Raw genomic sequence first — 72,089 nt, forward strand, 5'->3', positions numbered from 1 at the left:
AACTATGGATTTTTAACTTGAGCCGAACTGAGGTTTTCGGACATCGTTGTAATGCAAGTGTTAAATGATAATTAGTAGAAATAACAACTGCCCAAAAGACATGAAGAGACAATAGGCAATTATTTCTGTAATGAGTGTTCATGAAGGTTTTGTTATTTATTTTGGATAGTCTTTAACTTAAATGTGCCCATGGTTTATACAAAAAGTCTTAATGTAACATTTACTGAATTGATCTGATCCCCAACTGGATGACACTTCTATGGTGTAATGAATGTCTGAGGTACATGAACACAGAACCGTGGTATAGTAGTGGTGAATAAGGCCTAGAAATATATTGTTATGACTTTCCAAGTACATAGGTTACTATCTAGTGTGTGCAAAGGGAAGTTAATAAAACAATCTGTAGTCTATTTAACTTTGCAACAATCCCAAGTTTGTATTGATTAAATATTACATTACATTACCCCATACAAAGGGGTTTTCTCTATATTTGGTTGCAGTATTTGTCAAATAGTAATCAAATAGAGCAATGAACATAAATGTATTGTGCAACTAAGATTTGGAGTATTTTGCAAGTACCAATAAAAAAACTTTGTAAGACCACAACCTATTTTGTATATGCTGTGTTCCAGAAATGGTTAGGAATGTTTTAGAGTTATTTTTAAACATTTTATTGTGACTTTTTGTTTGTATTTCTCTTCCCTAGTTACCATGGGTGAGTTCCTGATTTCTGACTGAGGAACATGTGACGCAGCATTCCTCACGGAGGAGAAAAGGCACAAAGGTGGTGGTAAGGTACCTTTACTTCTCCCTGATTTCAGACTGCTTTGCTCCTGGACAACCTCCTTAACACTGGCTTTAGGCTACGATGCAGCCTCTTAGCCTACGAGTCTGTTTGCACAGCTGATGCCAGCACATAAATCTTGCACTGGTCAAAACAAAGGAAACGGAATGAAAACTGGAGCAGAGCTGTGTGAGGACACTCACATCTGTGGATCGTAACCATCAATCCCTTGCTCACGAGTGCCTGCAGAGCAGCTTCTGGCCACACTGAAGACAGAGTTAAATGTGAAGTTGGCAGAAAGAACACAATATGAAATCACCCAAAATATACTTCTGCTCAGTATTTTGCCTAATTTTGTCCTGACTGCCTCTGGGAAGCTTCTCAGGTCCCAAATGGGTAACACCTAATGTTGTTGAGGATCTTCATGTACAAAAAAGCAATCCTGAAAAAGAACTGTACCAACCCGAAATAACTTTTCTATAGGAAATCAATTACCTCAGCTCTATAGCAGCTCTATAGTAGCTGTACACTAGTTACATCGCTCTTTGAAGTAGGCTAGTTAGTGCTGCATCCTCCTGTAGGAAAACTATCACTCTTCTCTCTCCTGTGGTAGGAGGGAAGAATTTACTTAGAATTAATGGTAGTGGATTTTATACACTGATGAAATCACCTTAGAATCCTTTCTGAGGTAATTAATTGGTGAATAAATGATGTGGAAGCAGACACTGTAAATGTATCACAATTATGATTCCAGAAATATTCTATATAGGTACATTTAAGATAATAGTACCCATCATGCTAACCATTGAATGAATCCATATTTCTGAAACTGGAACAAATTTCATTCATTTTACATTTTATGGCTTCCTTATCTCTGTTCTGAGCATTCATATTTCTCACTATTTCTAGACCTATTAGACTAATATATTGTACTTTAAGAAATTTGATTTGTAGAAAAGCTACCCTGAAATATTTTTAGGAGGGCTTAAAAACCATCTTTTTGATTTGCATCAATCTGCAAAATTGGGTTCATGGTAAGAGAGAACTTTAATTTGGGGGAAATACTGTCTTTTTCCCAGAATCTGTTAAAATATTTACAGAATTTCTTCATGATAAAAAATATCAGTTTTAACTGCAATTAAATAAGAATTGCTGTGTCTTTCCCATTTCTCTCTCTGTTATGAATCTTCAGCTCACTTCTTTCCCCCAGCAAACATAGTTCTAAGTGCAAAGAAATCTTATTTTTAGTATTTACCTTTCCTCTTTTGAATAAACAAGATATAAAACATTGCCCTTGTTTAAGTAGCATACCTAAAAACATTAAAGATTTTCTTTTTCATTTTCCTGTGGAGGAAAATGGTTCGAGAGAATGATTTTTTAAAATCTGAAATATTTTTTTCTCATTTATACCTCTCCTAAGTTCCAAAGCATGAGAGCTTCCAAAACAATAAAACTATAGTAATATTTTAAATATTTTTATTCACAGGTATTATCCACTAGTTTCCTCCAATACAAGGTATTTTGATACTGTCTTATATGGCAGATATGAGTAATATGCTAGGTTAATAAGGAAATATTGACTTTGTAGGCCACATAGGTGAAAGACTTGTGTATTAACTCATTTCCATGCCTACAAACAAAAACTCTCAAAGGGAGAGTAGCTTTACCACATGCTTTGAGAAGAACATCTTAGCCTAGAGCTATAAGTAATCTTTATTATGATTTCTATAAATAAAATCTTTTAAATAATTTATTTTATGAAACTGAGGTTGAGAAAATGCATACATACTGATTAACCATGCTAGAGCAACACAGCAGAGGCGATAACTGAACACCATAACAGTATCAACTCAGCACATTTTCATGACGTGGTTCAAAGCATTCTGATTGCTGAATGAAACTTCAGATTAAACAAATACTTTTGGCAAGAAGCCCCCCCCCTTCAAATCTGCACAGAGAAGATCTAAAAGGAAAAAAAAAAGGCCTTCCTCTTTATTGTTGGCGAGACAGATCCACTTAAATGTAAATGCAGGTAGCTCAGAACCCCATCAATTCATGAAAAAAAAAATCAGTGTAAAATATAGCTGCTGTTATGAGGTCCTAGGGCACTGTTTTTCAACCTTTGCATGATAGTGAGTCTTTATCTGAAGTTAAAATTTATTGTACTTCTCTCTTCCTCCCACACCCATGCCATTTTCTATAAGAGTGGGAGAAAAACTTGTTTCAATTATACATTTATCTAACTTTTGTGTATTTTGAGACACTGTGGCTATGATACTCTGAAACAAGCAAGGGTTGTAGAAGGTTTGTAGAAGAGGTAGTAATTTTATTTAAACCAACTGATACAACTGGTAAAAATGAACAGACTCTTAGACTGACTGAAATTCATTAATCAGGACTGGCGAGTAGCAAAATCCAAGCTGGACATAATTCTTCTTGTATAATAAAATTATTTTAAGCAATTAAACCCCTGGAGAGAAAACAGTTGCTAACATGAATGCACGGGGATGAGTCAGCAAGAAAACTATAAGCTTTAAACACAATGTTCATACTGAATCTAAGATTATATATTTTTATCCACAGTTCTACTGTGAATATACACACTTAAAAATTTAAGTTACCAAGATTTTTTTTAATGATTTGTAGATCCCCTTTGAGCACATGGGCTGTGGAGGAATAGTAGTGAATTGTTTATGAGAAAGTTTTCTCTTAACCTTTGTTGTGTTGTGTCCATGATCAGTTATTTGTGCAAGCTCACTCAGATGCAAAATGGTTGATAGTTTCATGCACATCCTTCTCATGATTCTGTTTGATGTAATATATCACATTTGAAAATGTGTATGAACAAGGCCTGTGGAAATTAATAGTTTTTGGGGCACTTATATTGATTATGGTTTATATGTTGGTATTTATGGATTTTGCATTTGCTGTGCCAGCAAGGTTTGGTTCTCATGGGTGTTAGTACATGGGGAATTTGATTTGAGTTTTGAGTTTGGCACAACTGGAAAAGTAACTTGAAAAGAGAAGCAGCAAAGGTTTCCAGGAAGAATTCTTCCAGGATATGTTTTAGCAAATGCTATAATTAACAATTTTCATCTCTATACATGTTGGGTAGTATTCAGTGAGAGTTTCCTTTTTGCACCGGCAGTTTCACAGATGGTATTCAGGTGGCTAATGCAAATACACAGCCTGTTTCTTTCAAGGCAGTTCTGCAGATAGGTGACGTAGGTGATGTGAGAACAGATGTAGTAGTACACAAGGGTCTGGGTGTATATTACAGCTTTTTCTACTGTGTTTTGGATCATGCCTGAGATTGTGAAGCATATGCTAATTGGTGTTTTTTTTTTATATAGGGTCATTTGTATTGTCTTTTTTGCCACCTACATTATCTAGAAAGATAAAGTTCACATACCAATATAGGTGGGGTAGTAAATACTGGGTATTTACAGTATTTACAACTGAAATCAATGGGGAAATTCTGATGAACGTGTATAAGGATGTGTATATTTGAGATACTGTGTAGAGTTGGTGTCCCCATTTTCTCGAATACATTTCCAGGAGTAAGATCATGTACATACTGCCGTAATGGTGTGAGGGAGATAGGGTACTTTTTCAAGCGCCGTTCTTCAGGCGCGACGGGGGCAGTCCGGAAGCGGGGGCACAGACGGTGTAGGCACCGCAGGTGCAGGCACCGGGGCAGGCACGGGCGGAGGGGTTGGCGATGGATCTCCAAACACCAGCTGTTTTCGGTGGCGTGGCGGTCCCGGTCCTGAAGTGCTCGCAAAGGCGGACATGACTCCGGCGGCCACTTTCCTTTTGGCTTTCACATTGGATTTGAATACTAGGTGGGGCTCGGCTTTGAACCCATTCTCTCTGCACCAGATCAAAAGCTTGCAGAGGGTCTGTTCTTCAGTAGCTTGCTCCAGGGATTGCACGAGCCTATTCACCAAATTTCCGTAGGACTTCTGCAATCCCTGCTTCACCATCGTAAATGATGGGGCCTTTCGTTCTGACGGGACTAAAAACAGCGCCTGCTTCCGCGAAGCATTATACATGAGCATCGAGTAGGTTAGCTGAGTCGCGGGGTCACCATAGAGATCCCGTCCCATAAGCATCTGCCCAGTCACACCACACAACGGATCTCCAGAGATGTTACGTGCGTTCACCACCTTTTGGATTTGTTTCTCCCACTCCCGTTCCCATAACAGATATTGCGCGGGAGTGAGGAGGACCTTCGCTATCATTACTTCTTGCCACGTACAACCCAAGTCCTTAGCCGTTTTACTACCCCCAATGGTGGCATCGCAGAGAGAGTCCCCTATCTCCTGCCACTCAGTGGCACTATACATAAGTTCCAGAGTTTGCAGATGTCCCATCTCTTGTGCCCATCGTAACAACTCATAGAGTTTCTTTGTACTCACAGCCGCCTCTCACTTGGCGAGAATATACAATAGCAGCTGTGTTGCCACCCCCCAGTCCATGGTTAAGGCAGTCTTCGCGGAGGGGCCCCGATGGCTCAACCGCCCCCGCCACTGGACCCTGTGCCTAGCACCCGGTCCCGGCGGTGTGGGTGCCTCACACCGGACGCCGCTTCCCAGCTCCTCAATCCTCCGTCACGCCGTAGTGACCCTGAATTTTCCGCGATCCTCCGTCAAGCCGCAGTGACCCCGGATCTTCCACCCGCGGATCTTCCCCCGTCAGCCGTGGCTATCCAGGATCTCCGACCTGCCACAGCACCTTCCTGCCGCCAGGTCCCGACGACCCTGCCGTTGGGTCCCTGTTCGGGCGCCAGATGTTGGAACCAGGCGCAGGACAACTGCACAGGCCTTTACGGGAGCTGAGCCGGATTACAAGACACGATCCCAATATGAGTTTAGATCTTGCTCTGTTTATTAGCGGAAGTGCACATATTTTTATACCTACAAGCATCTGAGGGATATCCAGGTTAGCTACGATTGGTTGCTAGGGAGGTTGCTATGTCCCGGCCGCATAGGCTCTTTCCCAGCTCTGCAAAGTGGTTTACCCGAAACGGCTAGCTACTCTTTCCCACATAGCTCCCCATTCCCAGCCGGCCAAGGACAACTCACTAACACTCCCCAGTACATTATCAGCAAGGCGCAGGTGGTGCAGATTCCCAGCACAGTGCAGATTCTCAGCACAGCATTTCTCTACAGTCATCCACCATGACACCCAGGTCTTTCTCTGCAGAGTTGCCCTCCAGAAGGTCGGTCCCCAGCCTGTACTGGTGTCTGGAGTTATTCCCGACAGCTTCTGCACACAGCCACAGTTGTACTCAGAAACTGAGTGTCTAGAGCCGAAATGAAGCACACCGTGACCAGGTCAGGCTACAGAGCTTTTTAAGGAGTCACTGGAGGGACACGTGGCCAAAGCTGCTTCCACGTCACTTAGTGAACTGAAATCCAACACACGAGCAAATGTTTCGTAATCTCCACCATGTGCAGAGTACACATCCGGCCATATGATAGGGGACAGCAGTGTTTGGTCCCAGCAAGAGGTACACAAGTAGCCACATGGCAGGATATGTTCCTCCCAAACACATCAGGCCACCAGGAGGGTACCCTGTCATAACATATCAACATATATCCATTTGCCACCTTCTGGCATCCAGGAGGGGAGCAGAGTAGTCGAGACCCTTGCTAGCCTTGATGGCCCTGTCACAGCACAAGGTGTGATGGAAGCGTGTGAGGAGGAGCAGGATGGAGGCCACATCCCATGGACGTCTCCACATCCACTCAAAGGCATCGCTTGTTCCAGTATGGTAGCAACAGCCAAAACCTCTGAGAGGCTGCTCTGCTGCTCTATCCTCAGTTGATCCCAAAAATACAGAGGCTGCAGGTATAGCTGGGAATACAGCTGTAAGGAAGCAAGGCATAGGCCTGCTGTGAAAGATAGTGAAGGGGAAGCAGGAGGGGAGGACTGTCCTTGCTGGAAGAGAAGCTAGGGAAACGTTGATAGTTGAGCTCTTGCTGGAGATCAGCCAAAGACTCAGTTGGGTTCTGGATTTCTTTGCCAAAGACATATTTTAAAATAGGGTTTGTCTGTGACTTTTTCTCTCCCTTACACAGTTCCTTATTTTGGCCTGCCTTCATCTAGTACTGCTTGTGTGTTAGTCAGTCATGTAGACAGGTCATAAATGTCAGAAAAGAGTTTATAATAGAAATTCTGAGACTAGCCGAAGTGTCCAGTTCAGGGAATTGCTCTGCAAGCCCGTATTCGCATGGCCCTTTGTAAGAAACCTATCCCATTAAAACTCTTGTTTATAAATGATGCACCTGTTCTGGGTCTTGATGGCATCTAAGATGTCAGCAGAGCTGTTGATCAGAACAAACTGCTGCTTCTAATGCCTTTAAGCTGAAGAATTTGGTGTGGCAGTGTTGCCGTTCAAACGGCACGGCGACCACCCCCAAGCCACTCGGGCCATCAGCTCGCTGACACCAATGTGGTGGACGGCAAATGGCGTTTATTGATGGGTAACAAGGTGTTATATAGCTAAGGTTTACAACGTCACATCCGTCTGCTTACATCATAAACTAACACTATTGGCTATTAGGGGCCCTATCTTTCCGTACAGCGCGATATCTTCCGGCCGCCGGACCCTAACTATCTGCAACATGGCAGCACTGCATATTTAAGTATCAGGACCTCTGCTCTTTCATGGAACATGTTATTTTAACTATGAAGGTATTCATAATGTCATGTGAGCTATTAAAAATAAAGACATCAGTAATATAATTTTCAAACAGCCTCACAACTGAGATGTGATTGTATCTGCACAATCCATGTGGCCTTTTCAAACAGAAACACCTCTACACTTTACCATCAGAGGTGTTTTTTTTTTTGTTGGTGGTGGTTGTTTTTTTTTTCTTTACTAAGCAGAAGCATGGTTTAAAATCCAAATGCTTCATTGTTTCAGGCAGTTTAGTCTAACTTAGTTTTTGGGTGGCCTGCTGTTATCAAAATCTCTCAATCTTGTTTCAGAGTGAAAGGATAATCTTGTTAATTCACTGATCTGGGATTTAGAAGCTCTGAATTCTGCATCCCAATCTGCCACAGACCATTTGCAACAGATGAAAACAGTAATCCCTGCAATTCTGCATTGCACACCATCTGGGCCAGGGAACCTCCCTTATTTAGTATTTGGAGCACAGCAGAACTCAATATATCATTGTAACACAAATAATAAAAACTGTAGTATAACAGCTAACCTGTCAAAGCTGTTGAACTCCTCTTGGTCATGTGCCAATATCCGATGAAACACTGCAGGAAACGTGACTGACAGAAACAGCTCAGTTCCCCAGCATGGGGTTAAGCTACAGCAGCAAATCAAGTCCAGCCATAGCTTCTGTCAGTGGTGTTGTCTGGTGGCCACAGTGATGGGACCAGCAGAGTGTGACTGACCTCGGGGGACAGGAATAGCAGCATCTTTAGTTTTTGGAACATCAGAGGAACAAGTCATGCAGAATTGCTGGCTGACATCAAAGTTGCTGTGCTGCTCCCCTCCTCACTTCTGAAGGCCACAGACAAACCGCAAATTGCATACAACTAGAAAAGCAGCAAGAAGAGATAAATCAAACAAAAAGGCAGCTCAGCTTGATAGACCGGGTAAGTTTCTGTGTGTGCAGGTTCACAACATCTAACCATTATGATAATAATTTATCAGCAGAACTGCAAAAATACAATCATTCACTTTTTCTTCTGCCATTCAAAACTCCCAAGCCTGCCACAGCCCTCGCATGGAGTCTGGCACTCTACCCAGCTTGCAAAAAGCCCTTAATGCTGCACTTAATTGCTCAGAGGTGGATAAGGGCACAACATGGCCATGTTTTTCTATTTTCTTCTATGTAAGCCACCTCAGGTACACGAAGAAAAATATTTTGCCAATTTACCCTGCCAAAAAGAACAGGTGGTTGCACAGCTTCCTCTAAAAGGCATAAAAAGCCACACATCCAAGGAGGCAAGAAGGAAATAAACACAGTTCTACAAGGATGAACTCAAGGGCAGAAGCAGCTCACGTGAATGTTTTTGCCATCAGCACAATACCGCTCCAGGGCCTCATTCCTGAAGTTACAAATGCAGACAAATACAAACATGGGAATTTTATTTCAGTCAGCTACCACCCATAGGGGGGTCAGAACAATATCTCACTCATTTATGATTAGTCTTAAAAGCATTTATTGGTTTGTTTCTGCAAAGTGAACTTAAACATTACTGTCAATATAAGGAAATTGTTCTCTGAAGTCCTGATCCAAACCATCTGTACCATATGTCAAGAATAGTCCTACCTTCTCCCATCCCCTTAACCCTATAAGCCTTTCCTCATCAGCAAAACAAATCCTTATTTGCTTTTCGCATTATTTTCCACTCCCTCCTGCTTCATCACAATTTTTCTACAGTCTTGTCTTTACTCCAGTTTAATGAGCTCGGTTTTCATATCCAGAGATTTAGAATTAAGTCAGATTATTAAATATTCTTCACATAAATAATTTCAAGTGTCAGACAAAGCAAATCTAGCATCCATTTCCCTGACCCAATAGTCTACAAGCTTGTTTGGTTAGATTCCATATCTTCAGGCATAATTGGTTGCCTGCTTGCAGAATACCACTGAAATCCAACATATCATATATGATATGATTATAAGATTATAAAATACATATATTACTGTATACTCAAAACAGCTTTCTCTTCAGGTTTTCAGCTTGACATCACTGTTTTTCCTGTATAAAACCCAGTTATTATAAACATCTTTAACCCCGCTATTTCTTACTGCAGTCATTTTTAAGCACGCTATCCCTGGCTTGCCATAGACTCTGGGTCCAAAAGCTCTGCTGAATTTCTGTGATGGAAATTTGGGTGACAGCCATCTTTAAACTCTTATTTAGGCTGCTTGTTTTCCAGCTGCAGGGAACTTTCTGAGTTTTCAGGAACTGCACTGCTCCGATACAGAGGAACCTTTTTGTTTTTGCAATTGCAGAGATTTAAAGAATCAATTGTCCCATGCTTCTCTTTCCAGAAAACTTCTTTAAAGCACTATCACAGAGTCGAAGGAGGGAGAAGCCTCCTCTGCTTTATTCTGGATCCTGCAGAGGTGGAACATCTGTCAGACAGACATGCCTGGTCTGGCAGAGCAGTCTGTAGGTAATGTGCAACTACACAGGTAGAACAGGAGTAACATGATGGCTCTTTGACCCAGCGTATAAAGACATTTATAAAGTAACAGAAAGGGTAAGGAGGGCAAGGAGACGGTAGAAGCCTTAAGCCCCTGTCTCCCTCTACATACACTACCAGACTGCAGTGTTCGGCCACGTGGCGATATTTCACCAAGCCAAGGGTGCCGGATGGCAGCCCAGCTCTACAGAATAACTGTGACAGATATGCTCCTTCCCCAGCTCATCCTGACTTCTCACACGTAGCCCTGTTCAGGTGTTAACTACCACATTATCTGATCCTGGTAGTTGCCTCCCGGATTTCTTCCCCCACCCAGACATTAACCATCAATAACAGTCCTGATGGCCCTATCCTGATGGGGAGATAAGGCTAACTGTGAGTACACCAGCTAACAGTCATTTCTGAATTGAAAGCATGAATATCAGTCAATCATCTTATCCCATAAATACGGGGACAGCCCAAGAGCCCATTGAGCTCACCTTGCATGGCAGTGGGCTGCACGCCAGGATCTCCCCTTGAGCAGGGACGCCTCTCAAGGATACTCCTCGAGGTTAAGAGATCCTTCCCACTACAGATTCGTGGTAAGTGACTATAGCGCACCTTTCTCTTTTTGAATTTGTAAACCTTATGAGCGGAATGCTCAAGTTTCTGTATTCATCAATAAGGGGGTTTCTCCACAGTTTGGCTGAAGAGCAGGACAAAGGGAGGGGAGACTGAGTGGAGCCATGAGCCAAGTGGGAAAAAAAGAGCCATCTGCAAGGAGATGGGGCCTTTACAAAGGAGGGAAATAGGGCAATTCCCCCACATTCTTCAGCAAGGGGGACAAAGGAGTTGGTGAGCTCAGGTGGGAACAGATGACGGGAGGCCGGAGTTCGGTGTAGGCGGGCCGGGAAGGCTGTAACTTCTGAGTACCTTGGCCAATGGGGAAAAGGAGAGGGCGTCCCTCGGTCGGGAAACTAGGATAAAAGGGGGGCTGCGTCCCCCAGCAATTTGAGAGACCCCACAGGGATATGCCCGGTGGACTCTCCCTTTATTCGAATAAAGTTTTAGGACTCCTCTGTCTCCTTTTGGACATTCAGTTCTTGACAGCGAGATTTTCCGCACACTTACTTTGTAACTGTGCACAAATCCCTTAGACATAAACTGTTCACCAGGTCTGGGACTAGGACTGGATTCAGCTGCACCCAGACTCCTCTCAGAAGGAGTTTGGAAAGCAAGGGGGTCCAGTCTGAACCTCGTGACCCAACGGGAAGGTGTCCTTGATAATTCTGTGTGTATCTTGAACCTCCATGCAGTAACTAATAAGTGACCTTGCCATAGAATCTCGTGAAACCATTGTCATTACCAATAAAACCTATTCCTATTTCTTTCCCATGAGTGAAGTGCATTGTGTCACTCACCCCCACCACCACTTGTTCCGTGACAAAAACCATCCCCTGAGAACAGGGCATAGAATCATAGAATCATAGAATCATAGAATGCTTAGGGTTGGAAGGGACCTCTAGAGATCATCTAGTCCAACCCCCCTGCATACGCAGGGACACCTAGAGCACGTGGCACAGGACTGCATCCAAGCGGGTTTTGAAGATCTCCAGAGAAGGAGACAACCTCTCTGGGCAGCCTGTTCCAGTGCTCTGTCACCTTCACTGTTAAGAAATTTTTCCTTAAGTTCCTATGGAATTTTTGATGTTTCAGTTTCCGGCCATTTCCTCTAGTCCTATCAGTGGCCACCACTGAAAAGAGACCATCCCCGTCCTCTGCACTCCCTCCCTTGAGGTATTTATATACACTGATTAGATCCCCTCTCAGCCTTCTCTTCTCCAGGCTGAACAGGCCCAGCTCCCTCAGCCTCTCCTCATAGGGCAGATGTTCCAGGCCCCTGATCATCCTCGTAGCCCTGCGCTGGACTCTCTCCAGCAGCTCCACATCCCTCTTGTACTGTGGAGCCCAGAACTGGACACAATACTCCAGATGCGGCCTCACCAGGGCTGAGTATAGGGGCAGGATCACCTCCCTCGACCTGCTAGAGATGCTCTTCTTAATGCAGCCCAGGATTCCATTGGCCTTCTTGGCCACGAGGGCACACTGCTGCCTCATGGTCAACTTATCATCCACCATGACACCCAGGTCTTTCTCTGCAGAGCTGCTCTCCACAAGGTCGGTCCCCAGCCTGTACTGGTGTCTGGGGTTATTCCTCCCCAGGTGCAGGACCTTGCACTTGGCCTTGTTGAATTGCATGAGGTTTTTCACCGCCCAGTTGTCCAGTCTGTCCAGGTCCCTCTGGATGGCAGCACAGCCCTCTGGGGTATCGGCTACTCCTCCCAGTTTCGTGTCATCAGCAAACTTGCTGAGGGAGCACTCTGTGCCTTCATCCAGGTCATTGATGAATAAATTGAACAGGACTGGACCAAGGACTGACCCCTGGGGGACCCCACTAGCCACAGGCCTCCAACTAGACTCTGCACTGCAGATCACCACTCTCTGGGCCCTGCCATCCAGCCAGTTCCTAATCCATCTCACTGTCCACTCATCTATCCCACACTTCCGGAGCTTGCCCAGGAGGATGTTGTGAGGGACGGTGTCAAAAGCCTTGGTGAAGTCGAGATAGACGACATCCACTGCTCTCCCCTCGTCTATCCAGCCGGTCATTTCATCATAGAAGGCTATCAGGTTAGTCAGGCAAGATTTCCCCTTGGTGAATCCATGCTGACTACTCTTGAGCACCTTCTTGTCCTCCATGTGCCTGGAGACAACGGCCAGTATGAGCCGTTCCATCACTTTTCCGGGGACGGAGGTGAGGCTGACTGGCCTGTAGTTGCCTGGGTCCTCCTTCTTGCCTTTTTTGAAGACTGGCGTGACATTGGCCTTCTTCCAGTCTTCCGGCACCTCCCCCATTCTCCAGGATCTTTCAAAGATGATGGAGAGCGGCTTAGCTATGGCATCTACCAGCTCCCGCAGCACTCTGGGGTGCATCCCATCAGGGCCCATGGATTTGTGGGTATCGAGTTTCCTTAGGTGCTCTCTGACCCAATCTTCCTCTACCCAGGGCAAGTCTTCCTCTCTCCAGGCGTCTTCTCTTGTCCCTACGGCCTGGGGCTCTAAAGGGCTGCCCTTGGTAAACACCGAAGCAAAGAAGGCATTGAGCAACTCTGCTTTTTCTGTGTTATTTGTAACCAAGGTGCCCATCCCGTCCTCCAGCGGACCCACGTTTTCCCTGATCTTCCTTTTGCTGTTAATGTATTTGAAGAATTTTTTTTTTGTTATTTTTAACGTCCCTTGCCAGCTTGCCTTCCAGACGTGCCTTAGCTTTCCTTGTCGCATCTCTGCACTCCCTGACTACGTTCCTGTATTTCTCCCAGGGGGCCTGTCCTTTTTTCCACATTCTGTATACCGCTGCCTTCTGCTTGAGCATTGCCACAAGCTCCCGGCTCATCCACGCAGGTCGCCTGCCCCCTCTGCCTCCCTTCCTACACACAGGGATGCACTGCTGCTGGACGTGGAGGAAGTGCCGCTTGAAAACTAACCAGCTCTCTTGGGCCCCCCTTCCTTCTAGAGCACTAGCCCATGGGATTCTACCGAGGAGGTCTCTGAAGAGGCTAAAGTTGGCCCTCCTGAAGTCCATCGTCGCAAGGCTACTTACAGCCCTGCCTCCTCCTCGTTGAATCCTGAACTCCACCAACTCATGGTCACTGCAGCCGAGGCTACCCCCCACCTTAACATCTCCTACTAGGCCCTCCCTATTTGATAGCACGAGGTCCAGTAGCCCACCTCTCCTCGTCGGCTCCTCCACAACCTGCGTCAAAAAGTTATCGTCGACGCTCTGCAGGAACCTCCAGGACTGCTTATGCCTGGCTGTGTTGTCCTCTCAGTTGATGTCGGGGTAGTTGAAGTCCCCCATGAGAACCAGGGCCTGTGACCAGGAGGCAACATCCAGCTGCCTATAGAAGGCCTCATCAACCTCCTCGTCTTGGTCAGGTGGCCTGTAGCAGACACCCACCACAGTGTCTCCCACATTAGCCTGCCCTCTAATCCTTACCCACAAGCTCTCAACTCGCTCATCCTCGACTCCCAGGTCGAGCTCCATGCATTCCAGTTGCTCTCTCACATAAAGAGCAACTCCACCACCTCGCCTTCCCAGCCTGTCCTTCCTAAAGAGCACATAGCCTTCCATGGCAGCGCTCCAGTCGTGCGAGCTATCCCACCACGTCTCTGTGATTCCGATGAGATCATGACGCTGGGACCGCACACAGATCTCCAGTTCATCCTGCCTATTCCCCATGCTTCGCGCATTGGTATACAGGCATTTCAGGGAAGCAACAGAGGCCACAGGTTTCCCAGGAGGGGTGAAAGAGGACACTCCGGGATCATTTCCTATCCTCACTTCCCCACTACCATACTCCCGCTGGACGCCATCTGACCTGGGCTGTGCGGTACTGCTTGCCGTGTCAGTGTGCCACTCCCCTTCCCCCTTCTTGCCTAGTTTAAAGCCCTCCTAACCAGGTTGGCCAGCCTTTTTGCAAAGAGACGTGTGCCCCTCTTGCTAAGATGAGTCCCATCATTCCCCACTAGCTGTTGGTCATCAAACAGAGACCCATGGTCATAGAAGCCAAAACCCTGTTGCCAGGCCCAGCGGCGCAGCCAGTTGTTAAGCTGCCATATCCGCCTTCTCCTCCTTGAGTCCATTCCCCTCGTTGGCAGAATGGAGGAGAACGCCACCTGGGCACCTGTACCTTTGATGGCCATCCCTAGGGCTCTGAAGTCTTGCTTGACGTCCCCATGCAACGTCCCCCCCTCATTTTCCCCATGGCATCATTAGCACCCACATGAAATAATAGTAGAGGATAATAGTCAGACTCATGAACAATTCTTGGGAGCCTTTCTGTGACATCCTTTATTTTGGCCCCAGGCAAGCAGCAGACCTCTCTGGATGAGGGGTCCGGTCTACATATCGGTGCCTCCGTGCCCTGCAGCGTGGAGTCACTCACGACGATCACCCGCCGCTTCTTCCGGGTGCTCCTTTTCACTTTAGGGGGAGCAGCCTTGCTGCATGGATTAGACTGCCCCTCTGTAGAGATCCCCTTAGACGGGCCTTGGTTCAAGGCCTCCTCTATCTGATTCACATGTTCCAGGGCCTCGTACCTGTTGAACGTGGTCACCGGTGGAGGTGAGGTGGGCCGTGGAACAATCTTCCCAATCTTCCCAATCTTCCTCTACCCAGGGCAAGTCTTCCTCTCTCCAGGGACTGAGATTATGAAATCCCAGGCTGAGTGGCACTACACAGTCACTGCACAAGAGGAATCTTGAATCCAGGAAGGCAGTGCATCAGTTAGCACATTTGGATGTCCATCACTTTCTGCAGCATTCCAAAAGCTATCAAAGGTCCCTCACATTTCCTGGCAACCTCTCCTTTACCTATTCAGGATTTGAAAGGAAATTTTAATTTCTGACACATTATTTCACACTTAATCGCTAAAAGCACAGTCACCTGCTTGCATTCAGATTGGACGTGGCACTCACCTTTGGTGACCAGCAAAGCATTTGTCCTCGTAATCATTAACGCTTTAAAAAACATTAACGAAGGACAGGATACAGCCTGAAAGGTAAGCGCTATAGTTAGCCAGCAGAAAGGAGAAGCATTTCAGAAAATCAGGACAAGATATTAGGCATAGTTTAGTAGGTCTTCATTTTCTAGGGACTTTAACAGTCTCTAAACACAGACCGAAACATGCAATGAAGAACCCATAGATGATAATTTCCCATGTCACCCACTCTTTCAGAGCATCATGAGAGTTTAGCAATGTGTGCAGGGTGAGATGGCAGAGCTGAGCTCGAGGCAGAGCCATGTGAAACTACACTGTTTTCCTGGAGATATCTTGGGTAAGTGAACAGTCCTACTTGCTACCACGTAAATGCCCTCCTGGCTGGTCCCTGTGGAGTGTCCTGCTACTTGAGTGCTGTTACACAGCCCAGCCACTGCACTGCAGAGCAAATAAAGCTGCCTTATACCTGCCCCCATCAACAGGTAACAAGGCTCACCAGCAGTAGGTGGCTTTTCATTTTACCAGACATTTTTTTTTTTTTTTACTTTAAGCTAAAGTATACTTTACATGTTGGTATACTGTTGTTTCTCACGCATCCATATTTTCAGGATTCACCAGGATGAGAGCTTCTAAGGAAGCTTGAGCATTGCTTCTGTTACTTAGTGCAGGAATTTCTTTGAGTGGCACTGAAATCCAAAGGGTTTGTATTACTCGTTGTTATTATGTAGAAATACAGTTGAAAGGAAAGATTATATCATCCAGATGCATTCGTCATAGTCTGTCTCCCCATCTATCGTTGCTGAGTGTTTTTAAAGGAGCGTGCGGGTTCAGCTCAGCTCTTCCATGCAGGTTAGCACATCAGCATGGCTGATCGCTGCTCTCATGCTGATGACACAGCTCGCAGGCTGGGCAGCCTCCTCCCAATGGGGACCCCTTGAAATGTTTGCACCCCTGAGACATACACCTTTTACCATGACTAGTTTCAGAGAAGGCTGAGGCTTTTTGTCCCACAAAGGTAGGTAGTGCAAGAGCAGTGAAGCTCTCCAAGCAGAAGGTGCTGGAAGGAACTGCCATGCATGGGTTCTGTGATACTCTGAGCCCTCTTTAACACTTCTTTCCCAGAAAGATAGGACAGTCAAAGTGCTTGGCAATAGCTTACTTTCTTCAAAGTCTATTGCCAAATTTCTTCAATAACATCACTCATTTTAATAAGTTAAACACATATAAAAACAAGCACTGATTTTTGCATTTGGCAAATAACTGTCTTTGGCAGCAAGAGGGTCACAGCTAATACAGAGATTGCTTCCACGGTGGTGTATTTTGTAGGCCAGCAGAGTTACACGGGACTGAGTTCCAAGGCAAGCACTCAAAGAGCTAGGAGGTGCTATAATTAAGGTACACAAGGTTAGGAGGTGCATAATTACATTCAACCATAATTACATCCACTGGTGCATATGCTTTATGACATAGTCTTCAATTACATAACCACCTCCTTTCTTCTTTTCCCTATGGGATCGTCGCCTGTATCAGGGCTGTCCTCATGGAAGAGTGCTGCAGGATTTCCTAAGTTGCCACTAATCATGTTGTTTAGGACACTGGAACCAGCAGGGGTGTCTGCATTGCACCCTGTTCAGGGCAACAGCCTGCATGTGAAATTGGGCTGGTGATCTGAGGCATGACAAATCTTAAGGTTCACAACTTAATCTTCTCATGCAGATTTGCAAAAATTTTCAGATTTGCATGTCTGGCTTGCATATTATTGAAGTCTATATTATAAATCTCTGCTGATATGCAGTATCTTTATGAGCTGCTTTCTGAACTATGGGATAGAAAGCCACTTACCAAAAAAGTGTTTTTTTTTTTTTTTTTTAAAAAGGCCTTATCCAGCTTCTACTTCTGAATGAAATTCTCACTGACTTAAACAGAAGGATCATATCTCCAGTACTTCTGCTATCCCAGCAAAGCACTGTTCAGTTTAACCAACATAACAGAAAAAACTCTGCATAAGTTACACCTAGCTTATTCTTCAACACATATATACACATGGTGTGACAAACTAAAAGGCTACTATTGTTGCTTACACAGAAAAAATGAGCTGTTTTGTCAGAGATAACTGGCAAACCTCTGAGGCAGTGCTCATCTCTTATAAACACTCATGTCAGCATAATTAAGTAATACTACTTGTATTGTGAGCAGCTAATAGCAAACTTCCCTAATTGTTTCTCATTAATATCTCCACACTTCTGAAGCATGATAGAATCACACTTTCAGTGATGTTTCTGAAATAACTAATGCAATACAGAAAAGTAGTTTTTAATGATCTTAGGTGTTTGTCTGAAGTGAGTGTAAATAATCTATATAGCAATAACACTGGCGATACTAAAACACAGTCCCAAATGACAAGCTAACCTAAGCTTGATTTTTAAAGACACTGTTAAACTATAAATCTCTTTATCATGCAGTGCTAGAAAACTATTATATCATTGGTTTATAGTATAAGGGTACTTGAAAATTCAAGATTAAGTTAACCGGGTGAAGGATACAAAGACCTTGTTTTTGTTTTCGTGACTGTTTGAATTTGTTTTTACATTTCTTCAGATTTCAGAAGCCAAAGTATGCAACTGTCTATCAAATAAATATGCTGTACACAAAGGGAGTTACAGACTTACTAAGGAAGTCCAAACAAGGAGAGATCACAGATTTCAGAATGAATTGGTTTTTAATTTGCTGTGACCGACTCAGAAACCATTCTGTAAAGTAATTCAGTGAGGATACTTGCCTCCCTGCAGTAGACCACTTGGCACATCCTTCTTATTCAGTACCACAAGTTCCATCAATAAAATCTTAGCAAGATTATTGGCAGCAGGAATGGAACTATTTCTACCCTCATTCAATCACACTGGACAACACAGACCTGTTATGACTCAGTGCCCTTGGAACAACTGGAGAAGGTTGTCTGATATATTACATTACACCAGGATAAATAAGATTAAAGATCTTATTATATATCTGGAAACAAGTGTATTAATAAAGCAGCATTCCCTTCCTCTGCTCGCCCACAGCAATAAATACTTTTAGCCTCAGTCTCATATTTATACCCTGTTCATAAACACACAAAGTTTTGTCACTAATATCTAGTATCTATTTATTTACTGTAGTTCATACTACTGGTGGCATCTTTCCATGTTTCTACTTTTAAAAGCTAAACATCATGCTGCAGTCATAAAATCACACTCAGTCAATCAGATTTTACTATCAAGGAAGGATTAACTATATCACTTCTGGGGCTGCAGATTACAGTCATCTTACTGCTTACTCCTATAATTACTACCCACTCAAGTGTCGCCCTGCTTTTAGTTTCAACAAGGAGCCACATGGATACCAACCATATAGATTGCATGCAGCAGCAGCCTGGTCAGTAGTTGCTCTCACCAGTAATTGTCCACTCTGCCTTTATGAGTCAGTCTCTAGGAGACAGTTTAGGCTTCTTATTTCAAACAATTCTATGCTCGAGATTGAATGAACTGTCTTGCTAAGTTTCCTTAACTGAAAAACACTACTGAAAGATCTTATAGGTTTCCATTTTACAGAACCATTCATAGAACCTGGAAACAGTACTAACACATATTAGTTAAATAATATCATTGCTAAAGTAAATCTAGCCCTTACACAAAACACAGTATATTCTCTTTTTAAAGTTGACCACTAACTTACCTTAGCAGATACTTAAATATTTGATTACCCTACATTCTGTCAAATATTCTGTCAATTCTGGCCTACAAAATACACCATGACCATAGAAGCAATCTCTGTATCAGCTGTGACCCTCTTGCTGCCAAAGACAGTTATTTACCTAATGCAAAAATCAGTGCTTGTTTTTATTCTGCCTACCTGGCTCAGGTAACAGAGCTGCACTACCTTTCAGCAGAGCTAGGTCAGTAAATTTCAGGTGGAGTTCATCCCATACAATAGCCTCCTGAAAACACATCTGATTCATATTTAGTTAAACTTTAACACTAACTCTGAGCATTGCTTTTATGGTCATTTTCTTTTTATGAAAAGGAATAAGCATTAAAATTTTAATATTTTTCTCCACAGATCAAAAAAATCCACTCAAAAGAATTAGAGAATTTTTCAACAGATCTTACAGCTGACTAAATTCAAAACAAAACAATTCGTTGAAATAAAAGTGCCATAAAAATCATTTTGTTGAGTTGAAATATAGAGCCTCAATTAAAAATATGTCAAAATTAAAAATGTTAAAACATTTTAACTGATACTAACTCTGACTGACAAACCATACCAAGAAACTCTTTCCCCACTTGCTCTTAAGAACTATTGTACATGTAGCACATGTACATGTAGTAAAATACAGGTTCGGCTTGTAGACTTGCCTGCAATTTAGGTGCCTAATGCTTCCTATTAAAATAACCTGTGTTCAATTGCTTTTAAATTTGCCAAACTGTAACTGTTTGATCTGAAATTCTCCATGCCAGGTATATTTCCCAAGCTGGTTTTGAGGAAACAAGGAAAATTCTAGCAGAGAATTATTTTGGATGCTTCTGAAATCAAAGCATGCTATTATTTTATTTTAATAATAATAATAAAATATTTAGTACCTATGTTTTAGAGTAAAGAACTAAAATCTGTCAGAGTGACTTTTGCTGTTTTGAGTACACTCAAAATGTACTTTTTGCTCTTCTCAGGAAGATACATCCACACTTATCCAGACTATGTACCTCCGAAAACACATACTTCACACATCTTCAGTTAGGACTTGCTGCAATTATATACCTGAAAGTCTCTGATACCCCTTGAAATGCTCCCACAGTTCTTGGAGTGGGCTCAGCTGCAAATGAGTCCCTTCTCCCAAATAACTGTGCTCCCACCAGGCCACAGCCCCAGGGCTGAAGCTGGGCAGCCCAGAGTGTCCCTGCTAGAGCAGGGGGTTGGACTAGATGATCTCTAGAGGCCCCTTCCAACCTCAACCATTCTGGGATTCTGTGAGTCACCGCTGCTCAACAGCTCAGGCTGCAGCAAAACAAGCCTGCAGAGCGGAGATCAAGCAGCTTGTCCCTCCTGTGCCCTCAGTAACACATTTCCTGGCAACAGATAGGGTGGCAGGAGGGAGCTACCTGACCCAGTGCCGAGGGAACAAGCTGCAAGGGAACTCACTGAACAGTTTTGCTAGATCTCAGATCTAAAGCACAAATAGATTGTGGGCTACACTAGGTTGTTGTACATAAATCAGTGTTGTAGAAAAGATTATCCAGATAATATCTCATTATTTCTTTCATGCTCTCAATGGACTGTGCATGTATAATTAACAACAAAATGTACTTTCTGCCCTGTGTTTCATAATGTAACCTAATCATTGTGTCCTTGTGAAATGTATTTGAAACAGATATTATATCTTTCCATGCCAGGGACATTTTTTTTTCCCCCAAACTGCCCATGTTTTATTCCCTTTGTGCAGGGGTCACCAGCACCTCAGATCTATGAAACTAGTAGCATCAGTGTTTATAATGCCCATGCTAAGGGGACCCCAGCTTTCCTAACCCAGGCTCATTGGTCTCTATTATAAGAAAATTCAGTGCCAATATATTCTGAAGAAACATTATAGATTTATTTGCAAAATCATTCTGCAGTAGCACAGTAAGTCATACCTGTGCAGCAGAACTAAGCACCTGAAGAGGTTTGGTTCTTTCGCCAAGTTGGCACTTGTCCTCCCTTCCTTTTCAAACAGGCAGTCTCAATTCCTGCTCTGGGTACAGACTGACCACCAAATAATAATAACAAAAAAAAAAACAAAAACAAAAACAAACAAAAAAAAAACGGCTACTTTTTCACCTGTTCAGGATTAGCTATCACTTTATCAGCTTTGGACACCAACAAGAAATAGCATCCCTTCCGCTGAGAACAAATCTGTCTCCTGGAGCCTAGTTTGACATCTTCTAATTTCTGTGTGCTCAGAAGGATAAACACATGATACATCAAAGGTAATCATCACCAGTCCAACCTGGGCACAGCCTGGTTTTATTAATGTTCCATGCAGTATCTGGTTTTATAAAACTGATTGTATTTCAGATCTTCTGCCAGAATTTTAGCTGCAACCTATTTTGGAGGTTGGGCCATGGTTGGCCTTTAGCAACTAAAGGGCTTAGTAAAAGAAGAGGAAGAAATATAAATTACTCTATTCCTTGCCAAGTGCAGTCTCCTAAGCTTAAAGCATATGTTTCAGATAATGCGTTGACTGAATTTCTGAAGACAGCAACACTTTAATAGAGAGGAAAGGAGAGGGAGAAGACCAGTTTTTGGCCTGGTAATGGCTGAAATCATAAAGTATTAGCTCTGCAAAAAGTCATCATCTGTTAAAGACTAAACAATATCTGTAAATCAGAAGATGACAACTCAATGGAGAAAACACAACTCATCTTGGCTAGTTAAAAAGACTATTTGTAATAATAACTTGGAAGTATTACTTACCACTTTCCACCTTTTATGGAGAAAATCACTGCCTTTGCAAAAAAAAAAAATCAAAGCATGAAGTTACCCTTTATCATATGGATAAATATTTCTCTGCTCAGCTTCCTTATAAAAGTTTGTAGGTCTCACAACTATGCATTGAAAGGAAACCATCTCAGGCTTAAAATTTCCTTTAAGCTCTACATTTGCTTTTACTTTCAGAAAGTGCTTTAGAAAGCTAGAACTCTTCAGCAGTGAGTTACGTTGGACAGTTCTACACCGCTGCCCTGCAGAAAAATGCAACTTGTTTTTTTTTTTTTTTTTTTTTTTCCTCCTAAGAAAAGATTTATTTGAAAGGGAAAAGTCCCATGAGATCAAATTGACCTGCTTTTCACTGGTCACTTCATTTCACCAAGCTATTCTACAAAAAGTCTAATAAATTATGTCTGGTAAAAGCATGTTTTCTACTGAGGCTTTCACATATCTTGATTAGAAGACATTAAGAGCTGACAAGTCTAGCATTTTTCTGAGCAGTTTGTTCCAATAGTTAATCTCATTCACTACCAAAAATGATGTTTCCTTTTCTCTTTGAATCGACTGGCCTTGGCCTCCAATCGATATTCTCCTACTAAAGAACCTTTTAACATATAATGACAATACCTAGAGACTATAATCAAGACATCACATAACCTTTTTTTGTTTTTTCCTAAGATGAATAGATAAACCTTTTTAATTTCTCTCTTTTTTTTTTTTAAGCTGTTTTCTCCAGCTCCCAGTAAATTCTGTAGCTCTGGATCAAACAGAAGGTTGATCTGAACAGCATCCTATCTCCAACAGCAGCTAAAAGCAGATGCCTAGGTGGAGTAAGTAAATAGGGCTAGCATATCTGATATTTCCTTCCACACACTTCCGATCACCCTCCACTTTTCAGGGACTTCCTCAATGAAGGGTATTTAGTTACATCCCATCAATTTCCTGTGGGAGTCACTGAAAGGAGCAGGAGCTTAAGGTTTAGGACCAGAAGCCATTTTATTGAGCATCAGACCAAACATATATTCTCCGAGTATGTGAGCATACACTGTCCACGTGCTCCACGCGCTCCCTCCCTCTGCCTCCAGCCAATTCCTTGACTCTATTGCTATCTGGGTCCAATCCTGCTAACGGACAACAGGTAAACAACCAGAGATCGGTGCGCACGGCCTGTGTTTTAGGTTTCTCTATCTGCTACTCTGTTATTCCTAACTTTCACAGTTTCTCACTCCTAACTTTCACCGTTCCCACAGCTTCCCACAGTTTCTCACGGTTTCTCAGTTTCCCACATGTCCCCCTTTTTTGTTTTCTAGCACCAGGCATAGTTAAGGACCCAAAGCACAATAGCCAAGGAGTTGGTTTTGGCAACGCTGTAAAACCCCCCAACAGTTCAGCAAGTTCTTCTTCTTTTCTTCAACGGTGGTGACTAAATTTGCATTCTTCTTTAAAACAGTCGTTATCATTCTTTAAACTAAGGCACGTATCAATTGTATGAGACATGGCAAATACATACAAGGGATTATGATCACAGTTAGCACTATACATCCCATTACAAATATTCATTTGAGTTCAGTTCCCCAGGTGCATCAAGGTTACCCACACATTCTCTCAAGATTGAAGAGGTGGTGCTGGCATTGCAGTGATCGCTTTGGTTGCAGCAAGTCCATAGAGGATTAGTCCTCCGATGATTGTCGGAACTCTTTCTCGGGACCTTCTCCTCTCTCTGCAGTCGTCAGTGTTGATAATGCTGGCTTTATCCATCACGCCGGTACCCAACGGTTTCGTCCTGCACCATGAATACAAGTATACCCTCGCCCCCAGGTTATTAGAGGTACTGGGCCCTCCCATTTTTGCGTGTGTAAGTCTTTATACATTACTTTCGCCTGTCCCTCACTTTGTGGCCCATTCCTTGCCTGATGATTATGTTCAATTGGGATCAACCCGTGTTCTTCCCGATTTAGAAAATTTAATACATACATTGCCTTATTCAAACGGTCCTGGAGGGTGTACCCTTCACTCTCCCTTTTTTGTTTTTCTAGCATCATTTTCAGAGAGCCATGAGCACGTTCCACTATGGCTTGCCCTGTGGGGGACTGTGGAATTCCCGTTACATGCCGGATCCCCCATATCTGGAAAAATATTGTTAACGCACGAGAACTGTACGCCGGCCCATTATCGGTTTTTATCTGAGCTGGCACCCCAAGCATTGCGAAAGCGCTCAACAAATGTCTCTTTACATCCTTCACGCCTTCCCCACAGTGAGCAGTAGCGACTATCACACCCGAAAAAGCATCCACAGACACATGGACATACTTTAACCTCCCAATCTCTGGTATGTGTGTCACGTCCATCTGCCACAGCTGGCCAGATTGCCACCCTCGTGGGTTTGTCCCCACCACAGACAGGATCTGCTGCATTTGGCAGTCCCGGCAGGCTGATATGATGTCCCACGCCTGATTCATAGTTAGTCCAAACATGCGTTTCAATGCGCGAGTGTTCTGGTGGAAGAATTGGTGTGACAGTTCTGCTTGTTTCATTAAGTCGAGCAAGACTGCAGCAGCCGTCAATCGATCAGCTATGCGATTTCCTTCTGCCATAGGACCAGGTAGTGTCGTGTGCGATCGGATATGGGTGATGAAATACGATTTCACTCGCTCCTTGAGCGACCTCTGTAATCGTCACAAGAGGGAGAAGAGGTGAGGATTCGTGACCTCCTTCAGGCGGGCTTGTTCTATTCGAGCCACCACCCCTGCTACGTAGGCCGAGTCAGACACTACATTCAGTTCTTCTTTGAAATTCTCGAAGGCCCACGTTACTGCAGCTAATTCTACTACCTGTGGAGATCCTTCCACTACTTCCACGTGTTCTTTCCAATCTCCATCCGTCGTTTTCCAGACTGTGACTGCCTTTCCAGTGGATCCCGACCCATCCATGAACACGGTCAGGGCATCTGCTATTGGGATTGGACTGAGCAACGTCTTTTCTATCAAGTTCGTAACATTAATCAAGGCAAAAAACGGGTGACGAGGCAAGCGGGCGTCGAGCTTGCCTGGATAGTCAGCCAGGGCAGCTTGGAATTCCAGGCTGTGCTGCATCAGCCAGTTTAATATCTCCAGCGTAGACGGAATAAGAATCTGCCTTGGCTCCGCACCCGTAAGCTGAATAATTCTCAAACGGCCTTTCCCAATGACTTGAGCTAGCATTTCTGAATGGGTGACGATGGTTCTTGGTGCAGAGCGTGGCAGGAACACCCATTCCAGTATTCTTACAGGTTTTGTCGATTGGTTTTCTTGCTGTCCAATCAAGCCAATGGGTTGTCTAGGTCCCTGCAGGATCATTAAGTCCACACCTAACTCTGGGCAGACCCTATGAGCCTGTCGATGTTGCAACGCCTCTTTGACTATTTGCAAACTCTTCTCCGCTTCTGTCGTTAATTCTCGTCGGGAGGCTGGATCTGGGTTTCCTTTTAGCAGTTCGAATAATGGACTGAGTTGTTTGGTTGTTACTCCAATGGTGGGGCGGACCCAATTGATGGCCCCAAGCACCTTCTGCAAGTCATTGAGGTTTCTGATTTTTTTGAAATATGCGTAATTTCTGAGGCTGGACTTCTCGATTGGTAATCGTCCACCCCAGATATTGCCGTGGTGCTGCGTCTTGCACCTTTTCAGGGGCAACCACTAGGCCCGCTTGAGTCACCTCCTTTATCAGTGTGTTCGTAACAGTCTCTAGCTCCGTAGCTGTGCTGCAAGCAATTAGAATGTCATCCATGTAGTGATAAATAATTGCAGTCTTGTGCCGTATCCACATAGGGCTCAATACCTTCACTAAGAACCATTGACATAGGGTGGGACTATTCTTCATGCCCTGCGGCAGCATTGTTCACTGATATCGTCGGTGTGGTTCTGCTGCATTTACTCCTGGTATAGAAAAAGCAAATTTGCCCGAGTCATCAGGATTCAACGGGATCATATAAAAACAGTCTTTCAGATCAATTATTTTTATTCGCCAATCTGCTGGAATCATGGTTGGGAATGGCAACCCTGGCTGTAAGGCTCCCATATCTTCCATGACTTCATTAATTTTACGTAGATCTTGTAGTAATCGCCATTTCCCTCTTTTCTTATTAATGACAAACACAGGTATATTCCACGGGCTGGTGGACGGCCGAAGGTGGCCTTGACGTAGTTGGTCTGCGACAAGTTCGCGAAGGTGGTGCAGCTTCTCCACAGGGAGGGGCCACTGATCCACCCACACTGGCTTGTCCCTGAGCCACGTGAGGGCGGGAGTCAGCTGCGCGTCAGCGGCCCCCTAGGTAAAATGCAGCGTCGCTCCCCATTGGCCGAGAACATCCTGGCCCCAGAGGGTTACAGGAACAGGCAGGATATAGGGGCGTAGAGTTGCTACCCGCCCCTCCGGACCTTCAATCAAAATCGAATAGGAGCTGACGCACGGAGCTACCGCGCCCCCCACTCCCGTGACTTCCAGGGGCGTGGCTTGGGTCGGCCATGTTGGCGGCCAATCTTTCTGCGCAATAATTGTTACATCGGCCCCGCTGTCTATTAAACCCGCTATTGTGCACTTGGCCGCCCCAGCTGTCAGCTGGGCAGACCACATTGGTCGTTGTTCTGCTTGTATCTGGGTCAGCCAATAGACCTGGGCTATCGGATCCCCGGCACGCACCTTTTGGGGTGGACAAGGTGCCGAGACTTGAGCATATATTCCGTGCTTTTCGGGTGAGGGGATTAACAGAGGTGTTACCCAAACGCTCGACCCTTCTGATCCCAATACTAGAACTGGTCCCTCCTTTCGCTGTATGACCCGCAGGGGAACCTTTTGGGGATCAGCGGTGGTCCACTTTACTGTCCATCCTGCCTCGGCGGCCGTTCCCAATTGAAATTTATGGGAGCCGCTATCTCGGGATCCACGTCCGTGGCGTGCATTATTTGTGTCCTCACGCGAGCACCGCCCCGCCCCCCCCGCGCTGCTCTTCCCTTTTCCCCCCTTAGGCAAAATTCGCCCATCTCGTAATGCCTTCCCTTTTCACAGCGGGGGCAGGGTCCCGATGCCGCAGGCGGTTTACAGCGCCGCGGACAGTCTCGCTTAAAGTGACCCATCTGCCCGCACGCATAGCAAGCCCCGGAACCCGCCGACCGAGTCGCGGCAAGAGACGCATAAGCACCGGCAAGCATCTGCAACAGATCGGCCGAGGTATCCTCCATCTCCTGACAGGCTTTAACCATATCAGTGATGGTCTGAGCCCCTCCATTTCTCTGTCGAACCCCACGGATTATATCTCGGCAGACTCTATTAGCATTTCTCTCCGCCAGTTGTTCAAATATCAGCTGCCTAGGGCCGTCCCCAGTCACCTGTCTGTCCACAGAAGCCTTCATTCGATCTAAAAATTTTACATAAGGTTCTCTTTTTTCCTGCGTAACTTTTGAGAAGGGCTCTAAAGCCTTCCCTTCTCTTTCATCTGGGACACTTTCCAGAGCCTGGAGGAAAAGTTCTCGTGATTGTATAATTGCCTCAGTCGGACAGTGCACCTGCACTTGGGGTTGTTGGTATACTCCCTCTCCTATTAACATGTCGACCAGTCAGCCTCACCTCCGTCCCCGGAAAAGTGATGGAACGGCTCATGCTGGCCGTTGTCTCCAAGCACATGGAGGACAAGAAGGTGCTCAAGAGTAGTCAGCATGGATTCACCAAGGGGAAATCTTGCCCGACTAACCTGATAGCCTTCTATGATGAAATGACCGGTTGGATAGACGAGGGGAGAGCGGTGGATGTCGTCTATCTCGACTTCACCAAGGCTTTTGACACCGTCCCTCACAACATCCTCCTGGGCAAGCTCCGGAAGTGTGGGATAGATGAGTGGACAGTGAGGTGGATTAGGAACTGGCTGGATGGCAGGGCCCAGAGAGTGGTGATCAGCGGTGCAGAGTCTAGTTGGAGGCCTGTAGCTAGCGGGGTCCCCCAGGGGTCAGTCCTTGGTCCAGTCCTGTTCAATTTATTCATCAATGACCTGGATGAAGGCACAGAGTGCTCCCTCAGCAAGTTTGCTGATGACACGAAACTGGGAGGAGTAGCCAATACCCCAGAGGGCTGCACTGCCATCCAGAGGGACCTGGACAGACTGGACAACTGGGTGGTGAAAAACCTCATGCAATTCAACAAGGCCAAGTGCAAGGTCCTGCACCTGGGGAGGAATAACCCCAGACACCAGTACAGGCTGGGGACCAACCTTCTGGAGAGCAGCTCTGCGGAGAAAGACCTGGGTGTCATGGTGGATGACAAGTTGACCATGAGGCAGCAGTGTGCTCTTGTGGCCAAGAAGGCCAATGGAATCCTGGGCTGCATTAAGAAGAGCATCTCCAGTAGGTCGAGGGAGGTGATCCTGCCCCTATACTCAGCCCTGGTGAGGCCGCATCTGGAGTATTGTGTCCAGTTCTGGGCTCCACAGTACAAGAGGGATGTGGAGCTTCTGAAGAGAGTCCAGCGCAGGGCCACAAGGATGATCAGGGGCCTGGAACATCTGCCCTATGAGGAGAGGCTGAGGGAGCTGGGCCTGTTCAGCCTGGAGAAGAGAAGGCTGAGAGGGGATCTAATCAGTGTCTATAAGTACCTCAAGGGAGGGAGTGCAGAGGACGGGGATGGTCTCTTTTCAGTGGTGGCCACTGATAGGACTAGAGGAAATGGCCGGAAACTGAAACACCAAAAATTCCATACGAACTTAAGGAAAAATTTCTTGACAGTGAGGGTGACAGAGCACTGGAACAGGCTGCCCAGAGAGGTTGTGGAGTCTCCTTCTCTGGAGATCTTCAAAACCCGCTTGGATGCAGTCCTGTGCCACGTGCTCTAGGTGTCCCTGCGTATGCAGGGGGGTTGGACTAGATGATCTCTAGAGGTCCCTTCCAATCCTAAGCATTCTATGATTCTATGACATTAACCCCTTGCAATGCTGGATTTTGAGAATGTAAATTATCCAAAGATTTTAGATTAGCCAACTCGCGCGCCTCTTGGAGCACAACTGCCTGTTGTACTGGCGTTAGTATCATTCGAAACAGCATTTTAAAATCATGAGCAACCAGCCAGTTGTCTTCCGCGGTTCCTCGAATTAGTGCTTGAGTAAAGGGTGCCTTTAATCCATAATCTGTCACAGCCTTTCGCATTTCCTTAATAATTGTGTAAGGAAGTGGGGTGTGTCGGGGCCCGTTTGTATCACCGAAAATCACAGGATACGCGCCGATTCCTCGCTCCGCCGCCCTCCCCACTTCAATATCACCGTCCCGCAATGCCTCGCGCCTAACCGTTGCCCACGGATTCTCAGTTCTTCCCTTTGTACGACCCCCACCCGGCTCCACTGGTGGTGACACCACAGCCTCCTGCAATCCCCCGTGCGGGGGTTGGGGGGGCTGCGTGTGAAAACCCAAGCCTGGGGAGGGCGGATAAGTATAGGTCGGTGGAGAGCAGTCCTCTAGGCGCAAAGGTAGAGGTTTTGAATCGTTTAGAGGGGGTGGGGGGGCAGTCGCTTCTATCCCTGTTTCTGATGTAGCTGCATATTCTCACAATGCCTCACATACAATACGCCACGAGAGCAACAGTGACGATGCCGTGAGATCCCCTCGGGTAGCCCAGTCCCACAAAACTGCACCGAACTCATCCCAAGCCCCTGGATCGCATATTGTTGTCTCACTTAACACGTCACAAATGTCTAATCCCTATTTTAAAAGACAGATCAAATCCCCGGTTTGGATATCCTGACCTCTCCCGGACCTATCTAAAACATGCTGCATAGTCTGCAGCAATCTTTCCTGCTCCTTTGTCAAGGATCTCCCCATTGTCCTCGACAGCTAGGCTCCCACGTCCCAGTGCCAGAGCTTCCGAGGCTCACACTCGCACCGCGCCAGAGCTTCCGAGGCTCACAATTCCCGAGTGCCAGAGCTTCCAAGGCTCGCACTCCCCCGTGGTTCAGAGCTTCATTACCATTTATCAGTTGCAGTCACCTAGATGTTGTCCTTCGTCCATCCTGTCGAGTTTTCTCCACCACACAATCTTTCCCGTTCGCCTATCTCGGTCCCTGTTCGGGCGCCATTTGTGGGAGTCATCGAAAGGAGCAGGGGCTTAAGGTTTAGGACCAGAAGCCATTTTATTGAGCATCAGACTAAACTTATATATTCTCCGAGTATGTGAGCATACACTGTCCACGTGCTCCACGCGCTCCCTCCCCCTGCCTCCAGCCAATTCCTTGACTCTATTGCTATCTGGGTCCAATCCTGCTAACGGATAACAGGTAACCAACCAGAGACCGGTGCATCCAGCCTGCGTTTTAGGTTTCTCTATCTGCTAATCTGTTATTCCTAACTTTCACAGTTTCTCACTCCTAACTTTCACCGTTCCCACAGCTTCCCACAGTTTCTCACGGTTTCTCAGTTTCCCACAATTTCCTTTCTGAGACTTGAACTTGTTGAGTCTTATTCTAAAACTTAGAGCAGCTACAATGGCCTTGGTAAGGATTTCCACATCATAACTATACGCTACATACTAAGCAACCTACGAACTCCTAAGTACTACTCAAAAATATGAACACCAAAATCACATGCAATGGCTGAGCACATTTTACCATTGCTATATACAGAAGCAGCAACATTAATCTGCCCTTATGCAATACTCTTGCATCCATGCATCATGAGATTGCTTTAAATTTTTTTTCCCATAGTCTCCTAACAATTCACATCAAACTGACTACTATAACTAGCCTTTAGATACTTTTTGGAGTACACTCTACCAAGCTGTATTCATGGCCTATATTTTTAGTTACCACATGCACAACTTTGTCCATGTTACCAAATGTTTAGATTTACTGCCTCAAGCTCTCAAACAATACAGAGAATTTTGTGTGACTGCTTTTCTGAGTTATTTGCAAACTTTATCACCAGTGATATTACATTACTTTCAGATCTTTAAGTATTGAATTCTGCCAGGGCTTCCACTGATTCCTGAGGAACTTAAATCACTACAGACCATGCAGACCCTGTTCAATGATAAGCACTCTCTGAGAAGAGTTAGCTAGTTCTTAATCCATTAAATGTATTTTCTGTTGATACTCTATAGTGCTATTTTGAAAGAAAATATGCAGCACTAAGTCAAGTGGCCCTTATATCAGCCTTTCTACAATCACCTTTGTCAGGCCTGTAATGACCATAAATGATTAGACCAGATTTCTCTGACAAAACCTGTTTTTTGCAGAACTACTTGTACTGAATTCATTATGCTCATCATTTAATTCTTTAGCAGCAGAACAATATTTATTTTTCCATTGATTTGCTGAAGAATGATTTCAGTCTCTCTGATTACTAGTCACCTATTGCCCTTTTTGAACAAGGGAACTCATTAGCACTGTTCTACTTCAATAGCATCTACCCAGTAACCCAAAATTAACAGCAGCGGGAAAAAAGAAAAAAAAGCAAACTAACACATTTTGTAGGTTTGTAGTGCAAGCAATCCAATCCTACTCATGTAAAAATGTTTATTTTTAGCAGATCTTGCTCAACATCCTCTTCACTTCATAATGGACTGGAAAGTATCTGATTGTTCTCATATGATATAATTACACAATGCTGCTTCTTTCTAAATGCAGAAGAGAAACAGTAAATGAAAAACTGTCTTTTTTGTCATTAACAATATTAGCATCTCCATCTAGTAGAAGGTCCGTAAGACAAATGGGATTTTCTGGATTCTTACGATATTAACCTCTATATCTTATTCTTGTGGTTTTTTTTTTTTTTTTTTTGTGTCCCTAACTTTATCATTTTTGACACTTTACAATCCTCATTTTACGTCTATTTCCCACTCCAGACCCCCAATTTCTATTTCATTTACTTCTAGTAACTGCTTTACTGGTAAAGAGTTTGCTTCTTAGGCAAAACTGTTCTCTTTTTAAATTGTAAAATTGCACTTTTCTTTTGCCATTTATTTCTAATATCCTACCACTTCTCATTCACATTTTTTTCTTCCAATTAGTTTTACTTGTGGTCATATATTTAGTCCTTTTAATCCACTGGCAGTAAAGTGTGGGCAAGTATTGGTTGAGTCTATTCTGTTAATCAATACTGAACAAAATTAGGCCATGATTATTGGTTTCTAGGCAACCACCAACTTCCAATCCAGTAATTAATTCATCTTTATCTATCCTATTTATTAATCCTATCTATTATTTATCAGGTCTAAAATAGATTATTTGCTCCTTGGTGCCATTTCTTTTCTATCATCTATACTTTTTACAATTGACAATGATGATTAGGTTTATGGGACTGCCAGCCCCATAAATTGAACTTCCCCCATAACATAACATATTTTTCTTCCAAAATGGGAAGTTAATATTTAACATAGATCTTATTTCACCATCTTATACTTTATGAATATAATATCCATATGCCAGGAAGAAGCAGAATTATTCAAGCAATATGCTGTGCGTAATCTCACGTTCTTTGGCATGTTAATGAAAGAATATTTATCCCAAGATAAACATGAGCATGTGTTGTTTTTAATCTATAAAATAATAGAAAGCATTCAGTAGCTTCTCATAAATCACTATATGCATGGAGCTATTGGCTTTTTCCTGTTATTTTTAACCCATTCCCTGTAACCCTCCTAGAGCTATTGTGAAAATACCCACTCCAACTTCATCCTTCCACCCACTGCTTTCTTTCCTTTACGTCTGACATGAGCTACCACACAGCCTTACTCCTGTCATCTATCTTCTCTAGTCCCTCCAGTAATTGGTTCAGTCCTTCACAGGACTTCAGTTTGTTCTTAAATTCTATAATTTCATAGAGAATACAATAACTTAACATGCATCAGAACAAAATATAAAGGTATCACACAAGTATAACAGCTGTAAAGCTGTTTGGGAAAAGGCTCTCTGTCTTGTAATTTGTCAGGAAGCTAGACTGAACCCAAATCACAATAAAAGCAAACATACCTTTAACCCCCCCCCCCCTCCTTTTGTGAGCCATCAACACCACAGAAGAACACAGAATAAAAATGCAAGTGTTTCTTTTATTGCTGGTAGTGCCTTTCCTCCTCCTCCTCCTCCCCCAAAGCTTAAAATTTGATCACAAGACATTAAAAGAGATACAGGGCAGCAAACCCCCATATTGGTTAGTATTATTTTATAACAATTCACAAATAAATTACCAGACAAATTTCTCAGCTTCTGCACATCTTAGATTTTTTTTTCCAATGCATTGAATTTTGCAGCCCTTTGCAATTAAAAAGTCACATTACTTATACAATTAAAAAAAAATCATCAAAATGTGACCCAAGTGATCCAGAATGATGCACAGTGTGGTGTGAAATACGCTGACATTTCCAGCTCGTTTCATAATCATGTGCCATCACAAAGAAACCATAACTATTGAACACATAATCCCTTACTCAATAGGAAAGCTCTCTGGCTTGGTTTACGCTCCAAGAAATTTTGAAGCATAACCATCCCATCCAAAAATCCTCCAGGTTTCAGAATAAGGTTTCTGTAGTTCATTCCAGCCTGATAAAAAATAAAGCAGAAAGTTAGTATTTCTCGCACGTCGTCTCTTCTCTTCATTTGTTGTGTATTTAAACCCCCCCAAAACTTAAAACAGCTTCTCTCCTTCAAGATTTACTTAAAACCAAATCCAGAATATACCACAAGTATGATTTAGATCCGTTGGAAAGATCGAGACAGCAGAAACTTAACCTGTTCTCCAAGTGGAATTCTTTTTCTTGTGGCTCTGCAGAGTTTTGGAATCGCATAGAGTGCTCAGTTTCTGGCAGATATTCCAGATTTAGCTCACACACAATCTCCAAACAATCTTCAGTAATTGATTAGTCCCATGACTGACAGTCAGCAAAAAGGAACCTAACATCTATGCTCTTAATAATTTCATAATTTCTCTTTCTGTATTCTCTCTCTGGACAACAGATGATAGTTCTATCCATAGTACTGTGGAGTAACACAGTACACAAAATATGCACAAACATACTTCCCTTTGAAAGTATCTTAGAGTAATGGAAAAATCAACTCATGCTCTATGTTTTCAGGAATAAACCTTAATTCAGAAGGAATGGGTGTTTTTAGAAAGAATGATTCAAGAGCTTCTGAGACAACAGTAAAATATGAAGGCTTTCTTAACAAGTCATGCTTCAGATAATGTACCTGAAGTATTTTGGGCCTCTAAGACATGACTATCAATGAGAAAATATTATTTTGCAGGCATAAGTCATAAATATATCTTAATTGAAAAAAACAAGGTTCTTCCTTTCAACTCAAAGCTATGAGATTATAGGAATACACAGCTTCTTGATAGCTGTACTGCAAAAAAGTGTTAATGAACTTCCAAGACTGAAACTGCATTACCAGTTGCATTATCACAATGAACAGCTTACATTTTGCTAATTGCGTTAGTTGTTAGTTACACATCTGAGAGAAATGTGACAGAACATTTAATGTAGACCCCGTTGTGGTATTCGGGTCAAATCACTCCAAATTATAATCTTCAAAAGGTTAAGTTTTACGTTTGCCTTTATGTTCCTTAGAATACTGATCATCTCTAATTTCAAAATAATTATTTCACACTCATGAATTAGACTCTAGCTAGCACAAATGAATAAATTGTTCTTTTTAATTATCTGAGTAAAACTGAATGTTTGGTGTTGGTAAAAACAAGTCTATCTCTACAGACACAGCGTATCACCCTGTTCTAGGGCGAACAGAGACAACTGCAGAGAACGTACTTGAGGCGTTTGACAGTTAAGGAAGTTACAGCGTTTAGTGTTTGCTGAAGAACTGTTACAGATACAGTCTCGCATTAGTTTCCATATCTGTTGCTCAAAACAGGAAGAGAGGTTTTCTTCTAACAGGAAGAGGCAAACCAAATTTCTAAAAACCCAAGTCATGATACCGTAACTGCTTTTCTTTCCTGCTGTTCTGAAAACTAGTCTAAATCTCTAAATACAATGAGTTATAAATTAATACAAAAAAACCTTACTGATATCTGGTGTGTTTTTTTTTTTTAATAAAAAATTACTTGTTCTATCATATTGGTATCTAATATTTGTTTAAAAAAGATTACCCCCATCTTGGGGAGCTCTACTGTGCTTGCATGGAATGGAAGTAAAGAACAACAAAACAAGTTAGAAAATAACTGATCTGAGAAGATTGTATTGCTCTGAAGAGGGACTTACAAGAACATGAGAGCGCATACATGTCTGAGAAAAAACACACACACCATATATATACATGGCATACACACTAGAACAACCATTTTTCTTCCTCACTTCTTAGCCGGGACAGCAAGCTTCATGTTAAAGAGAGGCACCAGTAGCATTTTAGCTGAAGCACAGTAAACATCCACTTGCTTCTAGCATAATTAAATTATTCTCAAGGCTCCCCATGCAAAGACAAAAGAGAGAAACCAAAAACCTACAGAAAAATCAGAATAAAGGGCACTTTAATCCCTAGGGAGAAGTAAAGGTCACAGAGCAATTCTGGAAAATGTAGCTTAAGGTTCTGGCTACACAATCATTCAGAAAAGAGTTTTGAAGGAAGTACGTAAAGATAACAGGGAAAAGTCTGTGATGACACTGGAGAGGGTGTGTCATTACAACAGAAAAGTGTCACAAAGTCTCACAGTCGAGCACCAGCACCCTGGTTCCATCTCTCCCAACTGCAAGCAGCTCAAACCTCCTCCCAACATATAAGAAAAAAATGCTGTTAATATTTTTTTCTCTTACTTAATATGCCATTTATTTTTCCCTTCCCTATGAGTGACAACATTCCCAACATTACTGGGATACAACAATCTGGTCCAATAAGCAAGTGTGTTTTACCCTCATTGTGTACCTGTCATAAATCCCTCGGACTTCAAAATCAACCTTGACCTCCAAACATTGTAAACTGTGCAGGCATATTGAGGAGCAAGGTCTCTGTGAGGGTGAGCCAAAGACCTTTATTTAGGGTTAAACACAACTTATATAGTTTCCGATGCCGGAGCAGCCCCTGCCCTGCCCGGCAGCACGCGGAGCCCAGCAACCCAACCAGCCAATCAGGCAGGTGATCACGCGCCGACCACACGCGAGGCTGTCCAATGAGCTGCCTGGTCACGCGCTGGCCGCGTGGCTGCAGCTCCCGCCTCTCCTGCTCAGCTCCCCCATCTGCCGAGGAGACACTGCCCCTCACCGGCCCCAGGCTGACTGCAACAAACTGGAGTTTGACAGACACTTCCTTCCTCATAAAACTCCTTTTCCCACAACGCTCATTGGCCTCATCATTACTGTTATCTGGCCCCTACCCCATCTCCTCTTGAGACTCCTCTCTTTGTCCAGGTTAAGGTTTAATCTTGCTTTGTTTCTAGCAGTTTTGGTTGCTGTGATAAAGAGAAAGAAGAATGAAGGCAAATTCCAGGAGAGAAACAGGGAAGTGGAGCACTTTTTCCTCTGTCCCATGCTTCTCCCTATATACAGTTACTGGGTAGAGGCAAAAAAGAACTAGTGCTGGCTGCTGAATTCTCAAAGGTGGGTGAGTGGGACAAGAACACCAAAAAGTCTTTCCCAAGATAAAGCTACAGCACCCCCAGCCACAGGTCTAAACTAACACTATCAGCTCTGAGAAACAAAAGAGATCACCAAAATGGGCAGGGCTACTAACCGCACTGCTAGCTTCCTTTCTGCTGGAGGAAAAGGAGCTCAAAGGATTACACAGGGGTAAAAAGATCATGAAATTTGGAACCCATTAATAATTTAAACTTTGAAAGGCATTTGGGAGAAAAAAAAAACAGAAAGAAAGAAAGCAGAGTTTCTAAATAATAGTTTTCTCAATAATAACTACATAAATAAACATCATCAACTTGAGGCACTATTGCGCAAATAGAGCACTATTATACAACCTTCACAGCAGAATAACACATTCATTCTTTCGGTACAAGAGTATGGATCTCGACATTAAAGTCAGTTACGTTGGTCAACTAACACAGAAAATATGTATTAAGAGTCATAAAATAATTGTAAATATTTGATCTTAGGTAAAAGTTACATTAAAATCTACATGTTCTTCAAAATTTTCAGATGGTCTTCTACAGCAATAAAGTTACTTATACACCTTTTTCCTTTGTTCTGCTGAATTTGAAAGATGCAGTAGAACTACTTGAAACATTAAACCTATGGATCATGCTGACTGCAATAAATCTCATTTTAGGGATGAAATACAACTGACTTTTTAGGTTAAAAAAATACACAGTACCTTCCTTAGGATTCATTATTCCCTCTTGTTTTCCATGGACATTTTTTATAGCTGCTTTAAACACTTCAGAGGTATTCATTGTACTGGCCATCATAATCACCTGCCAGATGTCCAAAAGTAGCTGGCATGCTTGTTCCTTAAGTAGTACATTAACAGTAATGTATTTAAACCAAATTCAATAATTTCATTGATGAATATTATAGTTCAGCAATAGAAAAAAATAACGCATCCTCAACTAATCTGAAACCTATGACAAAGGGTCTGAGTATGCCTCTAAGTGTGTCAACTATACTCCACTGCCTATAAAGGACATCTGGTTTCCTATTGCAGGCCAGTTACACATCTGACACAAATGTGACAGAACATTTAATGTAGACCCTGTTGCGGTATTCAGGTCAAATCACTCCAAATTATAATCTTCAAAAAGTTAAGTTTTACATTTGCCTTCATGTTCCTTAGAATAATTAAGATCATCCCTAGTTTCAAAGTAATTATTTCAGGTTCATAAATTAGATTCTTCTAAGAAAAACTTTATTTTATTTTGATTTTTTTTCCCCCTCATTACAAGCATAGGAAAAGTAAGGTATGTTTACTCAAAGCATTTGGACATGCTACAGAAAAGTTTCACAGTAACATACCTGGGGTTGCAGGTATTCCTAGAATCTCCAAGCAGTTTTTGGCATATTCCTCCGCTGGGTCAATAGATGACTTTGTATGGAGAGCCTGATCAACCTTGCTCAAAACGATCTGACCGAGAGTTAGAAGACCTGGTTGGATAATAATGTTCAATTAATTACCAATCAAAGTAACTGGAGTTTCTTTAGCACCTTTTATTCAAAGCTCTCAGCTCACATCCTGAATTAGTAGAATTTTAATTGAGGACAAAACTTGGAGTTATGTTATTATTCGCTTTTGAATACTTCAGTTAGAGGGTTATTTTTAGAGGCATATTTTTAACAAGGAAATCACCATCATAAGCTCCATTTTTCCATTACTCCCATCATGGATTGAAATCGAATTGATGTAGACACACGAAAATAAAATTTCAGTACTTAAAATGATGCTGTCAGTTGTTGTCCTTTTCATTACGCCATTTAACTCAAGGTTTACACAGATGGTGGTCATATATCTATCGCTATTACCAGACACTGCAAAAAGCAGCAGCTATTGCTGCTGCTGCTGCTTTAGGCTTTGCTTTTTGAAGAAGCTACAAGATATGAACCTTTGCCCAGATAAGATGCTTATGCAGCTACAATGCTTGTACTAGCCAGCAAAAACAGGCACTTCTCATTTCAGGGCAGGGAAGCAGGAGGAGGCAAAACAGCTGCAGGTTTATGAGATATAGTTTTAACCATTTTTGGTAAAACTTGAGTTTGGGAGAGACTTGATTACAAGGAGTGAGAGAATGGGATGAGGGGAAATGGCATGGGATCACAGTCTTGGTGTGGAAATACAGATAAAGTGCTATGAGATGTAGAAAGAAACTGGATTGAGACTGGGGAGACTTAGACTAGGGAGGCAGTGTATCTGTCTACAAGAAGGTGAGAAACATGGGCCTAGGGTTCTGTTTTGACAAGTCAGGAGGTTTACAAGCAATGTTATAAATGCTCAGTAAACTTGCAAACAATTTCCATGTATGTGTAGTGTCATGGGCAAATGCAGAAAGCACATGCACAAAATTGGGTGCTTCTATACTAATGCACAGTGTCTATTCTGGGCTACCAAGAAAATGGAAAAATGGGGGGGGGGAAATACCCAACAACAACAAAAAAACACCAACCCCTGTCCCTGTGATCACTTTACATGTATGTGTGGATAGCCTGGGCTGGAAAACCAGGCTATTTATATAGCAGCATCTGTCATCATAGCCTTTTCTAATCATTATAACTCAGGCTAATAAATCCAGGAATTATTCATCCAGTGAACTTAACTTATTTTACTGTAGTGCACACTTAATTATTCATGGCACTGACAGTGATAATATAGACACAGAGGAAGTCTAATTGGACTGTGATGTTTTTCAAAGGATATAATCTTGACCATTTCCTACAATTTTTGATATATTTATATATACATACAGACATACACTAGGGGAGGATGGGGGAGAAAGATACCTGTATTAACCAGTCCAGAGGCAGCAAGATTCTCAAGGAGGGTGTCTGCAACATGGCTCTCATCTTTATAATGTCTTGACATGCGTTGTAGTGGTTCTTTTTCCCATACCCAATTCTCAAACATTTGTGAAGGGACCTCTACAAAGTCCGTTTCCACGTTGGTTCCACTAAACCTAGCAAAATCAGTCTACAAGAGAAAGTCATGGTATTAAATAAAAATAGAATAGATAAATAAATAAATAAATAAATAAATAAATGTAGAATAGGATTTCTAGCAGAATATAAACTTTCAGATGCCAAAAACTTCAGTGTTAATCGGAGCAGAAGGAATCATATCAGCAGGTAAATAGCAAGAAAAAAAAAAAGAAATTTGAAGAGGACATAAATTGATATATTTAGGCTATTACCAAATAACAAATGGATTCTTCAGTCATTATTTAGTGCATTCTCTAACAGTGTGAAATTATATGACCATTTATCGTAATAATAATCCTTTTGCTTCTTAGGCTATGACAGTAATATTAATGTTTTAGTGTAATCTTACACTACATTCTCCCCTCAGGTACTTGAACATGTTGATCAGATCCCTCTCAGCCTTCTCTTCTGCAGGCTAAACAGGCCCCGCTCGCTCAGTCTCTCCTCACACGACAGATGCTCCAGTCCCTTCATCATCTTCGTGGCCCTGCGCTGGCCCCTCTCCAGCAGCTCCACGTCCCTCTTGTCCTGGGGAGCCCAGAACTGCACCCAATACTCCAGGTGCGGCCTCCCCAGAGCTGAGCAGAGGGGCAGGATCCCCTCCCTGGCCCTGCTAGCAACGCTCCTCCTGATGCAGGCCAGGATCCCATTGGCCTTCTTGGCCACCAGGGCACACTGCTGCCTCATGGTTAACCTGTTGTCAACCAGGACTCCCAAATCCCTCTCCACAGAGCTGCTTTCCAACAGGTGCACCTCTCTGCAATTCCACAGCAAGTGAGGAAATGCTTAAGTTATAGGAGGAGATGGCTGTGCTGTCCTGCAGAGGCTCTGCAACACATGAGCATTTTCAATGGTTACCTAAATTCTGTGGTCAGTTTTGCAAGAAAGCTCAATGTGTCACATCTATCAAAAGTTTCTAGTTAGTTAAGGAAAGGACAGTATTCTTAATTTCTGAGCTGTTTTAGGGTAAAGATTATCACTACATTTCTACCTTTGAATAATTATATAAATGCAAAAATGCATAAAGAAGTCTAGCTTTTTTCTCTGAGCTTCGATTGGGCATTGTTTCCCTAATTCGAGATTTAACACAGGATTGCCATATTCCTATTTCTTTCCTCTTTGGTCCCAGTTTCTAAGATCCAAATCAAGAATTAAAATCTAACAAGTGCTATACCTCCCCCAAATTTTATGATTTGGTACCTACTTATAAAGGAAATCACAGCAACACCACACAAAGGCTGGATTTGTGGACTTGTGTTAGCTTTGGTGAAAGAATGTTGTGACTTGTCTCCTTCTCTGGATCTTAAAATTGTCATAATAATAATAATCTATCACCATGTGACATAATCAATCTTAAACGTAAGTAAAAATGAAAACAGGATTTTTTTAAAAAAATGTTTTCATGTGAAATCTGCATCCTAGCTTTAGTTCTTCCTGCCGACAGTAAAAATCCCGAGTGCCAGACAGGAGAGCAGAAAATAAGATAGCTCAGGCAACAGCCATTTTATGCTTTTGATATGAAGAATGATAACTCAAAAGGAGCAGTAAATGCCAGAATGCTGGAGGTGAAGGCATAACCCTCTGGACTCACAAATTGTTTGCATTCCTGTAGACAGCAGCCTTCTTGTTTGCTTGTTTCTGCTGAGGACGTAGCATGTGACTAGTACTATAAAAAGCCTCCCAACAGTTCCAACAGGAGCTGCCACAGAGCATCTTCTTAACCTTATATACAGATCTATTCGCTAGTTACAGGTATTCACAAGTGAAAACAGAAAAATATATGCTCTTATGGAACCTTTTCAGAAGCTGTTTTTACTGCTGTATTTTTAAAAGAAAACTAAAAACAAAATCAAGCTTCCACTTTGAAGAATTACCAAAAAATATACACTTACTTTACTGAAACTGGAAGCTAACACTTAAATAGACCTGCTCTAAGACCGTGGAAAAATAGGTCTTGCACTGGAATAGAAGCATCACTAACCTGTGCACATATCTGATGCATTACATGCCCAAATTCATGGAAATAAGTCTTCACTTCATCATGTCACAGCAATCATGGACGATCTGATGCTGACTGTGTAAAGAGCAGCCACAGACATCATTCTACTGCCATCAGAGAGAAGGCAGCCAGGCTGGAAGCCAAAGCAGGCTGCATGCCCATACTTTCCCTCTCTGCATAAGAAAATATAGCAGAAACTGTCTTTAAACCATAAGCCTGCTCACCAGAATAAAAAGCCTATTCAAGCACAGGGATGATGAATCAGTGTCTCTTGAAAGGTTTATATGAAAAATTATACCTGTTAATTAGAATGATCAAATATCACGTTAAGAACACACCAGGGAAAAGCAGTACTAAATCACATCAGTTTAAGACTGACAGCAGCCTTTACAAGTGTCTGATTCTTATCTAAATATCACAAGTATTGACTTCTGAAGTCTATTCTATTTTTAAACTACTCATGAACACTAACAGGAAGGACTAGGTTCTATCCTCTGAAGCAGGAGCTTTTCTTTCATTACAGGACATAAAAGAATATAGTTTACTGCATTTTCCATGAGATCATAAAGTTTAAAGAAAAATCATTTGGAACTGCTCACTACTAAATTTGAGTAGTTAAGTCAGAAAAATCCTATTAACAATTATCTTCAGCAATTCATGTGGGATATGGAGAAGCAGACAAGGACATGGATATGGCAAAGTAGACAAACAGGTGAAGAAGAAAATTAGTGCGTGTCTTGAAAGAACAACTTATGTACTTTTTTACCAAACAAACTAATTTCCTTTTATTCAGAGAAGTCCTTACATCAATTTATTTTTTTTTTAAAAAAAAGTATCAATGATTTTATAGATTGCTAAAGAAACAACAAAAAAGGTCTAGCTGAGGACAAATCATGTCAAATCAGTCCAATCTCCTCCTTTCACAGACCACAGATGATCCTGATAGCTAAGGAAGAGCTACAGAGATGAACCTGGAAGCACATTTCAAGGTTTGCTCAACAGGAAATCCTCCTTGGCCCCCATCTATTTGATATTTTCTTTAGCAATCTGGACAATGGATTACAAAATACACCTATGAAGTTACAGATGAACAGGGAGAAGCTAGAAACACTTGGCAGACTGGGCTATAATCTGAACAGACAGAATTAACACTTCAACACAAATGAAAGTAACAAAGTCAAGCAAGGTATTAAGGGGTTAAGAAGGAGAACATAGGAGTCAGAGACAAAATGATGGAGAACTGGCTAGATAGCAGTATTACAGCAAACAAAGAGTGACAATGCATCATGGACCAAGTGTGATCAAGGAATGCAATATTGCATAACAAAAATAAAGAATCAACTATTTTTCTCAACCAAACTGAGGCCTCGGATTAAAAGTTCTGCAATATTGCACTCTAAAGAGATGTAAATCAACTGGGAACAGTCCAGAGCACAGCTTAATGAACACAGTGATAGTCTTGTCAGTGGGACAGGTATTTACTTCCAAATACATACATAAAGTTATACTGTGTAAATCAGAATGTGTCCCAAAAGCAAATGCTAGAGTTCTCCATTTGTTGATTAACAACATGCCAACTGGCCGCTCTCTGTTGCAATGAGTTTTAGTTGTAAGCATGCTCCAAATAGCACAGAAATGCACATAGGCCTAGGAAGCTTGCATCAAGTACATACTATACCTACCTTCTATGCTGAGTATTTTCTAATTGAAAAACACTTTTTCCTTCCTTAAGTATTCAGGCTGATGTTCAATATTTGTATTTGGAGTACAAACTGAAGATATTACCATCTTGTTTCTAGGTAGGTTATAAAGCACTATATGCATTTAAATGACTAATAAATGCTAACAGTTTACAGCCTGCATGCCATAAGATCAACTTAAGAATATCAATTTAAAATATAAATATATATGAAAAAGCATGGCAAATTCATATCAGAAGAACTAAATCAAAGCTAATGATTAATCTGATGAACACATGCCATTTTGCATATCGCAAAGTGTACTATTCTTTTTCCAAATTGAAATAACTGAAAAAAATAGAGCAGAGTTGCTCTCAATTTAACTCCAAAGTATTTATTGCCAGTAGTCTTTTTTGACTTGAATAGAAAGAGGAAATTCGAATTGCATTCATTAACTAAGCATTCTGCATTACAATTATAGAGATGCTCAGTACACACCTGCTTTATATTAATCTCTCAGGCAGCTCAGGAGCATGTAAGATGCTTAGTGACATCAGTTCACGTAAAACTACCTCATTCATCTACTTACACGTAGATATTTAAAAAAGCAGCTAGAAGTTACAGATATTTTTCAAATACCACAGACTATCCAGGCATCATGACAGTCATATCCAAGAGCATAAGTAACTGTTCTAGCCCCACAATCCCACGGAACTCATCAAAAAAATCATTCACAGCCATTTCACTTCCAAATAAAAGATGCAAATACTCTGTAAAAATTTCTCTTCCCTACAAAAGCATCCATCAGAAGCAGCTGTTGTGGAAAAATCACTGAGCTGCCTTGATCAGAACTCCTTTGTACCTCTAACAAAAGTTTTGTTGCAACCAGAACAGAAAAAATTTACACAAAAAGGCAAATACAGAAGTAGATTACTAAAAAGGGCACTCTAGGTCTTAATGAGTTATAAGCTGCTCCTCTAAAACCTTTTATGACAGAAGAATTATCCTTTCTCTCCAAGCAGACTTGCACTTTTATTATACCTAATGCAGTGCTGTCTCTATACAGAAAGATGCTAAGTACAAAAAAAAAACTGAAGCCAACTTGAGGGAATAAAAAGCTGCGAGCGTGACACAGCCTCTTGAACTGATAATGTATGCTTATGCCACACATGTTCTTCTGCTTCCAAATTAGGATAACTGCATTATGGGGCAGAGAAAGACATAGCAGTTTATCTGTACTGGCTGTCCCAAAGCGGTTATTTTCAATATGCCACAGCAGAGGCAACAGAGAGCTCCTTTCTATCTGAACACAATGCATGCTGTGACCCAATTATGTATTTAAATCAGTCTTGGCTGAGAAGTCATAGTGCCACTCTAAATATGAGTATTATTTATAAATAAAAACAAACCTAAGGCGGCTGTTACGTTATCTGTGCTCTTTGCAGTGTTCAATTCCAGGACAAAGTGGGCATAGAATCATAGAATGCTTAAGGTTGGAAGGGACCTCTAGAGGTCATCTAGTCCAACCCCCCTGCACACACAGGGTCACCTAGAGCACGTGGCACAGGACTGTGTCCAAGCGGGTTTTGAAGATCTCCAGAGAAGGAGACTCCACAACCTCTCTGGGCAGCCTGTTCCAGTGCTCGGTCACCCTCACTGTCAAGAAATTTTTCCTTAAGTTCCTGGGGAAATTTTGGTGCTTCAGTTTGTGGCCATTACCTCTAGTTCTGTCGGTAGCCACCAGTGAAAAGAGGCCAGCACCATCCTCCTCACTGCCTCCCTTGAGGTACTTCTAGACACTGCTCAGATCCTCTCTCAGCCTTCTCTTCTCCAGGCTGAACAGGCCCAGCTCCCTCAGCCTCTCCTCATAGGGCAGATGTTCCAGGCCCCTGATCATCCTTGTGGCCCTGCGCTGGACTCTCTCCAGCAGCTCCACATCCCTCTTGCACTGTGGAGCCCAGAACTGGACACAATACTCCAGATGTGGCCTCACCAGGGCTGAGTAGAGGGGCAGGATCACCTCCCTCGACCTGCTGGAGACGCTCTTCTTAATGCGTCCCAGGATCCCATTGGCCTTCTTGGCCACGAGGGCACACTGCTGCCTCATGGTCAACTTGTCGTCCACCATGACACCCAGGTCTTTCTCTGCACAGCTGCTCTCCAGAAGGTCAGTCCCCAGCCTGTACTGGTGTCTGGGGTTATTCCTCCCCAGGTGCAGGACCTTGCACTTGGCCTTGTTGAATTTCATGAGGTTTCTCACTGCCCAGTTGTCCAGTCTGTCCAGGTCCCTCTGGATGGCAGCGCAGCCCTCTGTGGTATCGGCTACTCCTCCCAGTTTGGTATCATCAGCAAACTTGCTAAGGGAGCACTCTGTGCCTTCATCCAGGTCATCGATGAATAAATTGAACAGGACTGGACCAAGGACTGACCCCTGGGGGACCCTGCTAGCTACAGGCCTCCAACTAGACTCTGCACCGCTGATCACCACCCTCTGAGCTCTGCCATCCAGCCAGTTCCTAATCCACCTCACTGTCCACTCATCTATCCCATACTTCCGGATACATGCATACTTCACATGCACTTTCATGCGCATGTGAATGTGAAAGGCCACACAGGACTTAAATTTGAGGTTCTAATGGAAGTCTACTGTTGTGGTAATATATCCTTATCGTATACCATGGCGTGTTTCAGAGTTAAGTAATGCTAATTTCACATACAGCTTTGAAGATTAGTATTAAAAGATTAGATATGACCTACTATTGCAATGGCATGTAGAGAAGAAAGCACACTTGGAAGATGTAATCTTGATACTTATACTGAGAAGCTGATAGCCACTATTTCCTGAATCAAAGAGATTTTCTTCTCAATTTAATGCAGGAAGTTTTCTGTTTGTTTGTTTGAACACTTTGGTGAAAAAGCTTCCATATCGCCAAATACATCGGTACAGTCAAAAACAAATCTAAACAGAAACCGCTTGGATGAAGATTGTTCAGTTTTCCTGCCAGTGACAATTCCAGTCAATTCACTAGATGTGCCTAAACTGTAATTCTAAGGAATGTGAATGCCACAGACTAATATTACAGTACAGTCATTTATGCTGCAGGCTGCTCCTTTTTTGCAAGGCGAACACTCAGCACTGGGAGCCAAGGTAAGGTACCTGCTTTCAGCACTTCTGTTGCCACTCTGGATTTCTGAAAGGTTTAAGAGAACCTGACATTTTGTTAAAGACATGAGAGCCATGCAGTATGACAGGTTTTGTTTTTCTCCAAACAAAGGCACCACAATTACATTTTTATGTTTTTATTTCCCCTAATGGACAAAAGTGAACTGAATGACCTGTCTTCAGCCATGAAACTCCATTTACATGCTGACATGTCCTAATAATTCATTCAGGACAATCTAGACATGAGTCCCTTTCCCTGGTTTCATCAAGTACTTGCAAGACACCATATAATAGTTAGCTGGTAAAGAATACTTTTTAAAAAAATAGCATACAAAGATTCCTCCATACTCATCCATGACCTTTTCTCCATTTTGAATTTACCATACTTTCCATTATTCACTTTGATCTGTTGCTTTCAGTTGAATTCTTCAGTGTCTCAAGAAACATACTTATCAGAGTTGAATATATTATATGTAACTATAGACACTGTAGTCTATACAGCTGCACATTGTCCCCTAGTGGTCATACACACCTGGAAAATAAAATGCAACTCTAGAGCTTCACATGCAAAAAGAAAACAGGTACCCAGTACAGCTCTCCGAACGTGTCAAAAAGATCAACAAAACAGTTTTACTAATCCTAAATTCTGCCTCCACAATAACATAGCAGAATTTCACGTATGATCAAATTACAACCTGTTGAGATGCCCAGAAAAATGACAGTGGCTGAAAGACCCTTATGAGGCCTCTACATCTTCTATACAAGAGCAGCACGGACTAGAATCATAAGCCATAACAATCATTCCTCAGCATTTCTTCATGGGTGGACAAAACGTGCTAAAATAAAGAATCCCACAGAAGATACACTAACCTGCATATTCCACTTCTATATCTGCCAGAGCCTGTATAGTATTTTCATGAGTTACATCCTCAGTACTAAGCAACCCAACACTGTCATATACATGCTTTGTCTTCCTAATGAGTTCTTCCATTCTTGTTCTGATTTGCTCTGGTGACAGGTCCCATCTCAAGAGGTTTTGGCGTGATGCGATATAACAGGAGGCTTGGAGCTGGCTGGTAATTTCGGCTCCTAATGTCATCCTCACTATGACTCATGGCCCAACAGCCCTGAAAGTTTAAAAAAAAAATTTTTTTTTGCATATTGAGATTCTAGTTCAAAGGTAGTTCATTATAAATTAAAAACAGGCAACAGACTTAAAGCATATTTTTGGAAGCGAGATAAAAGTCCTTCTTAAAGCCACCTTTATATATTTGCTGCTTCCTTTTTCCCCTCCATAACCCCTTCTCCCTTCCATATTAATCCATTTTCAGCATCAAAGGAATATTCAGAATAATGCAGACTCAAATGTACATTCACCCCCAGCAGCATCAGATGATGATCCTGCTTAGGGAAGAAGTCAGGCAGGTTTCATTAGTTTAGTTTGTGACCATTTCCAATTCCATTAAAAGGTACTCCTAAGCTTCTTGGTATATCCAACTGGTAAATTGTACTCCCAATTTCCATACCTCATTTGAACACAGTTACCATTTCTCAGTTTATACAGATATGGCTGCATACTGTGTAAAAGCCTCTGGATTTGCATATATAAAATATGCATAATAAAAGAAACCAGTTCTGAAGCTCGGGGCATGGAAAAAATTAGAGAACGGAACTTGAAAAAAGATTATATTTTGGAGGAATGAATCCAAACCAAGGATAGGAAAATACTGGCTTTGAATGTACTGGCATCCTTACCTCCTCATCTGCTCAGATAAACTTCAACTTAGTGGTATGAAGGAGAAGGATAGAGATTCAGGCAGCTGATGAATCGGGCCAAGAAAAACCCACATAGCCAAAATGTCCACCTGGAGAACACAGAAATACCTCAGTTATATGTAAAATAGTAGCTGACAGAGAACATAATTTTACGATAATTAAAAGAGAGTTTGCATTTGAGAAGTAAAATTTGCTTGATAGTGTTTAGTACCATAGAAAGGTCAACTCGCAGCTTCAGAAAAGCGACAGGAGGATTTTAAACCTTTGAGTCACTAAGAACAACTCTGGCAGATATTTACTGCCTGTCTCCCCATTTCAGCTGCATGAGTTTAAAGAACTGCATGTGTTGGTAAAGTATGGCAATTCAAGATCTTCAACAATAGCTAAAAATAAGTAACAATAGCTAAAAATAAGTAACAATACACATAGAGAGCACACTATTAAGAGGGACATTTCTTTAACATTATTCAATGTTAATTACCTATTTTTGTTAGCACTAGCCACTGTAGCTGTATAAATTTTATTGCAAAATCAGTCTGGTATGTGCATAAACTCTCAGATAGCTTTTGGCATACACTGCAGGGAGCATACATAAAAGGAGAAGCAATTTTGGCCTAAAGGAAAAAACAAGGCAAGAGGAAAATGCCAACAGTCTAGAAAGGGCTGCATGCAGAGCTTTTGTTTAAAGGCAAAGGTTTTTGTTAAGACTCCTTCAGTACGAGACATTTTAGCCTTGCCAAGATTATTTTTATGCAAGTCATAACTGAGAGACAACACTCCTATTTACATTTAATTATGAAGATTTTTTTTTCCTTGTTAACACAGCTTTGTCAAATGCTCCTATACCCATCTAGACAATATGTTTACTTTTCCTTTCTGCAGGCATACAGAAACACCAATGACCAGCATATTGACAATTTGCTAACTTTGAAAATGAAGCCTGAATAAAGAAAATTCCTTCCACTCCTATTCCATCTCTCCCCGATACCAATGAAGATCAGACACTAATGTTACCAGCAGCTTCTCCACTAGAACTTTGAATCCCATTTAGGGATTTATGACAAATGAAGCTGTTTTCATAAAATCAAAAGGATATAAAGTACAAGCATTCGGAGAACACCTTCATTTCCCAAACACCACTGATTACTACCCTGCAACTTCGTTACAGGACAACGCTTCATTAAGTCATGAGCTGCTTCCCTCTGGGCTATGCTATGTCTAGTCTTCTATTAATACAGTCCTGGTGCAACCTGAAGCTCAGCCTCCTCAAGACTACATTCAAGGCCTCAGAGAATATCAGAAAGAGGGCCAAATTGCGCAAAATTAAGGTGAAAAAATAAGATTTCTCTCTGTGTCAAGGTTTCACATATAAGTGAAGCAGAAGCACAAGAAAACAAGAACCTGAAACAGCTATGCTACAGTGCAGAATATGAGCAGTTACTCTCTTTCTAAAAGGCAAGTTCCCAGTCTCTATCTTCACCTGGTTGGTGCTACGTGCTTTAGAAATGCAGGTGCAGAGCAAAGCTTGGTCACTGACCAGCAAACTATTATCAGAAACACTGAAATAGTCACAGCACCTACTCTTTATATTAACCTGTCAAACGAGTCTAAAAAATAATTAAAATTGGACTGATTTCAAAAGCTTGAATTCAGGGTCCAGATAGCTCTAGAGCACTGCTTTTAAGTTAAAAGATTGGGTCACCTGATTTTATTAATATGTTGGCTAGTTGCATTGAAGAACATACAAACAAACTGTAATGCTTCATAAACTACCACCATACACGCAGGTGGTTGTCTATATCCGTTAAAGACCAAAAAAAAACAGATACAGAACAGTTACTGCCTTTTTGTGAAATGCTGATAGCCTGTCTCCTCCTCCTGAGGCAAAGAAACAGACATTTATATAGATTAATACAGGTTGTACCAGCTGAGAAAGACATGGTACTCTTTGTAACGTACCAAATCTCAGCACAATTCAAATTGCTCTCAAAAATCCCAGGGTAACACTTCAAGTGAAACAATCACCATATGTAACGACATAGAGATGCGTTATGTTGCTACCAGTCAACAAGATTTATACTTTGTGTCAACGTAACCCTCAGCAGATTAATGAAAAGCTACAAGCCAAGAAAAATATATGCAGAGGTAGAGTCCTGACCATTTCTCTCTTGGCTTAATATTTCATATTCTTGATCTACATAAAATTGTAAACAAATAAATTATCAAAACTTCAAGTATCATACTATACTAAAACTGGCAATACTATGTTAATATTTCTCTCTGCCATACAATTGAATAATATATAGCAAAGCAGGTATCTGCTCATGCTTCATCCTCTAATATGGTTTTAGGACTAAAATCCTGGTCCTTGAGTTCCCAACAAAACATAGATACTTATCATTACCACCTGAGTAGGTGGTGGTACTTAATAATTAGGCAATCTAATAATTAGGTAAATTGGGTAATAATTAGGTAAACTTTGCCTGGTTTGTTCAGGAAAGAAAGAAAGAAAGAAACAAAGCCAAATGCAAAATTAAAGGATGAGTATAAACAAGAAAAGACAGCATAAGTAAAATAACACGACTATTTTAGACTCACATTTGGTAAATAGCAGCAACATTATAGAAGAGCCAGATATTACTTTGGGCCAAACAATCTGAAGATGCTTCAGTTTAAATTAAACAGAATAATAATAATAAGAAGAAGAAGATCTGTAACTAAGGTTACATATATACTGCAGTCAATCAAATCAGGGTAAAATTGTTCTGTGTCTAATGAGCTGAGTAGTTCACACTGTTTCAGACACAACACTCAGATTTTTTGCAGGGCACAACTGTTGCCGTATTTAAAGATGCCTGCTGCATTAGAAGTATCACGCCCAGTAGCAGGACGGGCTCATGGTGTTCCTCTTCTCCCTTGTTCTCCCTCTGCTGCTTGTTTCTGTCCCTGTCTGCCACCCCAGCATGAGGAGAGTATAGCTATCTGCAGGGCCATGCTTTGGAAAGAGCCAGAGCAGCATCCACATCTTTAGTCTAGAGATTCAGGATGACTCTTGTCCTTAAATTTACATAAGGTTAAACACCAGGAAATTAAAATAACTATTAATGCTAAGAGGCAACACTCACAGGAGAACAAATTAATATAAATCGTCCTGGAATACTTTAAAGCTAGAAATAAAGAGACATTTGTAACAATCGGGGCAATGAGATTCTCAAATAGCTGCCTAACAAGCACAAGCCTAGACTTCTAAGTCACAGATTGCACTCAGATATATTAGAGATTGCTATTTTTGCCAGACAATTTATTTTGCTAACAAATCTCTAATTTGATTACTTGTTGCTTCTGGACAATATAAATTTAATTTGACTTTAGAAAGGAGAAGGACTTTTGTAATACTTTCCTAGAGCACTACAGGGTATTGCGGATGAGCAAAGCAATTAAATTTATTAGCAGATTTTTAACTCATGCATTAAGTTTTTTTAAACATTTACGTAAGTCTGTTTTTGTTTCGAAAGACTGTTCCATGGCAGGAACGTGCCCCTTTTTAATAGGCCACTATGAAAAAGCTAAAGCCCCACAACCTACGAAACAAAATCAGCAAAGGGCAAAAGTAGCTTTAGAAAATGAAAAAAAAAAAAAAAAAAAGACACCACCCTAAACAAAAAGTCTACACGCATGTTCACAATATGCTCCTACTATTGCTATTTACTTAATAACCTAGTGAAGACTCAAGTTTGGTATCTCATTCAATGCTGATTACCTATTAATAACCATAATTCCATCCAAGATGCTTTAATAGCTCTATTAGTTTTCAAATTAATCTTCACCCAAACAGCATTACTTACAGAGTAATTTAGGTGTTATTTACATATGGATTTTTGGGAAAAAACACACACAGCCAGGTTTATTGTACTTGCTCATAAGTCTGACAGCTCCATACAGCCATGCAAAAATCAAAGTATATTGGATTAGACAGAAATGCTAGAAAATTCTATTCCCTGCTGACATGAGAGGCCTGGGACAACAGCTTCGAGAGTAAAATGGGAGCAAAGACAGAAGACTAATAAAAGAAAGAAAAAAGCCTGATGTTCATCACTGAACATTTATTCTTCCAAGCTTTATGCATATCGTGTTTTGTTTAAACTCCATCTTATGCTTTTTGTGCATTTCCAGAAGTCAAAAAGATTATTGTTATTTTGGAAAATATATCAAAATGTAAAAGTGTCTTTCAAACACAAACCACCAAAATACTTTGGCATCTTCTTATGTTTAAATAGTGTGAAGGCAAATAGATTCAAAGACATTTCTTTAGCTGTACCTTATACACATGTTGCAGAGCACTCCTAGTGATATATAAGTAAGAATAGATTGGAAAACCCTTCTGAACACAAGCAATTTATTTTTCAAATAGCAATTTACTGTATGGAGCTTTGCAAAAGCTGTTAAATTTCAGAGCACGAACAAGACAACAACCCCTTTAATCTTTTTATGCTTTGAAATAGCAGTTACTAAAGACTTGCAAGTCTTTGGTGCCACATCAGGAATAGATGCTAGAAGGCAGCATCACACACACAGAGGACAGTCACCAGGTACCTACCAGGCACCTTCACACACCTCCATGTTTTCACTCCGCCTAGCAGGCTTGCTTAAAAAAAGGGCCATTAAAGCAATATGAAACCTGACAGGTTGCCTCAGGACCAACTATTTCATGCTTGAATAACATACCATATGTTGGCATTTTCCTGAAAGTAAGACTCAAGTGCCACCAAATATACATAAATAGCAGCAGGCAGGCATAGTTTGGTAAAGCTGAACACTGGCCAAGCAACTTTTTATTTTTTAATTAAAATCTTCTGGAGACATTAAAAACAAACACAGTGAGTACTCAGCAGCCTCTAATAACAGTACCAATAACAGGTGCACCAATAACAGCAAAGTAATTGATTTTAGGTGGGAAGCTGTACATATGTGCAACATATATGGCACAAATCTCTAGGCAGTCTTCCACTGTAGTTAAATTCTCTCTTTTTTCTTCACCCATAGTCTTTAAATAAAAGGAATTTGGAAACTGGTCTGACTGACTTTCGTAGGAGGAAGCGATTTCCACACAGCAGCCTGGGCTGACTGTTGGCAGGAGTCATGGCACTGCTTCTGCAGTGTCTGACGCCCTCCATCCCCACTCCTGAAACCATGGTACCCATGGCTCTAACACGAGAGCTCACTAGGACAACACAACTGGGCTTTGAATCCCACCTTGTGAACAGGGGGAAAATATATATATATATTTATATATATATAATATAATATATATATATTATATATATATATATATATTGCTTTTAAGGCCCTACAGCTCTCAGGTGTTGCTGCAAATAAGCATCTATGAATATCATGGCAGCAACATAAACAAGAGGTAAAGTGCTTATTATATAGTGTAAGCCCCATGCACTGTTACCACTAAGATATCCCAGTACTTGAATGCAATCAGATAATGCACAAATGCTGGCGGACCCTGGCTAAGAAAAAAAGGGACGCTGCTGGACAGAGAAAACTATGGAGGAAGGTCTATAAACACTGAGAATTTTTCTGATTTACAGCCACAGTGAATCAATTCAGCCTGTAACATGGGAATGCCCTTTGACTTCCTATTGATGCTAAGTCTCACACAGTTGAAATGAAGAGTTGAGGAGAGAAAAACTGTGGGCTCAGAACGATCCAATGTGAATCAACCTGAAAAAAAACATTTATTGAAACAAAGCCGTCCCTTATATACCAGTTCCTCCCGTCTCATCTGATTGGCTAGAGTCTTTCTCCTGATTGGTTGTTGTCAGGCTCCGTCAATCTTCCCTTAGGTCGCAGGTTCCAAGTAACCTTTTGTTCTGGGCCACGTGCTTACTCCAATGTCTGATATGGCTGGTTCATCGGGCGGCCATTTTCTTCCAAGAACAACTCAACAAAGAGTGACGCTTTTTGCCAGCACTAGTTGGTTGGAAAACTCTGTACCTTCACAGCACACAGTGACCTCATCTCTCACTTGCACCTTTTTAAGGCACTGCTCTCCTCTGGGAAGACAGTGAATTACACTAGACCACGATCATTTCAATGCTTGCAAATTCCTACCAGTGCTCAATACTACTGCGCATCTGCTCAGCAATACAAAACACTCAAGCCTGGTTTTTGCTTCCATTTGCTTTGCGATTTAACAACAACGTTAAATGTTTCCCAGGCTAGTTTCAGGACATCTAGAAAATTATTTCAGTATGAAAACTACGGGCAAGAACTTCACTGAGGTGACACTCCACAGAAGACAAAGAGGGTATCTGTAGTAAAGACGGAACTTCCTTAGATGGTATGAGGAAAGCACCCCACCAAATTACCCTTCACCCAGAAGGAAAAATGTACTCTCCCTAGCCTTAGCTCTTCTAAACACACACACAGGGTGTGCTGGAAGGGGGTCACGACTCACAGATCTACCTGAATTCTTGAAAGGACTTGCAATAGTCAGAGACCTATTAATGCTGCCTATTAGATTTCTAAAGACTTTTTACTAAAATCTCCAAAAGAAACCAAGCTGCTGCGAGACATTTATCTTGCGGATAAATGACTGAAAGATCGGAAAGCCACAGGGAGACAGCTGTTCGTTTTTCTGAATGAAAGTAGTGTAGGGATGAAATAGTTAATGTAGAGTGTACTAATAAGCTAGTCAATACTTAGTCTCGAGGTGCAAGGACTCTTGATAATTGGCAAGACAGGTGGCTCTGCATGGAGGGGTTACCTATCTGCAAGGACTCCTGATATATGGCAGGTCAGGACGTTCTGCATGAAGGGATTGCCTATCTACAAGGACTCCTGATATATGGCAAGTCAGGATGATCTCCGTGGAGGGGTTGCTTATCCAGAGGTCCCAGTCAGCAATAAATTATAGATAACGTTGACATGAAAGCAGAACAGGAAAACAGGAGGGGGAACATTTTTGGGGTAAGAACGGTATAAAAGAGGGACGCCCGAAGTGGTCGGGGTCCGTGGTGTGACCCCTGCATGGGAAAGCCCGGACCCCAGCTAGCTGGTAATACTTATTATCTTTCTCCTATTATTAAAAAGCGCAATATATATCGATGGTGTTTGCCTCTTTCTCCGTCAATTCGAAAACCGGACCCAACATTTGGGGGCTCGTCTGGGAGTCGAATACGAGAAAGAAGAAAAAAATAAAGATAATAAGTCAAGGGAGGCCTCAGGGGGTGAGGGTGAGCCGACAGAAATCCAGGTGGACGCACCGAAGGATAGTCGGCTGGAGCCTGAGGGAGACGTCCCTCAGACTCCCAGGAAAAGGAAGGGTGGTTGGTTGGGAATACCGTTTCTCCTTGACGAAGGGAGACCGGTTTGGGAAGGGCGAATTCTGTTAATAATCGCCCTTACTGGTTTACTGGCAGTTGTATTAATTTTGGTTTTAAGTGACGAGCTTGATAAAATGGGACAAGGGAAATCCACCCCTTTGTCATTTATGTTAAATCATTTTGGATATGTTAAGCATCGGGCACATGATTTATCTGTAGAAGTGTATAAAAACCGATGGGAGATAATTTGTAAAAGTGAGTGGCCAAGTTTTGACGTAGGCTGGCCGAGAGAGGGAAGTTTAGATTTAGAATTGGTAAGGAAAGTAAAAGAGGTAATAATGAGACCTGGGTCGGAAGGACATCCAGATCAATTTCCATATATAATCACCTGGGAGGATTTGGTTTTACATCCACCCCCATGGTTGAAACCTTTTGTGGGGGGGAATGGAAAGGATGAAAAGGTTGATATTTACTTAATGAAAAAGGAAGGGGAAAAGGCAGTATTATCAGATTCGACTTTATATCCAGAAATATTGGATGAAGGAAGTGGGCATAATCCCCCCCCTTACGCACCTCTGCCCGAGGCACGAAGGGAGGTGAGTAGTAGTGATCAAAGGAGGGAGGGAGGGGAAGACAGGGGCCCAGCGTTTGGGACTCCATCGCACCAAAGGGGAGACGAGGGAGGTGTGTCAAGCACCTCTCAAGCTTTCCCAGTTAGAGCAATTGGAACAACAGGGCCTCAGGGATAGCGTACGTATCAATACTGGCCATTCTCTTCTAGTGACTTGTATAATTGGAAAAGTCAAAACCCCTCTTTTTCCGAGAAGCCGGGAGCATTGATTGATTTATTAGAATCCATCTTGTTTACACATAACCCTACCTGGGATGACTGTCAGCAGCTTTTAAAAGTGCTGTTTACGACCGAAGAGCGTGAGAGGATCCTGACCGAGGCACGAAAGTTGGTGCCGGGAGAGGACGGGAGACCCACCGGGCAGCAGAACCTTATCGATGAAGGATTCCCATTGGTAAGACCACCGTGGGATTTTGAGCAACCCGAAGGTAGGGAGCGTCTCCGAACATAACGGCAAACGTTGATGGCAGGGTTGCGGGCGGCGGCGCATAACTTAAGTAATTGCTGTCAGGCAGGAAGCCGAAGAAACCCCTGCCACTTTCTTAGAGAGAATATTAGAGGCGTTTAGACAATTCACTCCTTTAGATCCTATCCTGCCTTAGGTGTGAGCAGGTGGATGACCTGCTCAGCCTGGTGGCGGAGCTAAAGGAGGAGGTAGAACGGCTGAGGGCCATCAGGGAATGCAAAAGGGAAATAGACTGGTGGAGCTGCATCCTGCAGTCTTCCCAGGAAAGCTACCCTGAGAACTCCCCAATTCAGTCAGAAAGTCCAGTGCCCTCTTGCCCTAGGGTAGAGGGGGTGGACTTAACAGTATCCAGGGACGACCAACAATGGAAACGGGTCCCCACTCGAGGTGGCAGAAGATCCCCTCCACAGCCCACCTCACCTCCACCGGTGACCACGTTCAACAGGTACGAGGCCCTGGAACATGTGAATCAGATAGAGGAGGCCTTGAACCAAGGCCCGTCTAAGGGGATCTCTACAGAGGGGCAGTCTAATCCATGCAGCAAGGCTGCTCCCCCTAAAGTGAAAAGGAGCACCCGGAAGAAGCGGCGGGTGATCGTCGTGGGTGACTCCACGCTGCAGGGCACGGAGGCACCGATATGTAGACCGGACCCCTCATCCAGAGAGGTCTGCTGCTTGCCTGGGGCCAAAATAAAGGATGTCACAGAAAGGCTCCCAAGAATTGTTCATGAGTCTGACTATTATCCTCTACTATTGTTTCATGTGGGTGCTAATGATGCCATGGGGAAAATGAGGGACGTCAAGCAAGACTTCAGAGCCCTAGGGATGGCCATCAAAGGTACAGGTGCCCAGGTGGTGTTCTCCTCCATTCTGCCAACGAGGGGAATGGACTCAAGGAGGAGAAGGCGGATATGGCAGCTTAACAACTGGCTGCGCCGCTGGGCCTGGCAACAGGGTTTTGGCTTCTATGACCATGGGTCTCTGTTTGATGACCAACAGCTAGTGGGGAATGATGGGACTCATCTTAGCAAGAGGGGCACACGTCTCTTTGCAAAAAGGCTGGCCAACCTGGTTAGGAGGGCTTTAAACTAGGCAAGAAGGGGGAAGGGGAGTGGCACACTGACACGGCAAGCAGTACCGCACAGCCCAGGTCAGATGGCGTCCAGCGGGAGTATGGTAGTGGGGAAGTGAGGATAGGAAATGATCCCGGAGTGTCCTCTTTCACCCCTCCTGGGAAACCTGTGGCCTCTGTTGCTTCCCTGAAATGCCTGTATACCAATGCGCGAAGCATGGGGAATAAGCAGGATGAACTGGAGATCTGTGTGCGGTCCCAGCGTCATGATCTCATCGGAATCACAGAGACGTGGTGGGATAGCTCGCATGACTGGAGCGCTGCCATGGAAGGCTATGTGCTCTTTAGGAAGGACAGGCTGGGAAGGCGAGGTGGTGGAGTTGCTCTTTATGTGAGAGAGCAACTGGAATGCATGGAGCTCGACCTGGGAGTCGAGGATGAGCGAGTTGAGAGCTTGTGGGTAAGGATTAGAGGGCAGGCTAATGTGGGAGACACTGTGGTGGGTGTCTGCTACAGGCCACCTGACCAAGACGAGGAGGTTGATGAGGCCTTCTATAGGCAGCTGGATGTTGCCTCACGGTCACAGGCCCTGGTTCTCATGGGGGACTTCAACTACCCCGACATCAACTGGGAGGACAACACAGCCAGGCATAAGCAGTCCTGGAGGTTCCTGCAGAGCGTCGACGATAACTTTTTGACGCAGGTTGTGGAGGAGCCGACGAGGAGAGGTGGGCTACTGGACCTCGTGCTATCAAATAGGGAGGGCCTAGTAGGAGATGTTAAGGTGGGGGGCAGCCTCGGCTGCAGTGACCATGAGTTGGTGGAGTTCAGGATTCAACGAGGAGGAGGCAGGGCTGTAAGTAGCCTTGCAACGATGGACTTCAGGAGGGCCAACTTTAGCCTCTTCAGAGACCTCCTCGGTAGAATCCCATGGGCTAGTGCTCTAGAAGGAAGGGGGGCCCAAGAGAGCTGGTTAGTTTTCAAGCGGCACTTCCTCCACACCCAGCAACAGTGCATCCCTGTGTGTAGGAAGGGAGGCAGAGGGGGCAGGCGACCTGCGTGGATGAGCCGGGAGCTTGTGGCAATGCTCAAGCGGAAGGCAGCGGTATACAGAATGTGGAAAAAAGGACAGGCCCCCTGGGAGAAATACAGGAACGTAGTCAGGGAGTGCAGAGATGCGACAAGGAAAGCTAAGGCACGTCTGGAAGGCAAGCTGGCAAGGGACGTTAAAAATAACAAAAAAAATTTCTTCAAATACATTAACAGCAAAAGGAAGATCAGGGAAAACGTGGGTCCGCTGGAGGACGGGATGGGCACCTTGGTTACAAATAACACAGAAAAAGCAGAGTTGCTCAATGCCTTCTTTGCTTCGGTGTTTACCAAGGGCAGCCCTTTAGAGCCCCAGGCCCTAGAGACAAGAAAAGAAGCTGGTGGAGAGGAAGACTTGCCCTGGGTAGAGGAAGATTGGGTCAGAGAGCACCTAAGGAACCTCGATACCCACAAATCCATGGGCCCTGATGGGATGCACCCCAGAGTGCTGCGGGAGCTGGCAGATGCCATAGCTAAGCCGCTCTCCATCATCTTTGAAAGATCCTGGAGAACGGGGGAGGTGCCGGAAGACTGGAAGAAGGCCAATGTCACGCCAGTCTTCAAAAAAGGCAAGAAGGAGGACCCAGGCAACTACAGGCCAGTCAGCCTCACCTCCGTCCCCGGAAAAGTGATGGAACGGCTCATACTGGCCGTTGTCTCCAGGCACATGGAGGACAAGAAGGTGCTCAAGAGTAGTCAGCATGGATTCACCAAGGGGAAATCTTGCCTGACTAACCTGATAGCCTTCTATGATGAAATGACCGGCTGGATAGAGGAGGGGAGAGCGGTGGATGTCGTCTATCTCGACTTCACCAAGGCTTTTGACACCGTCCCTCACAACATCCTCCTGGGCAAGCTCCGGAAGTGTGGGATAGATGAGTGGACAGTGAGATGGATTAGGAACTGGCTGGATGGCAGGGCCCAGAGAGTGGTGATCAGCGGTGCAGAGTCTAGTTGGAGGCCTGTGGCTAGTGGGGTCCCCCAGGGGTCAGTCCTTGGTCCAGTCCTGTTCAATTTATTCATCAATGACCTGGATGAAGGCACAGAGTGCTCCCTTAGCAAGTTTGCTGATGATACCAAACTGGGAGGAGTAGCTGATACCCCAGAGGGCTGTGCTGCCATCCAGAGGGACCTGGACAGACTGGACAACTGGGCGGTGAAAAACCTCATGCAATTCAACAAGGCCAAGTGCAAGGTCCTGCACCTGGGGAGGAATAACCCCAGACACCAGTACAGGCTGGGGACCGACCTTGTGGAGAGCAGCTCTGCAGAGAAAGACCTGGGTGTCATGGTGGATGATAAGTTGACCATGAGGCAGCAGTGTGCCCTCGTGGCCAAGAAGGCCAATGGAATCCTGGGCTGCATTAAGAAGAGCATCTCTAGCAGGTCGAGGGAGGTGATCCTGCCCCTCTACTCAGCCCTGGTGAGGCCGCATCTGGAGTACTGTGTCCAGTTCTGGGCTCCACAGTACAAGAGGGATGTGGAGCTGCTGGAGAGAGTCCAGCGCAGGGCTACGAGGATGATCAGGGGCCTGGAACATCTGCCCTATGAGGAGAGGCTGAGGGAGCTGGGCCTGTTCAGCCTGGAGAAGAGAAGGCTGAGAGGGGATCTAATCAGTGTATATAAATACCTCAAGGGAGGGAGTGCAGAGGACGGGGATGGTCTCTTTTCAGTGGTGGCCACTGATAGGACTAGAGGAAATGGCCGGAAACTGAAACATCAAAAATTCCATAGGAACTTAAGGAAAAATTTCTTAACAGTGAGGGTGACAGAGCACTGGAACAGGCTGCCCAGAGAGGTTGTAGAGTCTCCTTCTCTGGAGATCTTCAAAACCCGCTTGGACACAGTCCTGGGCCACGTGCTCTAGGTGTCCCTGCGTATGCAGGGGGGTTGGACTAGATGATCTCTAGAGGTCCCTTCCAACCCTAAGCATTCTATGATTCTATGATTCTATGATTCTATGAAGGAGGAGAATCGGGCAGCTGTCATCTTGGCATTTGTAAATCAAGCTGCACCAGATATAAGAAGGAAATTATAAAAGATTGAGAGGTTGGGGGAGCAAACTTTACAGGATCTTTTAAAAGTAGCAGAAAAGGTGTATAACAACAGGGAGACTCCAGAAGAAAAACAGGAAAGAATGAGGAGGGAAGATCGGGAATACCAGGCAAAAGAAAATCGGAGAAATCAAAGGGAAATGGCTAGGAGATTTTTTGAAGCAGGAGAAAAATCAGGGAGGCAAAGAAGGGGACCACCACCCCCCAGAGGAGTTGGGGCACGGTTAGGAAGGGATCAATGTGCAATTTGCAAAAAGAAAGGACATTGGAAAAATAAGTGTCTGGAAAAAGGAGAAAGGGGCCATCTAGAGTACTGAAAGGATATTGGAAAAATGATTGTCCAGAAAAAAGAGAAGGGGGGTCACCTAGCGTACTGGTGGCAAATGAAGATAGCGACTGAAGGGGCCGGGACTCGGAACCCTTCCCCGAGTCTTGGATAGAATTAGAAATGGAAGGGAAACGTGTAAAATTTCTGGTAGATACAGGGGCTGAATATTCAGTGGTAAATGAAGCAGCAGGGAAGCTATCGACAAAGAAAACTCGAGTACAAGGGTAAATGGGAGTAAGGGGTATCGGTGGACAGCAGAAAGGAAAGTAGATGTAGCTAATAGACAGATCACGCACTCTTTCTTGTATATACCGGAGAGTCCGGTACCATTAATGGGCCGGGATCTCCTAACTAAATTAGGGGTAAGGATATATTTTGAGGATGATGGAATAAAAATCAATGACCGGGAAGGACGACCGATACAGGTCCTGACCGTTAGATTAGAGGACAAATATAGACTGTATAAAGAGAGGAAGGAAGAAATTGGACCAGAAACTCAAAAATGGATGAGGGAAATCCCAGAAGCATGGGCAAAGAATTCGGGAGTAGGAAGAGTTAAAAGGAAAATTCCTCTGGTCGTGGAATTGAAATCAGGAGCTCACCCGATTAGGGCTAGACAGTACCCAATGACCCCTGAAGCTCGACAAGGAATAGCAAAGCACATTAAAAGGTTACTGGAAGCTGGCATTCTGCGTAAATGCAAATCTCCATGGAATACTCCTCTGCTGCCAGTAAAGAAGCCCGGAGGAGATTTCAGGCCAGTTCAAGATTTGAGAGAAGTTAACAAAAGAGTGGAGGATGTGCATCCTACGGTCCCGAATCCATACACTCTGTTAAGTACAATGCCACCAGATATGGGATGGTATACGGTTTTAGACTTAAAGGATGCTTTTCTTACCATCCCCCTGACAAAACAGAGCCAGGAAATGTTTGCTTTTGAATGGGAAGATCCCGAGAGCGGATACAAGGGTCAGTTAACTTGGACCCGATTACCACAAGGGTTCAAAAATTCACTGACTTTATTTAATGAAATACTGCAGGAAGATTTGAGTGAATTCAGGAGACAGAATCCTAGTGTGAAATTGCTTCAGTATGTGGATGATCTGCTGCTAGCGGCAAGAACAAAAGAGGAGTGCGAGGAAGGAACAAGGAAGTTGTTGCAAGAATTAAATAAACTAGGATACCGAGTAAGTGCTAAGAAAGCTCAGCTATGTAATCCGGAAGTAACATATCTGGGATATAAGATACAAGATGGTAGGAGATGGCTAACTGATGCCATGAAAGAGACTGTTCTTCGGATTCAGGAACCCAAATCTCCAAGAGAGGTTCGAGGATTTTTGGGGACGGTGGGATACTGCCGTTTGTGGATACCTGGGTTCGCAGAAAAAGCGAAACCTCTGTATGAGGCGAGTCGAGAGAAACCAGACTGGCAGTGGACAGAAGCTATGAGAAAATCTTTTGAGGAACTGAGATTAACCCTGCTAGAGGCCCCTGCACTTGCACTCCTGGACCCAGCCAAGGATTTTCACTTATATGTGAGCGAAAATGCGGGAGTTGCTAAGGGAGTGTTAACGCAGAATCAAGGCCCTTGGAAAAGGATAGTGGCGTACTTATCAAAAAAATTAGATCCAGTTGCCGCAGGGTGGCCCTCGTGTCTTAGAATTATTGCAGCCGTGGCAATGATGGTTAAGGACGCGGACAAACTCACGTTTGGGCAAAAACTGTATGTAACGGCTCCTCATTACGTAGAGGCATTACTCAAACAGCCGCCTGAAAGATGGATAACAAATGCTAGGCTGACTCATTATCAAGCCTTGCTTTTAAACCCAGAAAGAATTATGTATACGTCCCCAATGACTTTGAATCCAGCCACTCTCCTACCTAACCCAGAGTATGAAACACCTGTGCATAATTGTCAAGAGGTGTTAGCTGAAACTACGACAGTGCGGGAAGATTTGAAGGATGGGCCAATGCAAGGAGGAAAAGTGTGGTTTACAGATGGAAGTAGCTTGGTCGAGCAAGGAAAAAGAAGGGTGGGAGCTGCAGTGGTAAATCAGAACGGAGAAATAGTTTGGAGCCAGCGTTTACCAGACGGCGCTTCGGCTCAGAGAGCGGAACTGAAGAACAAAGTGCTGGAGAAGGATATTACGATACAGGAGGAAGAATGTTAATTCCCAAGCGGATGGGACAGAGGATGGCGCAGCAGTTACATAGTACCACACACTTGGGGGAAAGAAAAATGGGACTGTTAATAGAAAAGTTCGGGTTGAGATTCCAAGATCAGAGGAAAATATTAAGAGGGATAATAGAAGGGTGTCAAGCATGTCAGGAAATGAAGCCATCAAGGGTCAGAAAGGTGCATGAAGGTATAAGGGAAAGAGGTGGTGAACCTGGAAGGCATTGGGAAGTAGATTTTACGGAAATAAAACCAGGTAAATACAGATATAGATATCTGTTGGTATTAGTAGACACCTTTTCGGGGTGGGTGGAGGCCTTCCCCACTAAGCAAGAAACAGCCCAGGTGGTAGCGAAAATACTTTTGGAAGAAATAATCCTCAGATATGGGGTACCGGTGAGCATTGGGTCTGATAATGGACCAGCTTTTGTGGCAAGGGTTACACAGGAATTAGCCCGAGCACTGGGAACAAACTGGAAATTACATTGCGCATATAATCCTCAAAGTTTGGGTCAGGTGGAAAGGGTGAACAGAACTTTAAGGGAAACCCTTGCTAAGCTAGTAAAAGAGACTGGAGAGAACTGGGTAACAATGCTACCTTTTGCCCTTTACCGGGCCCGGATAACTCCATATGTATTAGAATTTACACCATTTGAAATAATGTTTGGGACCCTGCCCCCAGTATATCCGTTAGATATAAGGAAAGGAATAACTAAGAACTCAGGAGTGGGGAAAGAGATGCAAATCTTAAAAGAAATACAAGATGAATTATTCCCATTACTACGAAACTGGTATAAAAGAAATCAGAAGGGGTCGGAAGTGAACATCGAACCTGGAGATTGGGTGTGGGTGAAGAGGCATAACCCAAAAACATTAGAAAGCAGATGGAAGGGACCTTACGTAGTAATTTTAGTAACACCCACTGCCGTTAAGGTCGATGGAATAGGACATTGGATTCACCATTCCCACGTCCGGAAGTTGAACAAAGAAGAGCAGAAGAAAGCAGAGGAGTGGGAGGTCCGAAGGAATAGCAACAATCTTTTGAAAAAGAAAAATGTACAGTAGCACAATTTGGGTGATTATGGTCCTGTCAATTACGATTTTGAAGTGTTCTGATGGAATATATAAAATAGAGAAGTAATATGTGGGTGACTTGGGCAAATAACACGGGGAATCAGGAATTCTGCCTGTCCCTCACCACCGCTAGTAATCCATTCAGAACCTGCTTGTTTGGGAAGCCGGGATTTGATGAAAACAGTTTTAAAAAGGTAACTACGGGAAATTGTTCAGGGGTAGTAAATGCCTCGGAATGTGCCGTAAGGTTAATTAAGGGATTAAATACCTCATTGCCTTGGGACCCCCAAGAGCTCAATTTGATGGGGGCACAAGCGATTGGAAATAGCTCTGATAACTGGACCCAAACTTGTTTTATGTTTGGAGATAAATTTTTCGGAGAAAAAGGGGCCGCAAGACTCTCGGCACAGACGTCTAAGATGGGTAAAGAAGCTCTTGAATTGGAAGGGTGGGAAGTTACAGGTTGGACAGATGTATCCCCAGACCCAATGTTTGACTGGTACCCTGTTGGGAAATTTTGTGGACAAAACTACTCCAAGGGGCCTGCTAGGTGGATCGAAGAAGATGACGTGTATGAAGGGGGAGGGGAACCATTAGGAGCTTATGGAGGAGATGTACAGGCAGAATCGGCTGATAGTGCATCTTTTCTATGGAACAATGACACCGCCAAAGCCTTACCAGACGGAGTATTTCTGATTTGTGGAGATAGAGCATGGCAGGGAATACCTAAGAATGCCTATGGGGGACCGTGTTATTTAGGGCAACTGGCAATGATAGCCCCGTCGTTAACTATGAAGCAGGAACAAAGAAGGCAAAAGCGTTCCCTTGGTTTAACACCGGAATGTAATGATAACGTACAATTAATATCTGTAACTGCGCGGGTCGCCTTAGCTATCTTTGTACCAGGAGCTGCAGCAGGAAATGCATTAAGAGAACTTTCGAAGTTAGCCTGTTGGAGTGAGAAGCAAGCAAATGTGACAACCGAAGTATTGGAACAACTCCTGCTCGATCAGAATAGCCTGCGACATGCACTACTACAGGATAGGGCGGCTATAGACTTCTTGCTCCTCGCGCATGGGCATGGATGTGAAGAGTTTGAAGGACTTTGTTGTTTTAACCGTCTGATCATAGCCAATCGATTCACCAACAATTGCGCTGGCTCAAGGAACACACTCAGAAGATAACACGGGAAGAAGGACTGATGGACGGAGGGCTAGAGTCATTGTTTGGAGGGTTACCTGGGTGGATATCAGGACTGATAAAAGAAGGATTGCGCATATTTGTAATTCTGTTATTGCTGTTACTATGTATCTGTATAATATGGAAATGTGTAATGGGGGTTCATAGAATCATAGAATCATAGAATGCTTAGGGTTGGAAGGGACCTCTAGAGATCATCTAGTCCAACCCCCCTGCATACGCAGGGACACCTAGAGCACGTGGCCCAGGACTGTGTCCAAGCGGGTTTTGAAGATCTCCAGAGAAGGAGACTCTACAACCTCTCTGGGCAGCCTGTTCCAGTGCTCTGTCACCCTCACTGTTAAGAAATTTTTCCTTAAGTTCCTATGGAATTTTTGATGTTTCAGTTTCCGGCCATTTCCTCTAGTCCTATCAGTGGCCACCACTGAAAAGAGACCATCCCCGTCCTCTGCACTCCCTCCCTTGAGGTATTTATATACACTGATTAGATCCCCTCTCAGCCTTCTCTTCTCCAGGCTGAACAGGCCCAGCTCCCTCAGCCTCTCCTCATAGGGCAGATGTTCCAGGCCCCTGATCATCCTTGTAGCCCTGCGCTGGACTCTCTCCAGCAGCTCCACATCCCTCTTGTACTGTGGAGCCCAGAACTGGACACAATACTCCAGGGTTATGGAAAAAGCTACGAATTGAGTTAATTCTATGCATATAATGCTTATGCAACAAACTCAGAAGAATCGAGAAAGGATTCTCTGATATGAACAAAAGAAAAAGGGGGGAATGTAGGGATGAAATAGTTAATGTAGAGTGTACTAATAAGCTAGTCAATACTTAGTCTCGAGGTGCAAGGACTCTTGATAATTGGCAAGACAGGTGGCTATGCATGGATGGGTTACCTATCTGCAAGGACTCCTGATATATGGCAGGTCAGGACGTTCTGCATGAAGGGATTGCCTATCTACAAGGACTCCTGATATATGGCAAGTTAGGATGATCTCCGTGGAGGGGTTGCTTATCCAGAGGTCCCAGTCAGCAATAAAATATAGATAACGTTGACATGAAAGCAGAACAGGAAAACGGGAGGGGGAACATTTTTGGGGTAAGAACGGTATAAAAGAGGGACGCCCGAAGTGGTCGGGGTCCGTGGTGTGACCCCTGCATGGGAAAGCCCGGACCCCAGCTAGCTGGTAATACTTATTATCTTTCTTCTATTATTAAAAAGCGCAATATATATCGATGGTGTTTGCCTCTTTCTCCGTCAATTCGAAAACCGGACCCAACAAGTAGGTGACTAGTGGAGCCCCACAGGGTTCCTTGCTAGGTTCTTTAGTCTTTAACATATTTATACTGCATCTAGAAAAAGGTAGGATGAATGAAGTGACAAAACCTACTGATGATAAATGCAGGGTACTCAAAGCAGCCACATAAAGTTGTGACAGGATCTCACAACACTGAGTAAACACTAAAATAATTAAAAATGAATTTCTATCTTAATAAATGTGAAGTAACATAATTGTGAAGTAACAATAATGAGCTCTGAATTACCCTAATGATTTGGAAAGAGATTCTGAAGTTAAAACAGTTCCATGAAATCATCAGGCAAAAGGCAGCTGAAAAGGGGCAAACAATAGGAGTGAGATGAGAAACAGAGAACAAAACAGAAATATTCATTATACCACTCCAAAATAAGTGAGGCATGCTCATACAGAGCATTTTGTGCAGTTCTACTCCTCCCAACATGTATGAACTCTCGTCTGCTCTTCTCCCACCTGCCCCAAAGCTTCTCCTCTTTTACAGAGTCACATACGTGTTGATAATGATCAGCTGAAGCACGGAATACATTACAGTCAGACAACAATTAGACCAGGATTCGTCATCATGGACAAAAACAAACAAGTATTTAAGAAATCTATATAATAACTAACATCCCAGAGAGGGTAGACCGGGATCATTTTTCCCTGTCTCTTCTAACATAAGACTCAAGAAGAGATCAAACACAATATTGGGCTGCAGGTTCAATATAGGTATTACTGGACAAATTGTAGGTAAAAAGTCTTTGACTTTGTTTTGAGAAGTCCCCAAGTCCTGGGGAACGTGACTATAAAAGTTCTCCCCTTGTCTCTTCATCTTCCACACCTCCCCCTGTTCCTTGCTGTTTTACTCCCCATTCAGAAAAAAGTTGAATAGCACTCAGAGTGCCTTTCTGATTATGAGAAAATTTATAGGTCTTGAATCTAAATTCTAATTTTCCAGAGTCCATATATATATTTATCTCCTTCTCAAAAATTGATTTTGAAAGAAAGATTCCATAATTCTTGAATCCTAGAAAACTATTTTAGGACACTGAAATTGTTTCGGTGTCTACTTTTAGTCTGTTTCTTTTCCATTATTGAGAATATCCTTAAAAAATAAAGTCTATTATTATTAGACTGCTAATTTAATTAATATACATTTTAGCTTATTTTTTCCCCATGTAATTAATTGAAATACTTTTAAATCTTTGAATATTTTTGATTTATGTTTTTAATGTTTTATGCAATGTAAGACAAGCTGCTTGAAATATGCTCAAAACTGTCATTTTTAAGTGACAGTTTGAAAACTGCCTCACTTTAAGATGCCACAGGGAGAAAGAGAATGTATCAGCATTTCCATGTTCACTTGGTTAACTCTGGCAAGTAACTAGGTCACTATCTGGCATTAGAAATAACCTTTGTTTTGTTTTTGTGTGTGTGTGTGTGTGGGGGGGGGGGCGTAACAATTATCTGGGCACACTCAAATGAAGACTGCCAAAAGAATTACAAATTAACAAACCACAGCAATCATTCCCAAACACACTCACAACAAAGAAGCAGTGAAAAACTAAAACCTGTACTTAATAAAAGCACTGAGGAACTGAAAGTTAGTGACTACATTTTCATGGTCTCTGCATCCTTCAGATACTTGTTTCTCTTGGACCCTAGGACAGCCAATGAAGGAAACTCCCCACTTGCCACGTCCCTTGCTACAGGGGCCCATTTTCTCCCACACCATGGCCTTGTGAGCCCACTCACAGCCAACACCTGTGATGAAGAGAACCACCTCACTCTTCACATTGCCTCGCAGGCCCTTTCACAGCCAGCACCCACCACAGGGCGAACCACCCAGCTCTTCACATTGCCTCGCAGGCCCTTTCACAGCCAGCACCTGTGATAAGGAGAACCACCCTGCTCTTTTCCTGACAGACCAGAAGGGGCGCCGCGGCTGCCCGCGCTGCCACGCTCGGCCCGTCAGGCCGCAAGTCGAGCCCATCCCCGCGGAACTGCGCGGCGTCCACCTGCGAGCCGCGCACAGCGCTAGCATAGGGAGGACGGCAGAGTCGGGGCCACTGTTACCGCTGCCGCCGCTGCCACCGCCAGGCAGCGCCTCCCCTTCCGCCGCTGCCGCCTCACGCCCTTCCTACCTCGCCCGCCCTCTCCCTTTTGGCAACCGGCGCGGACGGGGACGTCACTGCCCGTAGAGCTCGTTCTTCTCGCACAGTAAGGGAGGGATTCGTAGGGATGGGGGCGGTGGCGGAGAGAGGAAGTCGCTGCAGGGCCTCGGGGCATCACCGGGTGGGCCGGGGCGGTAATGTCGCTTGCGTCGCCTGTTGCTGCGGCTGCCGTTGTTCGGCGTGGGGGGAGTGGAACTGGGGAGACCCATGCGCGTTACCCTCCTCCTCCCCCAACTGGATACCGGGCGCGCTGCTAGAAAATAAAATAAAAATAAATAAGTCGAAACGGTTGGAGGAAAAATAGAAATGAAAGTTAGGGACTAAAAAATTTCCCCAAAGTTATGTAACTGCCAGCTGATGCTGAATGCAAATCAGAGCAAGCCGGGAGCGTGTCGCAGCTGACAAGCGCACACCGAGGTCGTGAAGCTCCAGTTGTGTCTGGAGCGAGCATGGGCCCTTCAGCACCTTTGGGCCCAAAGACAGGGCAGCTTCTGCTACAGCATATTCCGTCAGGTTGGCAGCTTTTCAAGTGATTTTGATACGAATGGGTGCTCCTCCTTCCGAGTGCACTTGCCTTTTAGTAATAAAAGCAAAGCCTTATCTTTCAGAAAAGTGAATGGCTTAAATAGTTCTCGGTGAATTCTCACAGAAAATCTGAGCAAATCTGCCCTCCTTTGCTGTATTTAAAGTAGGAGATCCCAGAGGTTCCCTGATACCCATCAAATGGCTAGTCTGAAATGTTGCTTTACTGGGCTTTCTAGTGAAGGGCATTTTAGTGGCTTGTGGGCACTTTTAAGTGAGGTCAGTGGGAAGCTGGAATACGCTAGAAATTCAGGACTGAGCCCAAAGCACGTGTTCTGTCATGTTCTAAAGCTTTTCTTCTTCTTCTTCTTTAATAATAGATTTTATACTTTTTAATACAGAGGTGAAATTCATCAGTTTCATAATGTCATCTGTCAAACATTTGGTTTATGCAGTCATCCATTTCTTGAGAGAGCAGAGTCAGATGGATACTTTCACTCTGGATGAACAGGAAAGCTTGGAAGGTAAGTGATAAAGGTGATAATATGTAGACGTGTAGGCACTATATATATGGACATTAGAATCCATGCTGCATGTTCTGAAAGAAACTGGAATATTATCTGTGAATATGATCAAGATATTTCTATTTCTGAGATTATATATAAAGTCTAAAACTTCTCTCTCTCTTAAAGATGTTAGACAGCTGTTAAAATTTGTACAAACTTATTTCTGAGCAACAGATATTTTGTGTCACATTAAGGTAGGGAATGACAAAATATAAACTATGAAAATGATTCAGATACGTCTCCCCCAATTTTTTGCCAGATGATTCTTGTTTCATATTACTTTTATGTTTGGTTTCTTTCTATGTTTTTATGTTTTGGCATCTGTGAACAAAACACAGAACACACCATTCCTGTGAAGAGCAATTTTGGCCAGGGGAAGAGCGAAACAGTAAAAAATGAACAACCGTATATTGGTTTTAGAATATGGGGAAAAACCTCCTGTTTTGTACTTACAAGAATTAAATGTAATTCATGAGGGGAAGCTAAGAGACCTTTAGAATAAGAAAAATAAATACCTTGCAGCACTTTTTTCACATGAATAGTGATTCCGAAGGGCCAAAATATTCACTATTTTCAGCATGGTATAATAGAAGATATAGCCACAGAAAGAGGGACTTCTGTGTCTGTTCTTCTGCCAGCAGAATAGGTGAAGACACTCTTTCATTAACCTCTGTAATTTTGTAGTGCCAATTTTTCATTCATATTTGCTGTCATTCCTTTCCCCTGATTCCTAGAGACTTCTTGGGGACTCATAATCACAACATGGAATTAAGCAAAAGAAGAAAAAAAAAGATTCTTAATTTCAAAATTGGCTTTTATATCAAATGTTTGAAAGACCTGTGCACTGTTTCAAGCAAGCAGCCTTTGGTGGTTTGACCTCACAGGAGGAGGGATTGGAAGTTAAAGGAAGGCTAGGACCAGTGGTGCAATAAACAGTATCCAGGCAGATGACCACTAAGTTATGTGAAACTTGAGGAATGGGGTGTGGACCTTCCAGAAGCAAGGCAGCAAGTCCTGCTGCTCTGAAGTATACACGTTAAAAGATAAAACCAAAATCTTCTTCTTTCCAGTGTCTATTGGTTTTACAGTGCAGTTGTTCACTAATGTAAGCGAGAAAGAAGCATGTGTGGGACGCTGTTCAAAGGAAATTGCACAGATTTAGTTTTACATCACAATCTGGAATATTTGTACATATGAAAAGTGATAGACAATTATGAATTTAACCTATATCAGTATTTGATGATGTTCCTGCTCACATGATGAAAGACAGCAGTGTTTTTACAAATCAAATGAAAGATGAAGTATATTCCTTTTGTTTTTATAAAACTGATAAACATTGATGGGTTGTGATGTTAGCTGATTTACTTGTCTCAGGGCAGCTTTAGCCAATGATTGTACAAAAGAATCTACAATTTAAAGACCAAATCAACAATTTTCTGACCAGAAAGTGTGCTTAAATAGTGATGTAAAATTTAGCATTTTAATACAGATATGAATTCCTAATTTTAGAGCTTCATCCTGCCAAAAACTTGGTACCATATGCTCTGTGTTAGAGGATCAGAAACAAGCATTTGAAATAATTGATTCATTTTAGCTGTGCAAAATATCTTTACTGCATATGGAATAACCATAGCCCAAATCCCACTCATTGAAGTGGTCAGTGCCAGATGGAGATATATAGGATAAAAAAAATGACTGATGTTGTTATCATCTTGTTTTTTGCAAAAGGATAAAACACTGTATGATTAAATATCTGTGCCAAGAGGTAATTTAAATTGATACCATTCCCTAAGAAACAACAACAAAAAAAAATCCCTAGAACATTGCAAATTGAGTCTTTATCAAAATTGAGGTCTGTCATGCATTTGAACCTTATTTATATTGATAACCTGCATTTTTGGTGTATA

At 43.0% G+C, this 72,089-nt stretch overlaps 1 protein-coding gene and 2 pseudogenes across 2 annotated transcripts in view; 2 read left to right on the forward strand and 1 right to left on the reverse strand.

The window, feature by feature from the left end:
- Window positions 1-7,659: 7,659 nt before the first annotated feature.
- On the reverse strand, window positions 7,660-42,140 carry LOC104575831 (neurolysin, mitochondrial-like; annotated as a pseudogene). Its single transcript, XR_015913742.1, has 8 exons — window positions 42,136-42,140; window positions 41,573-41,763; window positions 39,397-39,583; window positions 37,921-38,049; window positions 37,278-37,418; window positions 34,403-34,426; window positions 33,442-33,553; window positions 7,660-8,347 (listed from the first exon to the last, which is right to left on the reverse strand). The product of XR_015913742.1 is annotated as a neurolysin, mitochondrial-like (transcript).
- Window positions 42,141-64,850: 22,710 nt separating this feature from the next.
- LOC148593342 (uncharacterized) lies at window positions 64,851-67,453 on the forward strand (annotated as a pseudogene).
- A 2,566-nt stretch (window positions 67,454-70,019) lies between these two features.
- Window positions 70,020-72,089, forward strand: part of LOC104567989 (small glutamine-rich tetratricopeptide repeat-containing protein beta) — a 17,102-nt gene continuing 15,032 nt past the window's right edge. Inside the window, exon 1 of the mRNA XM_010214867.2 lies at window positions 70,020-70,140. Coding sequence (XP_010213169.2) covers window positions 70,041-70,140 — 100 coding nt within the window. The 5' untranslated portion in view covers window positions 70,020-70,040. The remainder of the gene's footprint in view (window positions 70,141-72,089) is intronic.

Source organism: Tinamus guttatus, unplaced genomic scaffold, assembly GCF_059628265.1.
Source record: "Tinamus guttatus ecotype Peru unplaced genomic scaffold, ASM5962826v1 Tinamus_guttatus_pri_ptg000415l, whole genome shotgun sequence".
Classification (NCBI taxonomy): Eukaryota; Metazoa; Chordata; class Aves; order Tinamiformes; family Tinamidae; genus Tinamus; species Tinamus guttatus.